The sequence below is a fragment of the Notamacropus eugenii genome, chromosome 5 (assembly GCF_028372415.1).
Source record: "Notamacropus eugenii isolate mMacEug1 chromosome 5, mMacEug1.pri_v2, whole genome shotgun sequence".
Lineage (NCBI taxonomy): Eukaryota > Metazoa > Chordata > Mammalia > Diprotodontia > Macropodidae > Notamacropus > Notamacropus eugenii.
Genome location: NC_092876.1, coordinates 87720760 through 87792848, shown reverse-complemented (window position 1 = coordinate 87792848; position 72089 = coordinate 87720760). Strand labels below are relative to the sequence as shown.

The 72089-nt window shown below is 38.6% G+C and overlaps 1 protein-coding gene across 1 annotated transcript; it reads left to right on the top strand.

Moving 5' to 3' along the window:
• The first annotated feature begins 28652 nt into the window (after window positions 1-28652).
• Window positions 28653-61619, top strand: LOC140504779 (interferon-induced very large GTPase 1-like). Its single transcript, XM_072610108.1, has 2 exons — window positions 28653-28781; window positions 52434-61619. Exon 2 carries the CDS (start codon window positions 52436-52438, stop codon window positions 56285-56287), a length of 3852 nt encoding a protein of 1283 aa, XP_072466209.1. The 5' UTR covers window positions 28653-28781; window positions 52434-52435; the 3' UTR covers window positions 56288-61619.
• Window positions 61620-72089: the final 10470 nt, after the last annotated feature.

Here is a 72089-nt window from a genome sequence, read left to right as displayed (position 1 = left end):
TGGGTGGGGAGAAGAGGATATAGTTAGTACATGACTCCCAAGATGATTTTGTTGTAAGACAATTTTAGGTGTACAGGAATCTGATAAAAATTGTCAACATGTATAGTTATATAGTTCTGGATTCTGAATAGATGTGCAAACATATCTCTATCCCATTCCTCTAGCATCATTCTTAAGTAACCAATGGAGTCACTTCAAAAGATCTATATCTAGAACTGAAATTCAATAGGAGGCAATGTCTCCAGTTGAGTGGAAGAGGACACCATTGGGGTGGATTGTAGTCTGATTACTTCAGGGAATAAAGCAAGGAGATTGTCCTTTAATTAGTTCTTTTAGAAAAGGGTTTTTTTTTTTTTTTTTGGTCTTTCACCTCACCCATTTTTTTTGTAGGAATTTGGAGAGTTTCAGAGAAAAATATTATTTTAAAATATTTCTTCTAAAGCTAGTAGGAAATAGTTATGCTGTAAAGAGCTCTAAATGTTAGAAAAGACACTATTTGATTCTGAGAATAACAGAAAGACACTGGAATTTATTGAGCAGGGTAGGACATGACTTGACCTAGATATTCCAAAAACCATTTTGGCTACTTTGAGAGGATAGATAGGAATGAGAAGGCACAAGGACCAATATTGAAGGCCGTTACAGTAGTCAAAGGATATGAACCAAAGGAAGAAATTCAGACTGTCAAATAAAAAAAAAACAAACAAAACCTTCCAAAATAGGCTGTCAGTCAATTAACAAGCATTTATTAAGTGTCAGGTAATTAAAAATACAAGGAAAGACAATGCCCTGCTGTCCTGGGCACCTAGAGAGAGAGAGAGAGAAAGAGATTTTTTGCAGGGTACTTCATACCAGGGCTGAAGTGAGACTTCCAAATGAAGAGCTGAGGCATGGCAAAGAAAGTCAGGAGTATGGAGAAACTGAAGAGGAATGACGTGCTCATCACCGATAGTTAGAGAAATGCCTCTGAGACCCAGTGGATCTCTTAGTGCTTCCATCATCCTTGGATCTCTGGCCTTTTGAGTCCCCTGAATCCCAACAGAGTCTCAAGTTTCTAAGGAACCATAGAGACTACCTCATCCAATGTATATCTAAACAAGAATCTTTGGACTAGTCTTCTCTTTAAATGACCTGAGGGGTCTATGTGGGAAACAAAGGAAGGAATTTGTATCCTAAACTTGCTGAATCTCCTGAGTCTTCTAAACTTCTTGGTAAATCTATAGCCTCTGAATTTTCCAGTCCTCTCCAGTGTCTCCAGAGCCTTCTAGAACCTCTGAACTTCCTTTGTCCTATTAAGTCTAATAAATGCCCTGAACAGATACATCCTTTTTTCCGAAGTGAGCCAGTCTAACAAGACCCCAATAGGTAGAAACTTAAATGCTCACCTTAAATAAAGAATAATATCTGTTGTGAAATCAGGAGGACCTTTATTAATCTTTACTTCCATTCCCCCTGAATGGATGGGTAGCCTCTCCAGTAAGGTTACAAGAAGACTACAACATGTGCACAAACATGGGGCTTCTTATACTGTTTTTTTGATTCTTGTCTTGGGAAGTCAAAATTCTAAATATAGATCTGGTCTTTTCCTCAACATGAAATCTTCAAATTTGTCTCTATCACTGAATGCCCATCACTTATTCTATTACTTTAGGTAATATTAAGCTGCCAACATAGAATCTAAAATGACATAATATAAAACTAGGTGTTGCAGAATGAAAAATCTCTACTTTCCTTACTTCTCCCTCTCAATGAGAAAGAGGCAGAACCAACTGCCTTCGAACTCTGCCTCTTGGTGATTTTCTCCTCTACTGTATCTTGCATTTTTCTTCCTCTTTGGACAAAAGGACTGGATTGAGCCTTCACACTCTCAGCCCCAAAGGGACTCCAGTTACCTCATTCTTGTAGGGCAAACTAAATGAGCATGAAATTCAAATTTGTATATTAGCATCTTTCATATAGCTAGACTGTCATTCAGTCACTCTCTGGGAGGATTTTTATCTTCCCAAGTCAAAATGGGAGGGCCTTAGAATGGACTGTCTGTGAAATATGATGCTGTTTTAGAGCTGTCCCTGCATGCACACACTCACACTTCTGAAGAATATAATCAGAAATAAAAAGGAGCAGGAACTTTCTTTAATCTAATGGATCAGGATCAATAGGTTTTTTATATTTCCTCTGATATCACTTTTGTATGATATTGAAGACAAGGCCCTTAAGCATCTGGCCTGCAGTGTTGTTAAATGGAATAATTCTGGGAAAAAGAAGTAATCTGGGAAATGAAACTAAAGTCCTGTGTATTGGATTTTGATAGGAGGAAAAGGAAGTCAAGGACACTTGAGCATCTACCCTGCAGTGTTGCTGCTGAATAGGATAATTCTGAGAAAGGGAAGTAATCTGGGAAATGACTGTGACCCTAACATCCCTTGACCTGTCCTCCGACAAATGTTTGCTTCTGGTTATCCCTTTCCCCAATTTGCTGTCCCTTGTATTATCTTCCCTCTCCTATTGCCTTCCCTCTTGCCTTCCTGCAGGGTAAAATAGATTTCCATATCCAAATGAGTGTATATTATTCCCTCCCTAAGCTAAATTCTATGAGAGTGAGGCTCAATTATTTCCTTTCATCTCCCTGCTCTTCCCCTCCGTTGTAAAATCTCTTTCTTCGCTCTTTTATGATTCGCTACATTTTTCTCTCTTTTTCTGTTACTCCTAGTACATTCCATTCAACAGTAAATTTTATTTATTTTTAGGTATTCTCCCTTCATATTCAGCTTACCCTGTGACCTCTGGGCATGTGTGTGTATGTACACATACATATATATACACACATGTATATATGTGTATACATACTTAAACACATATAATATGCACATGCCTACATACCCATACACACTTACAAATATGTATTCCCTGAAACTACCCTGTAAGTTCTCAGTTCCTCCAAGGTGGCACAATCAAGGGAGAGGAGTTTGTTCCTCTCCTGGTCTGCACTCTGGTCTGGGAGCAACCACAAGCACTTTTTTCTTGCAAGGATCTGCAAGTAGGATTCCCTCTCCAGAGCCTCCACCAGCTCCACCACACCTGCACTCCTCCTCACCCCAGGACCACCACTCAGAGCTGAGACTCAGATCAGCTGCTCCATTCCCCCAGGGTCTTTAGGCAGAGGGCTCCAAAAATAGACTCTGCTGCCACAGTGGCTGCTGTTGCTCTGGGGCCAAACCTTGCTCTCCTCTCACCCAGGTGAAAGAGCTTTCTCACTGACCTTTGAAGCTGTCTTTGACATTTGGGGGTTGAGAAATCTGGGAACCACTGCTGCTGCTTGTGATTCCAAGCCCTGAAGCCTACTTCAGCCCTGTCCATGCTGTGCCACGTGGCCAAGTCTGGCCTGTTCTCCACTCTGAGCCTGGTGCTATAGACCTTTCCTGTCAGCCTTCTAGGCTGTCTTGGGCTGGAAATTTCTTTCACTCTATCATTTTGTGAATTCTGCTGATGTAGAATTTGTTTAGAGTCATTTTTTACAGGTATTTCATGGGCTGTTGAGGGAAAACTAGAGCAGGTCGATCCTTCTACTCTGTCATCTAGGCTCCCGTAAACTGTTTTTAAGAGAGAAAAATATTTGTTGTATGAAGAAATGTTTTGTCAATTCTTTTGTAATATTTTTGGAAGGCCTCCCAAATTTATATTTGTAAGCTAATTTGTTTTATAAAGGTTTCATGTGGGTTGGAAGAAAAGGGACAAGATAAGGGAGACCAAGAATTGTATGGCTCCAGGAAGCTCCATTATAAATTTAAGACAGCTTAAGGGCAGTCTCCTCATTCACCTTCAAAGTTCAGTCATTATTACAGAAGGACTTCTTAAAAGCTGGGAAAAATATAAGGGGAAAAAAAAGATGTTAACTCTTTCCTATTGTTGAAAGAAAGGAGGGACACCAGTTCCACCCTGGGCCCCTAAGACTGGAAAAGCCCAAAAGCATCACCCATTTGGCTGTAGCATCTGAGGCTAGAAAGCAGTGATGCCTCAGACTGAGTTGGACTCACTTGGTTAAATTGTAGTCTCTATGTAAAGTGTAAACTCTTTGGGTATGGAATTCCTAAATAAAGAACTTGTTTTGGTGATAAATAATCTCTAGTGATTGGCTTTTAAGACAAATTTAAGATTTAAGATGTAAGTCCTGGTAAAGTTTTTGATTAGTGAAACATGCCATGTGATGTGAAATCCTCTGGAACGTTTACTAATTGTGTTCTATTACTCAGAGAAGAATGTGACTGTTACAGGCAGAAGTTTGCCTCAGGGGACAATCCTGTCCTCTGCCTAGGATTGCATCCTCCTGGCTCATCGTGTTCGTCTGAAAAGAGATTTATAATTGCTAAGGTAGGTGGGCTGGATAGAGTCTTACATGAGCACTTTCATGGATTCGATTTACAGAGGGACTGAGAAGGGAATTCAGGGGTGGATCCAGGTGGTCTCCATGTTCCAAGGGTGGACTTGATGGCAGGGGCAAGTAGCCTGGAGAATAGGATTGATAGGGCATAATAATTGGGAAAAGTCCATGGGCCTCAAGAGAGCCAGATCAAAAATTCAAGCAGCTTTCAGTTTGAGGTTTTCTAGGGCCCTTTGGACAAATGGGACTCAAACTCTTTTGGGAAAGGGACAGAGGTCCCAATCTGTAATGAGGTCCTTGCAGGTTTCAAAGTGATATAAAAGCAAATGGGTATTAATGCAATTTATTGAATTAAATACTAACACTAAATCAGAGACATCTTCAGTGTAGAGAAAAGAATTTCAGTCGATGTTTCTTAGAGGCAGGTAGTCTCTGATAACATTTTGCATTGGTGGAAAAGTTAAATGTTTTTGTTTTGATTTGAATGCATTTCATGAACATAAGTTGAAATTAGTGTTTGAACTTATCATATGTTTAACTCATTGTTTTAGACTGAGCATGGTTAGAAAGGGATAGAGAAGCTTGGGGAGCAGATGTAAGTCTATTAGTGCAATAACTTAAGGCTTTAATGGTAAATTTGATTTTATGATTGTTATTTAATCAGAAACTAGAACAAGTATGGAAAGGCATGCAAGCTACTTAAGACTGTTTTAAATATGTTCTTCAGCTAATGTGAAATTATAGTCATATCTGAAACTGATTATTGGAGATTGCTACTTTAAAATTTTATGGGATTATTAACTGACTGTTCTTCTGAGTCTAACTCCAGGTGTGAATAGTAAGAAAGGCTGTCTGAGCTACTGATCAATGATGCTAGTGAACCTGTGAGATGCTGGTATGAACTGCAAAAAGCTGATCTAATGGGAGGTTGGGAGAATGTCTGCTCTTCCTGAACTAGGATTCTCCTGATTCAGTTTCCCCACTGACACCTGGCAGACTTTAAGCTGGGGTAAATGCCAGTTCACATTCTACTCCTGCCTGGAACTGACATGAAGTTAGGGAGATGTTTCCTTGAAATGACCCTGCTCTTAATGGCAATTTCATATAATCGAAATTTATGTAAGCATAATACCAGATCTATTAAAGAGTAGATTGTTGGTAAAGGAACATCTGAGGTTAAACCCCAAAATTAAGCTATTAGGCTTAGAATATTAGAACAACAAGAATTAGTTAGGGTCTGTTAATTCTTAGTAATAACATGAAGACAGAGTGAGGGCCTGTGAGGTAAACATGCTTAGTTAACATTATTCTTGTCTCAGTTAGTTAATATTGAAAGAAGAATGGTTTGTGGTCCATCTTGTGAATACTTTAAAAGAAGCACCACATGACCAGAAGTTGAAATTGTTTCATGACAATATATGTATACTGTTAAAAATTATTTATTGTATTTATATATGTAGCAGAGCCTGTGATTAATTCCTTAGTGAAATATCATCCTTCTGATGGGGGAAATGAATAGTGAATTAATGTAAAATATAAAAGCGGGTTCTAATGTGAATTTTTTTTCTTTTTTTAAATTTATTTATTTAACTTTTACCATTCATTTTCACAAAATTTTGGGTTCCAAATTTTCTCCCCATTTGTCCACTCCCCCCACCCCAGAACACCAAGCATTCTGATTGCCCCTATCACCAGTCTGCCCTCTCTTCTATCATCCCTCCCTTCCCTTGTCCCCATCTTCTCTTTTGTCCTGTAGGACCAGATATATTTCTATACCCCATTACCTGTATTTCTTATTTCCTAGTAGCAAGAACAGTACTCAACAGTTGTTCCTATAACTTTGAGTTCCAACTTCTCTTCATCCCTCCCTCCCCACCTATTCCCTTTGGGAAGGCAAGCAATTCAATATAGGCCATATCTGTGTAGTTTTGCAAATGACTTCCATAATAGTTGTGTTGTGTAAGACTGACTATATTTCCCTCTATCCTATCCTGCCCCCCATTGCTTCTATTCTCTCTTTTGATCCTGTTCCCCCCCATGAGTGTTGACTTCAGATTGCTCCTTTCTCCCATTGCCCTCCCTTCCATCATCCCCCTCCACCCTGCTTATCCCCTTCTCCCCCACTTTTCTGTATTGTAAGATAGGTTTTCATACCAAAATGAGTGTGCATTTTATTCCTTCCTTTAGTGGAATGTGATGAGACTAAACCAGGTTTTTTTCTCACCTCCCCTCTTTTTCCCTCCACTAACCCGTCTTTTGCCTGCCTCTTTTATGAGAGATAATTTGCCCCATTCCATTTCTCCCTTTCTCCTCCCAATATATTTCTCTCTCCCTGCTTAATTTCGTTTTTTAAAGATATGATCCCCTCCTGTTCAATTCACTCTGTACTCTCTGTCTCTGTGTGAGTGTGTGTGTGTGTGTGTGTGTGTATGTGTGTGTATGTAATCCCACCAACTACCCAGATAATGAAAAGTTTCAAGAGTTACAAATATTGTTTTTCCATGTAGGAATGTAAACAGTTCAACTTTAGTAAAGTCCCTTATGACTTCTCTTTGCTGTTTACCTTTTCATGCTTTTCTTCATTCTTGTGTTTGAAAGTCAAATTTTCTTTTCAGCTCTGGTCTTTTCATCAAGAATGCTTGAAAGTCCTTGATTTCATTGAAAGACCATTTTTCCCCTGAAGTATTATACTCAGTTTTGCTGGGTAGGTAATTCTTGGTTTTAGTCCTAGTTCCTTTGACTTCTGGAATATTGTATTCCACTCCCTTCGATCCCTTAATGTAGAAGCTGCTTGATCTTGTGTTATCCTGATTGTATTTCTACAATACTTGAGTTGTTTCTTTCTAGCTGCTTGCAATATTTTATCCTTGACCAAGGAACTCTGGAATTTGGTCACAATGTTCCTAGGAGTTTCTTTTTTTTGGATCTCTTTCAGGAGGTGATTAGTGGATTCCCCGAATACTTATTTTGCCCTCTGGTTCTAGAATATCAGGGCAGGTTTTTTTTTTATTTTATTTAACTTTTAACATTCATTTTCACAAAATTTTGGGTTACAAATTTTCTCCCCTTTTATCCCCTCCTCCCCAAACACCAAGCATTCTAATTGCCCCTATGACCAATCTGCTCTCTCTTCTATCATCCCTCTCTGCCCTTGTCTCCATCTTCTCTTTTGTCCTGTAGGGCCAGATAGTTTCCTATTCCCCTTTACCTGTATTTCTTATTTCCTAGTGGCAAGAACATTACTCGACAGTTGATCCTAGCACTTTGAGTTCCAACTTCTTTACCTCCCTCCCTCTCCACCCCTTCCCTTTGGAAGGCAAGCAATTCAATATAGGCCAAATCTGTGTAGTTTTGCAAATGACTTCCATAATAGTTGTGTTGTATAGGGCTAACTATATTTCCCTCCATCCTATCCTGTCCCCCATTACTTCTATTCTCTTTTGATCCTATCCCTCCCCATGAGTGTCGACCTCAAATTGCACTCTCCTGCCCATGCCCTACCTTCTATCATCTCCCCCACCCTGCTTATCTCCTTATCCCCCACTTTCCTGTATTGTAAGATAGGTTTTCATACCAAAATGAGTGTGCATTTTATTCTTTCCTTTAGTGGAATGTGATGAGAGTAGACTTCATGTTTTTCTCTCACCTCCCCTCATTATCCCTCCACTAATGAGTCTTTTGCTTGCCTCTTTTATGAGAGATAATTTGCCCCATTCAATTTCTCCCTTTCTCCTCCCAATATCTTTCCCTCTCACTGCTTGATTTCATTTTTTTTTAAGATATGATCCCATCCTCTTCAATTCACTCTGTGCACTCTGTCTCAATGTATGTGTGCGTGTGTGCATGTGTGTGTGTGTAATCCCACCCAGTACCCAGATACTGAAATGTTTCAAGAGTTACAAATATTGTCTTTCCATGTAGGAATGTAAACAGTTCAACTTTATTAAGTCCGTTATGACTTCTCCTTGCTGTTCACCTTTTCATGGTTCTCTTCATTCTTGTGTTTGGAAAGTCAAATTTTCTTTTCAACTCTGGTCTTTTCATCAAGAATGCTTGAAAATCCTCTATTTCCTTGAAAGACCAATTTTTCCCCTGAAGTATTATACTCAGTTTTGCTGGGTAGGTGATTCTTGGTTTTAGTCCTAGTTCCTTTGACTTCTGGAATATCCTATTCCATGCCCTTCGATCCCTTAATGTAGAAGCTGCTAGATCTTGTGTTATCCTGATTGTATTTCCACAATACTTGAATTGTTTCTTTCTAGCTGCTTGCAATATTTTCTCCTTGACCTGGGAACTCTGGAATTTGGCCACAATGTTCCTAGGAGTTTCTCTTTTTGGATCTCTTTCAGGCGGTGTTCTGTGGATTCCTTGAATATTTATTTTGCCCCCTGGTTCTAGAATCTCAGGGCAGTTTTCCTTGATAATTTCATGAAAGATGATGTCTAGGCTCTTCTTTTGATCATGCCTTTCAGGTAGTCCCATAATTTTTAAATTGTCTCTCCTGGATCTATTTTCCAGGTCAGTTGTTTTTCCAATGAGATATTTCACATTATCTTCCATTTTTCCATTCTTCTGGCTTTGTTCTGTGATTTCTTGCTTTCTCGTAAAGTCCTTAGCCTCCATCTGTGCCATTCTAATTTTGAAAGAACTATTTTCTTCAGTGAGCTTTTGAATCTCCTTTTCCATTTGGCTAATTCTGCTTTTGAAAGCATTCTTCTCCTCATTGGCTTTTTGAACCTCTTTTGCCAATTGAGTTAGGCTAGTTTTCAAGGTGTTATTTTCTTCAACATTTTTTTGGGTCTCCTTTAGCAGGGAGCTGATTTGCTGTTCATGCTTTGACTTCAAGTCTCTCATTTCTCTTCCCAGCTTTTTCTCCACCTCTCTAACTTGATTTTCAAAAATTTTTTTGAGCTCTTCCATGGCCTGAGCCCATTGGGTGGGCTGGGACACAGAAGCCTTTATTTCTGTGTCTTTGCCTGATGGTAAGCATTGTTCTTCCTCATCAGAAAGGAAGGGAGGAAATGCCTGTTCACCAAGAAAGTAACCTTCTATAGTCTTATTTCTTTTCCCTTTTCTGGGCATTTTCCCAGCCAGTGACTTGACCTCTGAATATTCTCCTCACACCCACCTTGCCTCCTGATCCTCGCAGCCAGCGTTTGGGGTCTGAGATTCAAATGCTGCTTCTCAGCCTCAGGGCTTTGGGCGGGGGCAGGGCTGCTATTCAGTGTGAGATTAAGTTCAGGTGGTCAGGTCGGGGCAGGGCTGCCTCTCAGGCTCAGTTCCCTCAGGGAGTTTATGCACAGACCTTCAACAATGGATCCAGGCTCTTGCCTGCTTGGGGAGCCCTGGTCTGCCGCTGCCCCTCAGCTTCTGTCTCCTGAGGGGGCCTGAGCCATGGGGGCACCCCACTCCCCCCTCAACCCACCAAAGAGACTCTCTCACCGACCCCCATCACCTGTGGGTGGAGGGACTTGTGCGGCCGCTGGAGATCCCGTCCCTGAAGCCCGCTCGCATCTGTTCCTCTCAGTGCTGCAGCCGTGGCAGGGCTGTACTCAGCTCCCAGTCCCGGCGCCCAGTCCGAAGCGCGAAGGACCTTTTGCAAGAGGTTTGCAGGTCTCTCCGGAACAGAAATCTCCCTCGCTCCAATGTTCTGTGGCCTCTGGGTGCAGAATTCACCGTTAGTTACTTCTTTGTAGTTGTTCTATGGGTTGTGGGTTCGGAGCTATGTGTATGTGCGTCTTTCTACTTCACCATCTTGGCTCCACTCCCATATCAGGGCAGTTTTCCTTGATAATTTCATGAAATATGATGTCTAGGCCCTTTTTTTGATCAGGCTTTCAGGTAGTCCCATAATTTTTAAATTGTCTCTGCTGGATCTATTTTCCAGGTCAGTTGTTTTTCCCATGAGATATTTCACATTATCTTCCATTTTTTCATTCTTTTGGTTTTGTTTTGTGATTTCTTGGTTTCTCGTAAAGTCATTAGCCTCCATCTGTTCTATTCTAATTTTGAAAGAACTATTTTCTTCAGTGAGCTTTTGAACCTGCTTTTCCATTTGGCAAATTCTGCTTTTTAAAGCATTCTTCTCCTCATTGGCTTTTTGAACCTCTGTTGCCAATTGAGTTAGCCTATTTTTCAAGGTGCTATTTTCTTCAACATATTTTTGGGTCTCCTTTAGCAAGGTGTTGACCTGCTTTTCATGCTTTTCTTGCATCTCTCTCATTTCTCTTCCCAGTTTTTCCTCCACCTCTCTTACTTGATTTTCAAAATCCTTTTTGAGTTCTGCCATGGCTTGAGCCCATGGAATATTTATTTTGGATGTGTGGGATACAGAAGCCTTGACTTCTGTGTCTTTCCCTGATGATAAGCATTGTTCTTCCTCATCAGAAAGGAAGGGAGGAGATATCTGTTCACCAAGAAAGTAACCTATTATGCTCTTATTTTTTTCCTTTTTCTGAGCATTTTCCCAGCCAGGGACTTGACTTCTGATTGTCCTCTCCACACCCACCACGCCTCCAAATCCACCCAGTTAGTGCTTGAGGTCTGAGATTCAAATGCTGCTTCCCAGCCTCAGGGCTTTTAGTGGGGTGGTGGTGCTATTCAGTGTGAGATTAAGTTCAGGTGCTCAGGTGGGGGCAGGACCATCACAAGGGGTTCCGTTCCCTCAGGGGGTTTATGCGGAGACCTTCAACAATGGATCTGAGCTGCTGCCTGCTTTGGGAGCCCTTGTCTGCTGCCGCCTCTGCTGCTGCCTCCTGAGGGAGCCTGAGTTATGGGGAAACCCCACTCCCCTCTTGGCCAGCCAAAAAGACTCTCTCACTGACCTGTGGGTGGAGGGAGCTGCGTGGCCAGTGGAGATTCCATCCCTGAAGCCTGCTCAGATCTGCTCCCTTGATGCCAAGTCGCCAATGCAGGGCTGGGCTTTGCTCTGGGTCCAGTGCGTGACGGACTTTTCATGTTGGTTTTCCAGGTCTCTCTGGAATGGAAATCTCTGCCACTCCGTTGTTCTGTGGCTTCCACTGCTCCAGAATTTGTGGGGAGTTCTTCTTTACAGGTATTTTAAGGGCTGTGGGTTTGGAGCTAGCATATGTGTATCTTTCTACTCCACCCTCTTGGCTCCTCCCCCCTAATGTGAATTTCTTAAACATGACAATTGGCCAAAGTTCCAATTTTGATTTGGTTAGAGTCATAAGAGTATAAAAGTTAAGAATGGTAATCTAAAATTGTATCAGGGTCAGTTTTGTAGGAGAGTGGACATCTGGCTTTCTGCAAGAAGATAACAGGAAGAAGATGCTGAGTTGCTGTGCTGAAGATGGCTTGAATGAGCATCTAGACCAGAAAACTGCATCAGATGATGTTCCACCCCAGACTGCTGTATGAGGTGGAACTTGACAATTCATTGATTTTTCTTTTTCTTTTGAGTCCCTGTATCTATACTTATGAAAGGGGACTGCCCCCGTGTAATTCCTTAATGTGCCAGTCAATGTTGCTCTCTTCCCATATTCATATAAAGGGGCGATAGATGAAGAGAAGAATTCATAGGGGAAAGAAAATGAGGAGATATTGATTATATTTAGGTGTGGATACAAATTTTGATAAAGAAAAGAAGGGAGGAGTTTGTGGTAAACAAAGGAAAAAAGTTCCATTTCCACAAGGTCAAAACTTTCAGTGGTGAAAGTTAATCAAAATTATGACCTAGAAAAGTTAGATAAAGAAAGTCAGAAACTTCTGCACAGGATTGATGAACTATTTGAGGGAAAATCTATCAGAAAGAGCATGACATCATTGTAAGGAACCACCTAAAAGTGCAACTCCACTTGTTAATGACATAGAGTGGATGTGTCAAAAGTTTGTGACTCAAAAGAGAATGGACCAATCTGTCCTCTGATGAAAGGATCTGTCCTGCACTAACTTTATAAAAATGCCCTCACTTCCATCTCTCTCTCTTTGTCTCTGTCTCTGTCTCTCTCTCTCTCTCTCTCTCTGAAGAAGGGTGGAGTTCACCTTGGCCAAGTTGTTCAATTCCTCTGAACTCTAAGAAATTTCCTTGATGCTTTTTTGTGTGTCAAGTGCATCTCTAACAGTAAGTAGACTGTACAGATAAAACGATGCAAAAGGAAAAGATAAACAATGAATAAGATTGTCCATTTAAGACTCAGAATTCTCATTTCTCACAGCTGTCTGGTTTTGGGGCCATTATCTGACAATGTTTTCTGGTCAGAGTGTGGTTTAAGCAGTCTCCAGTAAACTATCTTCTTTAGTATTCCTTGTAGAGATCCTCTTTCTGTTAAAATCCCCTACAAAATTGATATTAATACAAATTTATATTACATTGCCAATGACCAGGTCAAATAACAAAAGTTAACTCACCCCTTAATCTCTTATTATAAAATGAAATTTGGAAAGTTGGCCAATTGTCATGCTGCTATACCTAAGAAACTCAAATTTAAAAAAAGAAACAGAAAAATGAGAACCTATTTTTTATACTTTGCATTATTTATTCCTCATAGAGGTATATGGAATGGAATCTCTATTAACAATCCCATTAACAATTATTAGCGGAATTTAAGAATTATTAACAGAAAAGTTGCCAGATTAACTACCATAGTAAGAAAAGGTTCAAGTATGGTATACATAAATACACTGAATAATCCATTTTGAAAGAGTACATGTTAAGTAAGTTATGTATAATAAAACAGTTCCAACTTCTAATCAAGTTCAATGAACAACGCTTAATTAAAGTGCATGTTCTTTTATGGTTTTTACAAGACTAGAAACCATTCTTCTTCTAAATTAACTAATTGTAAGAGAATTGACAGTTATGATATTAACTAAGTAACAAAATCATGTCCTTGTTTCACAAGTCCTTGGCCTAATTATCTCCATAGTATTAGGAGAAATTTAAGACCGTAAGGAATAGAATAATACATGCTATTAACAAATGTCAAGGCTAAATACTTACTTAGTTGTTTGGGCGAAAATTCTGGGCCAAAAACTCAATCTTACACTTCATTCTTACTGTGGTAATCTCAGATGTTCCAGTATCAATCTATTGTTTAATGGACTTAATATGGTGCTTACAAAACTTTTGATTAAAGAAATTTGTTATGAAAGAATAGGGACTTAACTATAGTAAGGGAAAAATGTTTTTCCCAACTTCATGTCAATTCCAGGCAGAAGTTATGTAGATGGCCAATTGTTTTGAGTCTGGTTTGAAGTCGGTCAGGTGGGATATTCACATTGGGGAAATTGAGGCAGGAGAATCCTGCCTCAGCTCATGTGGAATAGTTGTTCTCCCAACTGTTCCCATGAGATCACCCTCTGTAGTTCATAGACACAGTTTGTAGACCCCACAGGGTTGCTGGCATCATGGATCATTGGGTCAATAGCATTCCTTGATAAAAATACCTGGAGTCAGACTCAGAATAATGTCAACTAAGAGTCCTATCATAAGGTCTTGAACAAGAGGTTCCAATAATCAGTTTCACATATGTGATTATGGTTTAACCTTGGAAACAGTATGAGATTCATCACAGAAAAATACTACTGCTCTCAGAATCCCTTTAAACCATGGGAAAATCTTTAAGGTGGGCTTTAAGTTGCATAAACTTCTTCACATGTTCTAATTCCAGATTAAATAACAACATAAGTAAAATCAAATAAGATAATGCAGATAGTTCCTAAATTAATCCTCTTAATAGATTCTCATCTCTGTATTTCAAGTTTATGTGTCCTTCTCTAACCACACTCAATCTGAAAGAATGAGATACTTCAGGAATTCAATCATATATATACTATATACATATGTATATGTGTGTGTATATATATATGTGTATAAATATATATGTACATGATAAGTTCAAACAATAATTTTAACCCTTGTTAGATCATGGAATAATTCAGATCAAAACAGTAGGTACTTCCCACTTACAGCTTTCTGTAAACTTACTGTTTCTCCAAAAACACTCATTTAAGGCCAGTCCAAAGGACACAACCAATCTAGAAATGAAACTTGAAAATTCACAAGAGGTTTCCAGATAATTGTTATCAGTACCAAAGTATTGTTTCAATAAATTAACTTGTAAGTGAATGTTTAGTAGGCCTTCTAAAAATCACACAAAAGATTTTGCAAACATTTCTTCATCGAAGTATTTCTCTTTCTTAAGGACAACTTATGATTTATTCTGATGTTACTATAACAAACTAAATTTCTGATTACCACAAAATTCTTAGTTACCTAAATTCTCTGGTCAAAAAGGTATTTGTAATGAGGACCTATTTACTCAGTAAGCATTCTGCACCACAAAACTCTTGCATCCAGTTGATAAGAATTATAAGGGAGATATCACAAGGTCATTTCTTTGCATCATTACCAATTTTCCTTTTACAAAAGTGTTTTTGTAAACACTTGACTTAAACAATAACACCAAATAGCTTAACAGTCTTAATTGTCACAAATGAGAGCAAATAATTTTAGCTGAAGTTTTCCTTTTAAATGTAGAGAAAACTTGAAAGATTTTAAAATCTTAAATAGTACTTCAGAATATTGCAATACATTGTCAGATAGAATGACCTAATAGGTTCCTAATGCACTCATTTTAAAAAAAAATCTAATATCTAGATTATAAGAAAAATTGGTGTTCTAACAACATAGGTAACACAATTGTCACCAAATCACACAATGTAAGAAAATTTAGAAATATAACAATATCATAAAAAATTACCATGTTTTTGAAACTTGAAACAAACCCACTTCATTACCAATCAGGCAACCTTCATTTAGTTGGATGTGTTTTCAAATTGTTTTACACAAAAAATCATTCATCTCATCGCCACTGAAATCTGATCACATCTAAAAGTTCATATAAAGTTATCAAGTATGAAATAGCTACATTTAATGTAAGCAGTAAACATTCAGGTAGCATTTGTCTTATGCCAAACACTTTACAATCATATGATCCTCACAACATCCCTGAGAAGTGGGTTCCACTATTATCCCCTTACCGAACAGTAAACTGAAGAAAATAGAACTTTCTTGAGGCCATACGTAAGAAATTTTTTAAAGTCAAAGAACAATATCTTTTTGTGCTTAATCCTGATAGGAAAGGTACACTCAGATGCTGCTCTTATTCCTTCAGGACAGATTTTGACTAAAATCAAATCACTTCTGGATTTATTATTGCCAATATTTTAATTTTTTGCAAGTCTAATGCTCCTGGCACTTTAAAAGAAAATATTATCCACAAATTCATATATTCCCTTAAAAAATAAGTGGTAACAATTCCCAGCTCTGAATAACCATTTTTCTCTACTTCATTGAACATCTGAAGTCTCCTCTCTGTTTTAAGGTTTATCAGAGAAAGAACTTCCCAAAGCATTCCAGCTCCCCATTCCATACTTGTGGAAATTTCAGGCTGTATATACTAGGAAATTCATATAAAGTTTTACAATCAGTTCCAAATCACACCTGTTGCCATCAGATTAGCTTAAAATGTGCTATCCCAGTATTCTAAGACTCTAGGTTGTACTGCTGTTTTTGGCCCAGGCAAAAAGACCTAAGGAATTTGATTTAATGCTCATAGGATGTTTCCAGTCTCCATAGGCAGAAGCATCCAGAGCTTTCAGAGATAATAATTAAATAATTCACTGCTTAAGTAACACAGTTTTCCAATTTGAAAATCATACTCACCTCCTCTTTTTCCTGCTTCCCTGCACCTGTTAGCATCTGGAGGGAGTTAATGTTTAATAACTGACAAATCAAGAGAGCTATATTTCTCTCACACCCTCCACAAACAGCTTTTATAGTGTTAATATGCATTTTAAACAAATCATTGAAATCCTAAAGTGATTGCATTTCAGGCTATGAAATAAAAACCCTGATCATAGTGTCTTAAAAAATCAAAAAACCTAATTCTGCAGTTGTAAGCACATTGTCCTAATGTCAGATACATTGGGGAGAGGGGTACAAAGAAAATTCTGTTGGTATATTAGGGCTGCTTATGTAGATCTTATTAGTATAAAGCTGCTGCTATCTGATTCCACCTTCCAACTAACTTCTGGGAAAGTTTTACCCTGCGTTTTCATTTCCATTACTTATTTTCTAAATTTATTCTTATAACCCCAATTTAGCCAGTGATGGCCCCACCACCACCACCAAAGTAAAGCCTAGGGTGGGAGGTCTTTCCCAGTGTTCCCTCTAATTATAGATCTTAGAAGTTTTCCTGGATGCATTTTAAATCTTTCAACAGAAACATGATAGTCATTTTATGAACAGAAAGACAGAATGACAAGGGTGCACAACAAATCTAATTTTCTTATTGGCTTCTTAAGCTTAGCTTGTTTTCAAGATAAACCAATTTAGAATTAGAATTTTATTTTATGTTTTTAGACTGTCAAAAATCAGTTATCTTTTAATTACTCTAATTTTCACCCCACATCCTTTAAAAGCAACCAAATCAGCAAATGCCCCCTCCACCCCCCAAAAGAAAAAATAGAAGACAATGTGAAATATCTCCTTGGAAGAAGAACTGACTTGGAAAATAGATCCAGGAGAGAGAATTTAAAAATTATTGGACTACCTAAAGGCCATGATTAAAAAGAGAGCCTAGACATCATCTTTCAAGAAATTATCAAGGAAAACTGCCATGATATTCTAGAATCACAAGGGAAAAGAAATATTGAAAGAATCCACTAATTGCCTCCTGAAAAATATCCCCAAAGGATAACTTCTAGGAATATTGTAGTCAAATTCTCAAATTCCCAGGTCAAGGAGAAATATTGCAACCAGCCATAAAGAAACAATTCAAGTGTTGTGGAAACACAATCAGGATTACACACTGGTGGGGAAGAGGGGGGAGGTGATAGGGAATGAGTGAACCTTACACTCACTGGATTTGTCTTAAGGAGGAAATAATATGCACACTCATTTGTTTATGAAAATCTATTTTATCCTAGAGGAAAGTAAAGGGGAAGGGGGGAATGTTAGAAGGGAGGGTAAATGGGAAGAGGGGGCAATCAAAAGTAAACATTTTTGAGGAGGGACAGGGACAAAAGAGAGAATAGAATAAATGAAGGGCAGGATAGGATGGAGGGAAATATAGTTAGTCTTTCACAACTCCTCTCTTAGGGAAGTGTTTTGCATGACTAACCATGTATAATCTATATCAAATTGCTTGCTTTCTCAATGGGGATGGGTATGGAGGGAGGGAGGGAGAGACTTTGGAACTCAAAGTTTTGAAAACAAATGTTAAGAATTGTTTTTACAAGCAACTGAGAAATAACATATACAGGCAATGGAGTATAGAGATCTATCTCACCCTACATGAAATTAGAGGGAAACAGGATAAGAGAAGGGGCCTGGTGATAGAAGGGAGGGGAGATTGGGGGAAGGGTTAATCAGAATGCGTGCTGTCTTGTGGTGGGGGAGGGGAGAGATGGGGAGAAAATATGGAACTCAAAATCTTGTGGAAATGAATGTTGAAAACTAAAAATAAATTCATCCATAAAAAAGTAACCAAATCCGATTATAATACAACTTATCACATGCCAATTTGCTCTGATCAGATTATGAAGAATATCCTTTCAGAGGAGACCCGTTTTGAGGTCTCTGCCCCCAGAGTCTCTTGGAGAGAAAGGTGGATTGCAACCAAATACAGGGAGTCCAAGAGATAGAAATAGGAATTTGGGGGTAAGACTCACCCACCTTTCAGGGCTGAGAGTTAAGGAGAAAAGAGCCCTGTGGATGCCTAATGCTAGCCCTATCAGGAGAAAAAAGTCCAGTCTCTGATACCAGTCCTAATTCAGGTCATGACACTATTAAATGTCCACCTCCACAGAGTCTGTTCTAAGAAAGAAAAATAAAATTAGGTTGTGTCCACATTTCAATTTCTCCCAGGCTGGTGACACACACGCATTACATGGGAATTCTAGTCCAGAACTAAGCTTGCCTAAGAAAGCCAGTACAGATGTAGCTTGTTTTGGAGCTTAGGGTGCCCAGTTTATGTATATTTTCAACTGGGGCTGATATCACCCCATTATTATTTTACCTCCAAACAGAGGAAATATCTCTTCTATGAGAGCACTACCCAACCATACCAGATTACTCCCAGCTTTGGGCTATGTAGACTGAAGAATCTGTCTCCACTGAAGCTTGAGCAGAACACAGTGGAACTTCTCTGTACCTTTGATAAAGTCAGTTCAGGGTTGGGCTAGGGGTTGACCAGGATAAGGAGTCTCAATGCAATCTCATTTTCAGCAAACTGAACTTCAGAAGAAAAAGCATTGTTCACAACTCCAAAGGCTTAACTAAATGACATGATTAAATGCTTTACAAGAATTAGAACAATGAAAGTAATTCTAGGGAAGATTGACCAATTTAAATTTGTCAGTTTCAAAAAAGATAATTAAAAGAGAAAAATAAGGAAACCATTATGTCAATCATATTAATCAATATTGTTTTAGAGTATTTAAAACAGCCAGACAGTATAAGGTTAGAATATTGTTGTGGCATACAAAACAGTGAGTTGGTGGACTTAGAAAAATATGGAAAGACTTGTCCCTATGAAGGAAAGCTATCTATACTCAGAGAAAGAGGAGAAACAAGTCTTGTATGGTGTGGCATAGATAGCACATGAATGTATATGTCATTATATGACTATGATCATAGATATCTAAATATAAGTATGTATATGTGGGAGTATATAAGTATGTGTATATGTATGTGTGTATATATGTATATACTTGTGTATTATGCATATATGTGCATGTATTTATATCTGCACTTAATTGTGATCTTCTTGAGGGAAGAGGGAAGGAGGAAGGGAGAAAAAGAATCAAGGAAAATGTGCACAGCAGAGAACAAATGAAAATTTACAAGGAAGCAAAGAAAAGATGGACACCTCTGAACACAATGTGTAGTATTGATTATATTGGCTTTCTTGTTATGGAAATTTTTTGCTGTATATTTTGAATCCTTTCTAACTTGTGCTGTGCACATGGCAATGCATTTTGTCTTTTCTTAGAATGCATTTTTTTCTTTTCTTATTTTGTATTTAAGTTTAATATAAATTAATTAATAAAAAAAGAACTCCTTCTCCTGTCTTGCACTCTTTGTTTTGGATTGGGCAATGTAGGGGTGGGAATAAAAATATTTTTATAAATTAATCCTTGATTTTAATTTTTTTTTTTTTTGTGGTTCAGAGTGTCATTTTTTAGGTTGATGATGGAATTCTAATAAAGCTGACCCCACTCCCAATATTCTAACTTCCTCATAGGCCTTCCTGAACAACAGGCACATCCAGATTTAACCATACAATCTGGCTTTAACCACACCACAGGCTCCAAGACTCAAGACAGCCAATCCCCTTACCAAGCCACTGTGTCCTCCCTCCCCTGACTCAATGTCCTGTCAACCTTAGAGTTGGTTTAAGAAGGCAAACATGATTAGGTTGTGTCCACCATTTCATTTCTCTCAGTGGTGGTGATGGGATTCTTGGACCCCCATTCTAAAATCACAGTTCTCTCTAAAAGTCATATTTCTCGCTAGCCTCATAACACAATCCCAGACAGTTTCTCCCCAGCCCAAGGACAGCCTGCCCCAGCAACAACCATTATCTCCCTTCCTGATACAGTAGCCAGCTGCACCTACAGAATTCATTAGTTTGAACCAGCTGTGTACTGGCTGGACTGGGTCATAATGAAATTTACTACTCACTGACCAATCATATGTATCTTAGACTTGGACATACATAGTATATTCCTTTACGTTAATCTTGTCTAGCAAGACAAGAGCAGCCTATTATTCCTTGGTCAACCCTGACCATTATTTATTTATTTTTTGACTTAGTGTCATTTCAGGCCTAAAACCACACATCCTGTTAGCTCTCCCTTGGGCTATTTCCTGATGAACTTTGGATAAAATATCTGTGCAATCGATGCCAAAAGTGCATGTTCCTTTAAGAACTAACCACTCCTTAACCACTCCCTAATCCCACCCCTAAAACAACTAGTTAGCATACTTTGCAAGTTTTACTGTGGAATATCCTATATAAACTTTACCTGTATCCCTCTAAGGTTGCAGGTTCCCTAAGAACTCTTGCCACCTGGAAAGTATAATAAATCTTTACCTTGACCTCAACAATGCTTGAGTCCAAGAATTTATTCCAGGCAATCTGCCCCTGTACTCCCTTCTTTGTTGGGGTTTCACCCCCACCTCTTTCCAGGCCTCATCAGTGGTATGCAGGTATTGGATGGAAACTAACAGTTTGGAACTGAGAGCTCCTTTTAGGACTGAGGTACACAATTTGTACACCCTCGGAAGAGTCTGTATTTCCAAGGGCTATCAATCAACTCTGATTCGTTAACACATTGGGAGATGGGTTATATTAAAATGAGAGTGATGTGGAAGGTGTCTTAGGTCACCAAGTTTTTGTCAAAGAGTCGTCAATATCCATATCCCACATTTGGGAGAATCAACATTTTCTCCAAACCTGTCTGAGCAAATGCAATGGACAGGAATATACCTGAAAAGCAACTCAGAGTTTCTTTTACTGTATGATTATATCTTGTCCTGGGTAAATATTTAAGAAAGATTTCCTGCACTGATTGGTTTCTGACTAAGGAAGTGGAAAAGGAGAAAAAAAAGAATCTATCTCCCCTCTTAGCCTGAGGCCTCCCTATCTTTTGATTAAGCTACTTCCGAGCTTGGATTTGACCAGGAAAAGGAAGGTAAATGCCATCTCTTTATAAGTAATGTCCTTCTGAAGAAGGAACTGAACATTGGAAGAATGGGCTGGGGGAAGAGCTCTGAATCTCATTTTTCACAATCCTAACTTCCTCATATGCCTCACTGCTGCACCAGACCAACAGGTGTGTCCATGTGATGGAATCCCTGCCCCTGTCTCCAGCTAACCACTGCCTCTAGACCTATTTCTCATGTGTCTCACAGAAACAGCAGGTGTGTCCATGCATTCAACCACAACCACATCTATGTACTCTCACACAGGACCACAATAGCCAGCCAATCAGAAAACAGAACCACAAGGATACCTGAGCAGGATGTGGACTCCAAAATAATAGAAGGAACTTTTCCTACATAGGTACCTGCACAGTAATAGCAAAATCTGTCCTTTAGGTGAACTTATGATGTAGAGAGGCTTATTACAATATCATTATTGTACATACAACAACCCCACCCCAATTTGTTTTTCTGTATGCATTATGAGAAATTGCATGCACAATTTCACCAAGGTTGGGACCATTGCATTATTACCTAATCCCTTAACAAACCCCTCCTGCCTTTTAAATATTCATAATTTCTGTTGTGTAGTCAGCACCATTACACGATAAAATTACCTGTTGTCTTACTACGATATTATTCTGGGAACTCAGCCCATTGGAGACATCATTCCCAATAAATGTTTATACTTGGATTAGAGATGATTTGACTCCGAATTCTTGGATAGGGTTCTACCATAACACATCATGAAACCTCAACAATTTTGGTGTCCTTGGGTTGATAGAGTCTCAGACTCTGACCCTAACTAGTGAAATTGCAACATTGGGACTAAACAGTTTTGCTCAGGGTCAAGGCCTGAGCCCCCTCGATCCCCCTGACCCACGGGCCTCTAACCTGTGGGCCCTGAAGGAAGGAGACTGGAGACAAGATGATCCGGGCAACAACTCTTTATTCAGCTGAGGGTTAGGGTTTATAAAGGCTGATCCACCAATCACATACATGCTGAGCTCATCCCATTACTTCACCATCTCATGACTATTCCACATCCTTACACCCGCAGTACGGAAGGAAGCTTATCTTGTTCCTGCAGCTAGTTCCTGGGTTCCCAGGCTCACTTGTAACTTTATTGTACAGGACATTGGTATCTGCAGGAACATCAGGTTCCAGGGTCACACAGAGCTTCTGCTAGGGTGTGCACCAGCACCGTTCCCACGGGAACAGGCTTTGCCTCTGACTTGCACCCCCTGGGACCCTCTGGACCCCTTACACAGTTTTTTATATAAAATTTACAAAACAGCATAAAAAGAGAAAAGTCACTTAATGTGGCAATTGTGTAATATATGAGGTGTCAGTTAAGAATGACAATGAGCTTGTAAACCTAATGTTATATTCTAGTCTTTTATTTTTTGGGGTCCAGATCCCAAAGACTTGCTCTTTTTCTTCTAGGGGTTCAGATTCCATTCTCATCATTCTGCCTTTAAACAAATGGGACCAAAATTGTTTTGAAGTAAGGGACAAAGATGTAGACTTCTGAAACTGCTTCCTTCTTGCAAAGAGTGTAGAGCTGTCCCTGCTCAGAAGGGATCGTCTGGGAGGAGTTTGACTGAAACAGAGCATAGGCTACATCCAGGGAACAATAGGTGAACACAGGCTTGTGCCCACTGTTTTCTACCAACTGTAGGTGAATGGTCTGTAGTCAGAAGACACATCTGACAAACACATCTGCAGGGCCCAAATAAATAAAGGAAGGAATAAAAGTGCGAGTTCCATTAAAATCATTTACATTTGACCTGAAGGATTATCTGATGTTGTTATTTTCTCCAAAGTTTCCACTCTGATTCTAAATTCCTTTAGGAGGATAAGATCCTACTGGGAAGCAATAACATTTTTCCAGGTAGAAGTTTTCCACCTTTGGTCAGAGACTGACTTTTACTCCAATTTACTCCAAGACTTGGGAGGATACTTAAGTAAAGAGGAGGCCTAACTACTTCCCTCTAAGAAAACTGATTGCTTTGTAATTCTCTTCCTCAAGCCAAAGTGAAGATGTTTCTGATTAAATTTCAGTTGTTTTGGGATTTAGAATGACTATACATTCAGGTCAAAATAGTAAGATATCACACACTTGCATTGTGCTTATATTTTTGCTAACCATTTGCTCTGATTATAGAAATTTGCTATACAAGAATATAGCATGGACAAGATTTAGAATACAAATATGACAGGATAAAACATTCTTAGAATTCAGATAATTCAAAGTTTTTCCACCATTCAGTATCAATTTTTCCTCATAGCCAGACTCAGGAATAGCCAGGTGGGTAATATTACTTTTTATTTTTTATTTTTATTTTTCATTTATTTATTTAACTTTTGACATTCATTTTCACAAAATTTTGGGTTACAAATTTTCTCCCCTTTTGTCCCCTCCCCCCACCACAAAACACCGAGCATTCTAATTACCCTTATCACCAATCTGCTCTGTCTTCTATCATCCCTCTCTGCCCTTGTCTCCATCTTCTCTTTTGTCCTATAAGGCCAAATAACTTTCTATACCCCTTTACCTATATTTCTTATTTCCTAATAGCAAGAACAGTACTCGACAGTTGTTCCTAAAACTTTGAGTTCCAACTTCTCTTCCTCCCTCCCTCCCCACCCCTTCCTTTTGGAAGGCAAGCAATTCAATAGAGGCCAAATCTATGTAGTTTTGCAAATGACTTCCATAATAGTTGTGTTGTATAAGACTAACTATATTTCCCTCCATCCTATCATGTCGCCCATTACTTCTGTTCTCTCTTTTGATCTTGTCCCTCCCCATGAGTGTTGACCTCAAATTGCTCCCTCCTCCCCATGCCCTCCCTTCCATCATCCCCCCCACCCTGCTTATCCCCTTATCCCCCACTTTCCTGCATTGTAAGATAGCTTTTCATACCAAAATGAGTGTGCATTTTATTCCTTCCTTTAGTGGAATGTGATGAGAGTAAACTTCATGTTTTTATCTCACCTCCCCTCTTTATCCCTCCACTAATAAGTCTTTTGCTTGCCTCTGTTATGAGAGATAATTTGCCCCATTCCATTTCTCCCTTTCTCCTCCCAATATATTTCTCTTTCACTACTTGATTTCATTTTTTTAAGATATGATCCCATCCTCTTCAATTCACTCTGCGCACTCTGTCTCTATGTGAGTGTGTGTGTGTGTGTGTGTATGTAATCCCACCTAGTATCCAGATACTGAATAGTTTCAAGAGTTACAAATATTGTCTTTCCATGTAGGAATGTAAACCATTCAACTTCAGCAAGTCCCTTAAGACTTCTCTTTGCTGTTTACCTTTTCATGCTTCTCTTCATTCCTGTGTTTGAAAGTCAAATTTTCTTCTCAGCTCTGGTCTTTTCCTCAAGAATGCTTGAAAGTCCTCTATTTCATTGAAAGACCAATTTTTCCCCTGAAGTATTATACTCAGTTTTGCTGGGTAGGTAATTCTTGGTTTTAGTCCTAGTTCCTTTGACTTCTGGAATACCCTGTTCCACGCCCTTCGATCCCTTAGTGTAGAAGCTGCTAGATCTTGTGTTATCCTGATTGTATTTCCACAATACTTGAATCATTTCTTTCTAGCTGCTTGCAATATTTTCTCCTTGACCTGGGAACTCTGGAATTTGGCCACAATGTTCCTAGGAGTTTCTCTTTTTGGATCTCTTTCAGGCGGTGATCTGTGGATTCTGTGAATACTTTTTTTGCCCTCTGGTTCTAGAATCTCAGGGCAGTTTTCCTTGATAATTTCATGAAAGATGATGTCTAGGCTCTTTTTTTGATCATGGCTTTCAGGTAGTCCCATAATTTTTAAATTGGTCTCTCCTGGATCTATTTTCCAGGTCAGGTGTTTTTCCAATGAGATATTTCACATTGTCTTCCATTTTTTCATTCTTTTGGTTTTGTTTTGTGATTTCTTGGTTTCTCATAAAGTCATTGGCCTCCATCTGTTCCATTCTAATTTTGAAAGAACTATTTTCTTCAGTGAGCTTTTGAACCTCCTTTTCCATTTGGCTAATTCTGCTTTTGAAAGCATTCTTCTCCTCATTGGCTTTTTGAACCTCTTTTGCCAATTGAGTTAGCCTATTTTTCAAGGTGTTATTTTCTTCAGCATTTTTTTGGGTCTCTTTTAGCAGGGTGCTGACCTGCTGTTCATGCTTTACCTGCATGTCTCTTATTTCTTTTCCAAGTTTTTCCTCCACCTCTCTAACTTGATTTTCAAAATCCTTTTTGAGCTCTTCCATGGCCTGAGCCCATTGAGTGGGCTGGGATACAGAAGCCTTGACTTCTGTGTCTTTGCATGATGGTAACCATTATTCTTCCTCATCAGAAAGGAAGGGAGGGAATACCTATTCACCAAGAAAGTAACCTTCTAAAGTCTTATTTTTTTTTCCCTTTTCTGGGCATTTTCCCAGCCAGTGACTTGACTTCTGAATAATCTCTTCATACCCACTTGGCCTCCAGATCCTCCCAGCCAGTGCTTGGGGTCTGAGATTCAAATGCTGCTTCCCAGCCTCAGGGCTTTGGGCTGGGGCGGGGCTGCTATTCAGTGTGAGATCAAGTTCAGGTGCTCAGGTGGGGGCAGGGCCACCTCAGGGGCTCAGTTCCCTCAGGGGGTTTATGCAGAGACCTTCAACAATGGATCTGGGCTCCTGCCTGCTTGGGGAGCCCCTGTCTGCTCTCGTCTCCGCTGCTGCCTCCTGAGGGGGCCCGAGCCACGGGGACACCCCACTCCCCCGTTGGCCACCCAAAAAGACTCTCTCACTCATGCCTGGCGCCTGTGAATGGAGGGACCCGTGCGGCCGCTGGAGATTCCATGCCTGAAGCCTGCTCGAATCTGCTCCTCTTGGTGCCCCGCAGCCACAGCAGGGCTGGGGTGTGCTCTTCGTCCAGGGCGTGACGGACCTTTTGCGTCAGGTCTGTCTGGAACAGAAATCTCATCCTCTCCATTGTTCTGTGGCTTCTGCTGCTCCAGAATTTGTTGCTCCAGAATCTGTTTTACAGATATTTTATGGGCTGTGGGTTCAGAGGTAGCGTATGTGCATCTTTCTATTCCGCCATCTTGGCTCTGCCCAATATTTCTTTTTAAAGGAACACAATGAGGAAACTGAGCCAGGAGGATCTCATTTTAGCCTGAGGCTAAAATTGTCCTCTCAGATTTTCCCATAGGCAGACATCTACCTGAGTCACATTCTTTCTGAGTAGCTTGTGGCATTTCTTTCAGATGGTGCATTATTGACTATTGATTACGGATGAATTGAATTATTATGATCTGACAACTCAAAATCAGTTATAGTTCTTTGAATTTTTACCTCAAACAGCAAGTTCCACTAAGCAGAGTAATGAGGGCTGGGGTGGGGGGGTGGGGGTGGTGATACACCTACAAAGACCAGGGTAGGAGGGGCAGGTCCCCTGGAAGGAATTCGCAGACTCAAGCATTGTTCAGGTCAAGGTAAAGATCTGCTACACTTTTCAGCAGGCAAGAGTTCTTAGGGAACCTGCAACCTTACAGGGGTATAGATAAAGTTTATATAGGATATTCCACAATAAAGCATGTGCCAAATAAGCTAACTAGGTGTTTTGGGGTGGGATTAGGGAGTGGTTAGTTCTTAAAGGAACATGCACTTCGGGTATCTACTGTGCAGGTATCCTGTAATAAACAGGTTTTTGAAATTGCTGACACAGAAAAGAGCATTTTTAGATCAAAGCAAAGCAGTCTGATTGATTATTTCAGACTTTGGCCCTCATTAAAAGTCCAAAAATGATATTAAATATTATCAATACCTAGGATGTAGTCAGGAATAGGGGAGACATATGTCTCATATTCTTTAGGTGCAACCTTCCTATTCCCAGTGGAATAGCTGCTTTCTTAACCCAAATTGCATGTCCCCCATATCTATGTATCACAGCGGTCTTCCCAGGAAACTGGTCAGGGTTACCGTACACCAAAGAACATTCTGACCCAGAATCAACCAGTGCTAACACGCTTTGTGCATTTTTTGGGGACCAAGAAATTGGAGTTCAACTTAAGGCCCCTGGTCCCACCTGGTCCTGAAAGACAGATCCCTTGACCTTCCCCTCAGTTGAAAATGAAGAAGCCAGTCTTCCTATTGGTGAGAGTTGTCTTGGGCAGGAACCTAGTTCTTCATGAAATCCTGCAATGACACTGCCCTCACTCTTGATCCTGAACCCTTATGGACTAGCATCTCAGGGTACTTTTTATACAATGGCTTGAACCTCTCTTCAGGTTTCAACTGTTGCCACAGTTCCAACAACACTTTATTTGTCCACCCAACTAAATTTTTCCTGTCTGCCCCAGCCTCTGTCAGGTCAGCCAACATTTGATTGTGGATAACTCTGACACATCTCTTCTAGGCTTTTTGCCCTTTATTTTCCTTGGCAACTTCACTTTGTACTCCCTTTTTGCTCTGTGTTTTTAGCCTCCCTTAGATCCACAATAGTGTGGGTCACCACATTAATGGATCATCCCTCATACAGGGCTAATATAGCTATTAAGGGCCCAAAATGTTGAGAGGATGTTATCTAAAGCTGTAGGTGCCTCATACCTGCTGCAAAAATCTCCTCATCAGGGTCTCTGGTATTCAAATTATAGATAGCATCCTTCATATCCAGTTCCCTTATCACCTGCTGTAGGTCAGCATAAGTCTGCCATTGGCTAGGGGCTGAGTGAAATGAGGACGTTGTGAAGATTTCTCATAATAAAAATGAATAATATTGTATTTTCCTTAGCATGGGATAATGATCTGAGGCTGGGGAGAAATGTGATTTTTAGAGAGGTATGTGATTTTAGAATTGGGGTCTAAGCACAGACATCCAAGCACCCCATCTAAAAGAAGGGAGAGTTTGGGAGTAGGATAATGAGAGCAGTTTTAAAAATGCTGTTTGAAATATGTATGAGACATCAAATTCTAAATGAGCAGTAGGCAGTTCATGATGTGGGCGTGGGAGATCAGAAGCAAGACTAAGGCTGGAAATATAGATTTGGTAGTTGTCACCTTGCACACAATCATTATACATATGGGAACTATTGAAGTGCAGTAGAAGGAGAGCCAGCTGAAGATCCTAGATCATAGTTCAAGTTCTGTCTAAGATACAAACTGTCTGTATTACCTTACACAATTCCTTTAATCTCTCAGTTTCCCAGGGCAACTCTGCATGAACAAAAGTTGCAGATTAGAAGTAGTTCATTATTGATGGAGGGACGCTCTATAGAAATTGATTCACTGATCTGTTAAAAATTAAAAAAAAAATTATTATTAGAGCTGCATGCCCTTGGCTCTAAATCTGGACTACCTTTCTTTGATCTTTTAAAAAAAATTTTATGGTATTCCAAAGTCAGGCTAATTAGCACTTTAGGATATAATTTGAGTGGTTGAAGGGCAAGTCCTCTTTCCTCCTTTTGTTTTCTGTAAATGTCTATTAATATTCCCTTCTGTTTTTGTGAAAATGCTTTCACTTCCTGTTTTTCTTGTAGCCTGCCTCATCTTTATAAAGTCTCCCCAGTGTTGTGAACTTCAGTCTCCAGGAAGAGGAAACTTTGATTCTGTAGAAGGTTACTGCAGCAGAATCTCTGAAGACAGAGGGGCTTGGATAAGCCCCCTCATCTGAGAGACCTGGAGACCAAGGTTGGTGTGGAGTGAAGGGTTGCAAGTATTCTGAGGAAGGGGAGAAACAAAAAGAGGATGGAGTTGCGACTAAGCGAGCCACGGGAGGAGTGAAAGGGACTTCTAAGAGGGAATTTAGGGCCAATCTGGGCCAATCTGTTCATTGTGACAATGGGGAAACCAAGTCACAGAGAAGAAAAGGGACTTAGGTTGCATTAGTAGTGGAGCCAGGATTCAATGTAAGAGAGACAAAGGAGCAGAAAGAGAACAAAGGAGGCACAGTTAATCATTCAGCATTTTTGAGGCACCTGCTGTGTGCCAGGCACAGTGCTGTGTGTTAGGGAGACACAGGCAATAGTGAAAGAGTCTGTGCTTCAGGGAAAAAGTGAGAAAAAAAGCCAAGAAGATAGAACAAAGGGGAGAGACCCATAGGTTGGGAGCCTGGTATGATAGCTATGCAAACAGAAAGAGGAGAGATATGAGACAAAAATGGAATTGGGAGAAGGTTGTGTGTGAGGTGATGTGGGATGAGGTGGGGAGAGAGAATGAGAGGCAGAGAGAGAGAAAACATTAGCAGAAAGGGAAAGAAATACAGAAAGAAGACAAAGAGGGAGATGAATAGGTAGCAAAAAGCAGAGAAAAAGAAAAAAAGACAGAGAATGGAGTTTTGTTGGAGTCAGATTAATCAAGGAATGAGGGAGATCAGAAGGTTTAGGGGATTGACTGGTTCAAGGATCCGGGGTCACAGGCTTCAAGACTTTCAGGCAAACATATGCTTCAGGAGGCACTGGGGCACCTAGCTGCCCCCCAATTAGAGTATCAGTGCATTCTCTCTTCCATTTTCCTTTCTCCACTACACCAGGGCCCACACCTTTAAAGTTTTTCTATGGGAGATTCATTTATGAGTGGTTCTGCGGTGCTTTGCTGGGCTCCCCTTGATCCAAGAAAGTCAATCTTTGGTCCCTTCTTGCTCAGCTGGGCTTGTCAAAGCAGGTTCATTTATTTCCTCTGATGCCATGTCTTCTCCTGCCCCTTCTGGGAAAGAGAGGGAGTCTGGAAAAAGGAACTAAATCTCTGTGTTTAACATTTGCTTGTACATAGGCATGCAGCTCCTGTCTCCAAATCAGGACTTGTATTTGCTGTTGTGGGAGTGGAGCATATCATAGGAGGGGAAGGAGGGCAGATTATCGCAGATGTTCCCCTTTCCTCCTCCTTTCCTTCTATTTTGGTGGTTTTCTCACCTTTTCAATAGGTTTTGAAAGACAACATCAAGCCCCACAATAAGATCGTCATGTTCATCCTTTGTTGCCAAAGAAGACCATACCATCAAGGAAATGATGACATGACTTGCACTTGACTTTGTTTTGAGTGAGGGAGGGCTGTGCAGGTCACTAGCCTCCCTTTTCCTGCAGAACCATCTGAATCTAGTGACCTGATATTCTTAGGATGACTGGAGATGGTCCAGGATGCACTGAGAGCCCTTGCACCCTTTAGGTCAAGGTCTTTGCAGGTACTCACTTAGGGTGAGGCAACACCCAATTATTGAATAGGCTTGTTGAAGAAGTAACCAGGGCATGGACCCTTTAATGAGGTCAAGAAAAACAAAGACATGAGGCTGGGTGGAAAACAGCAACAGTTACTATTGATAATCACTCTAAAGTTAGGGGTTTCCAGGAGCCCTTGGCAGGTTCCCCTTGGAGTCCCAGTTTCAGAGGGTAGTAGAGTTAAGATTTTGAGAGAGGACAGAGGAGAGGATGGAAGGACAAGGGAGGACAGGGGAGGATAGGGGAGGACAAGGGAGGGGAGAGGAGTAAGGTAAGTACATACAAAGCAAACACAAAGTTATCTTTTAAGAGGAAGCACTAAGAACTGGGGGCAGGGAAAGTTCAATCAAGAAAAGCTTTAAGTAGGAGCTGGCCCTTGAGCTGAGCCTCTAAAAGACAGAGGTGAGGAGGAAAAATATCCCAGACACAAGGACAAGCAGTCTGTGCAAAGCCTGCGCAAAGCTGGAAGGTAGAATGCTAGGCATAGGTAATGGGAAGTAGGTCAGGTTGGCCAGAATGTACAGTGTATGAGGGGAAATAACATGAAAGTAGTCTGGAGAGATAGGCTTGGAATGAATGAAACATTAAAAAAATGTGACATATAACATTTAAAAACCTAAGTTTTTAAACTGCAAGTTTACAATTTCATATACATTCCTCACTATCTTTTAAAATGGTTGTGTTTGTTAAATTCTTAACAACAAAAGAAAAAAGAAAGGCTGGAGTCTTTCACACATCAGAGTATGGTTCTGACACATGAAGGGAAGAGTCCTTCCTCTTCCCTTACTCAGGCACAGAATGATGGCTCAAGGAGCTAGAAAGCTCACTGGAGATCATCTAATCATAGGATAGTGGCCTTAGCACCAAGAAAGAGACCTCAGGTCATAGGTGACTCATTGTCTGAATTTAAAGATGGGGAAAATGAGACCTGGAGAGGCTTACTGACCCGCCTGAGATCACAAATGTAATAAAGACAGAGAGAGGCTCTGAACCAATACCCTTAGTCCAACTTCCTTAGTTTTTAGAATAACATACTGAGGCCCACTGAGGGTATGCCAGCTGGCTCAGGTTTTATACAGGCAGAGAATTCGAAAGCTGAGATTCAAAAGCCCCACAATAGTATGTCCTTTGAATATCTAGTGATTAAGAAAACACATGATGGCAAAAAGTTACAATGATTTCAGGGATACTGCCAAATGAACTTATATTTTTCTGATCGAAACATCTTTGACATATGTTTGACAAATAGTAATACAGCTGCTTACCATTACTTGGAAGGCTTGTATGCATATCTGTTAGACTGAGTCATTTATTGAGAGAGTAGCAAGAATACCAAAGTCAACAGTGATGGAGAGCTTTAAATTCTGCAGAACTGTCTTTTGTCTGGTTTGAGAAAGAGCCTGCCAATAACTTTCTGGCATGTTAAGAGGCACGGGGGCAGACAATGGATCTCTTTCAACCTCCTGATGGTACAGGGTCCCTGAGAGGAAAAGTGACTTGTTCACCTCACAAAATGAGATATTGGTGGAGCCAGGACTTATAGAAAGACAGAGATGGCAAGAGACAAAGAGCAAGATGGAGCCCCACTAACATACAGAGGGAAATAGAGTGTCATCGAGTCAGTGAGCATGAGAGAGAAACAGAGACAGAAAGCAGGAAAGATATAGACTAGAGACACAGAGCTAGGAAGAGATATAGAGAGGGAGGCACAAAGGTGGCCAAATGGAGAGAGTGATGAGTGTGGAGTCAGGAAGACATGAATTCAAATCCTGCTTCAGACCCTCCCTATGTCTGTGACCTTGGTCAAGTCATATTTAATTTCTTTTTGTCTCCCTCGTGTTGAAAAGAACCTACCTCATAAGGTTGTTGAAAGGATCACATGACTTAACATCTGGATAACACTTCATAAACCTCAAAGTGCTACATAGTTGCTGACTATATGTATATGCACACATATATATACCAATATATATGTATATGTATATACACATACACATGTGCAAGCTATTAATTCTTAATACGACTTTTTTTGGGCAGTGTGTGTGCATGTTCATGGATGCACTTGTACATGCACATGTGTGGAAGGTGTAAACACCATCAAATGAGTGAATGAATAATGAATATAATAATCTCTTACTATGGACAAAGCACATAGAATTTGAGACACAAAGTGAAATATAAGCCAATCCCTGCTGTCAAGCATTATACCTTCTTTCTTTTAAAAAATTACATTTTAAATTCTGAATTGTCTTTCTCCCTCCCTCCTCACTCTATGTTAGAGAAGGTCACCATTTCACACACACACACACACACACACATACACACACACACACATATGTATAACCATACTATGCACACCTCAAATGTCTAAAGTTACTTCTGATCATTGATTCCCCCATCTATATTGCTTCTAATAGACCCTCCCTTATTTTGTTCCATTGCCCATTCATTTCCCTGTAACTTAAGATTTCATACCCTTTTCAATGTATATTATTCCCTCTTTAACCCAGTTCTGATGTGAATAAGATTTTTAGCACTCCTAGTGCTCCACCCCCTACTACCCTCCACTGTAACAGTTCCTCCATTTGTACCTTTTTTATTTGAGATAATTATTCCATGTTACCTCTTCTTACCCAGTTTTATTTTTTAGGGCCATCTCATCATAATCAACTCAACCTCAAGCCTTCTGTCTATGTATACTCTTTGAAACTATCCTAGTAATGATAATTTTAAGAGTTATAGATGACTTTCTCATGTAGAAGTAAACTGTTTGACCCTATCAAGTTTCTTATAATTGGCCTTTTATCTTTACCTTTCCATGTTTCTTCTGATTCTTGTAGGTCAAACTTTCTGTTAAGCTCTGATCTTTTCTTCAAGACTACCTGACCATACTTTAATTCATTAAAAATCCATTTTTCCCTTGCAGGATTACACTTAGTTTTGTTCATTAAGTAATTCTTGGTTGTAAACCCACCTCCTTTGCTCTTTGGAATATCATGTTTCATGCCCTTTGGTCTTTTAATATAGAAATTGCTCTATCTTGTCTTATCCTGATTGGAGCTCCACAGTATTTAAGTTTTTTTTCCTGGTGGTATTTTCTCCTTGACTTGGGACTTCACAACTAAACTGTAATGTTCTTCTGAACTTTAATTTTGGGATCACTTTCAGATGGTGATCAGTGGATTTTTTTTCAACTTCTATTTTACCCTCTAATTTTGAAACTTCATGGCAATTTTCCTTCTTAATTCCTTGAAGTATAGTGTCTAAACTCTTTTTCATCAAAACTTTAGGGATTTCAACAATTTTTAACTTGTCTCTCCTCTATCTCTTTTTCACATGAGTTGTTTTTGTGATGAGGTAGTTCACATTTTCTTCTATTCATTCTTTTCATTTTGTTGCATCATTTCTTGGTGTCATTAGCTTATGAAGTCAATAGCTTCACCTTGCCCAATTCACATTTAAAAAGTGTTTTCTTTAATATTTTTGATCTCCTTTTCACTTAGTTGACCTTCTTTCCATAATTATCTTGATTTTTCTCATTTTTTTCTTCTAATTATCCCCTACCTCTCTGATTTTTAAAGTCCTTTTAAAGTTCTTCCAGGAAGTTTTTTTGGGCTTGTGACCACGTTACATTTTTCTTTGAAGCTTTAGAAGTAGATATTTTGGCTTCCCTGTCTTTTGAGTTTGATCCTTTATCTTTCCTATCACCACAATAGCTTCTATGACCTGATTCTTTGTCCTTTGCTTAACCGTTTTCTAGTGGCCTATTTTTTGGGTGTTAACTTTGTGTCAGAGTCAGGCACTAGTCCTGAGGTGTGGGGGTTAATGTCTCAGACTTGAGGTTTTTCTGAGCTCTGTCTGGAGGCCTTTGACTTTACGGTTCTTCCCACGTTTTATAATCCAAGACCAGATATTCTCAGTGCTTCTCCAGCTCATACCATTGTCTATAAGTATAGACAACGTGCATTTTTTTTAGCAATGCTGTCATCACAAGTACTCTTACTCCCTGTGGTTCCTTTCAGCAGCTGCAAGCTTTATCTCACCCTTTGTCCTGGAACTAGAACCAGGGATTCCACTGTCCTGTGAGTGACCACAGCCATCAAGTCCCACTCTCTGTAACTACACTCATTAATGTATATTTATTCCTTCCTGCTCACAACTGCTGCCTGGCCCTGCATCTGGTCAGTGCATATGGGCCCCAGGTGCAGCCTCAGGCAGTGGAGAGCCTGGCAATCTTTCTGTGCTCAGCAACTTGACCCTGACACTATCAGTGAGGTGAAAGTTCTTGAAGTTGAGGTTGCCTCCTACACAGATGCCCCCAGGGCTGACCCTGACTCTATCAGTGGGGTGAAAGTTCTTGAAGTTGAGGCTGCCTCCTACACAGATGCCCCCAGGGCTGACCCTGACACTATCAGTGGGGTGAAAGTTCTTGAAGTTGAGGTTGCCTCCTACACAGATGCCCTCAGGGCTTGTTATTTGTTGGTTTGTTGATATCTGTCTAGAGGCATCTCTGCTTCAATCAGGCCAGAACACAAGGCCTGGAGGTCAGGTCTTTCCTAGTCCTCCAGAATTGTCTTAGGTTGGATAACTGTTTACTTCAACATTTAATTATTTCTACCACTCTGAAGTTCACTTTGAGGCATTATTTTACATTATTTGTGGGGGTAATTGGGAAAGTAAGTAATTTCCACCATCTTTCTCCCACATTCTTTTAAATTTTTTTTTCTTTATTTTCAGTTCCGCATTCTCTCTCTTTGCCTCCTCCCTTACATCTTGAGAAGATAATAAATACTTAAAATATACTCAATATACATATATACTTATGCAAAGCAGATCTCCTCCTTAGCTATGTTTTGAAGAAAATAAAGGAAAAGATCTGCATCAGTCTGCACTCTGAGTTCTCTACCAGCAAGTGGACAGCATTTTATATCATGAGTCCTTTGGAGTGGTGGTGAACCATTGGATTGATCAAAGTAGCTAAATCTTTCATAGTTTGTTATTCTTATAATATTGCTGTTGTTGTATATTATTCTCCTGGGTCTGCTCACTTCAACTTATGAAGGGCTGTAAAATGTTTTTCTTAAATTTTCTTCCTTCCTTCTGATCTTGGCTATGTTTGTTTTGTGTATATAACCCCTTTATAATTTAATGTAATTGAAATTGTCCATTTTACAACTTGGTCTGCTCTTTATCCCCTGTTTATTTATCAAATGTTCACCTATCTACAAGTCTGTTAAGCAATATGTTTCATGTTCTTTAAGTTTTCTTATAATATCTCTCTTTATATCTAGGTCATGTGTTTATTTTTACATTATCTTGGTAAATGGTTTAAGCCTAATTTCTACCATACTACTTTCCTGTATTCCCTACCATACTGTATTCCCAAGAGTTTTATTTTTTTCAGCAAATAACAAATTCTTATTCCAAAATCTTGTTTTTATACTTGTCAAATATGAGGTTGCTATATTTATTTAAATTTATTTATTTGCTTCTATAAATTGCATGTTGCCCTATTTTTTATCAACACCTGCCCCCCTCCCCCCAACTCTTATTTCCTTTCACTCTTATTTCCCTATTGGGTTGGATAGATTTCTATATCCAATTGAACCATTTCCAATAAGGGTGAAATTCAAACATTGCCTGCCATTGCCCCCATTTCCCCTTCCACTATAAAAGTTCTTCCTTGCACACCCCTTTAATGTGAATAAAATGTTCCTATGCTACTTCTACCTTTCCCCTTCTCCCAATGCATCCCTTTTTCTTCCCCCTTAACATTTTTTTTTCTAATTTTTGTGAGATCATCCTAATATACTGAGTCACATTCATGCTCTCTATTTAGGTATAATCCTTCAAAATGTCTGAATAATGATAAGTTCTTTGGAGTCACAAGTATTTTTTTCCCAGTTAGGAATGTAAACAGTTTCACTTTATTGAGTATCTTACAATTACCCTGTCATGTTTATGTTTCTATGCTTCTTTTGAGTCTTATGTTTGCCAATTTTCTTATTCACCTCTGGTCTTTTCATCAGAACTGTTTGAATGTCCTCTATTTCAATGTGTCCTTTTTTTCCCCCTGAAAGATTATACTCAGTTTTTCTGGGTAGATTATTTTTTGGTTGTAATCCTAGCTCCTTTGTCTTCTGGAATATCATATTCTAAGCCCTCTGGTCCTTCAAAGTGGTAGTTCCTAAATTTTTCATTATCCTGCCTGTGACTCCACATTATTGGATTTTTTTTTTTTTGTCTGCTTGCAATATTTTCTTCTGGGTCTGGAAGCTGTGCAATTTATTTATAATCTTCCTGGAAGTTTTCCTTTTGGGTTCTCTTTCATATCAATGTATTCTTTCAACTTCTGTTTTCCCTTCTGAATCTAATATATGATGGCAGTTTTTCTCTAAAGTGCCTTGAAATATGATGTCTAAGTTCCTTTTTTGATCATGTCTTTCAGGTAGTCTGATAATTCTTAAATTATCTCTCCTCAGTCAATTTTCTAATGCCAGTTGCCTTTCCAATGAGATATTTCACATTTTATTGTATATTTCCTTTTTTAAAAACCTTTTTAAAATCATTTCTTGATGTACCACAGAGTTATTGCCTTCCGCTGAGCCAATTCTAATTTTTAAGAAATCATTTTCTTCAGTGAGGTTTTGTACCTCTTTTTCCATTTGGTCAATTGTATTTTTTAAGATTGTCTTTTCTTTGGTGAATTTTTGTTTCTCTTTTACCATTTGGACAATTCTATTTTTTTAATATGTTATTTTCTTTAGTATTTTTTTGTGCTTTTCTTACCAAGCTGTTAATTCTCTTTTCCTAATTGTCTTACATCATTGTAATTTCTTTTCCCATTTTTCCTCTACACTCATGTCTTTTTTTAACTCTCTGAGGAATTCTTGTCAGGGTTGTGCCCAATTAGCATGTTTGTGTAAGGCTTTGCTTATAGTTGTTTTCATACTGTTGTCTTCATCTGGGGTTGTGTCTTGTTTTTCCCTACCACCATACTAGGATTTTATGGTTAAATTCTTTTTTATGGTTGTTTGATTATTTTTCCAACCTATGTCTTGACTTTGAACTTTGTGTTAAAGGTGGACTCTGCTGATCTGGGCTTGGGGAGGCACTGTCCCAAGCTTCAGGCTTTTTCATGCTGCTATTTTCAGAACTAGTTCTGGGGGGGTTTCAAGTTTTTGGTGCTTCCAAGGTGTTGTGGTCTAGGGAGAAGTGTGTTCACTCCTCTTCTTATCTGTGCTGTGTTCTTTACCCAGGAAGGGTCCTTGCTTCCTTGTAGCTACAAGTGTGAGTGCTTGGCTCTGGAACTGTAACCAGTCCCTTGATGTGCTGCAGCCACAAGTACTAGTGCTTGTCTTTCCTTTGGGATTTCGACCTGTCACCCTGCTCCTTTGTAACTGACCACAAGTGCTCCTTTCTGCCCTGCAACTGTGACCCAGAACTGTACATGAGTAAAACAGTTGCCAATCAGTGCCATGTGTACCCAGTGCTAGTAAAGTGTTCACTGTAAAATCTCTCTGACTAATTGTCTCACCCCTTTCCTTTCTCTGGGATGAGAGCTCCTGAAGTTGTCGCTGCCTTTGCTCCTGATCTCCCAAGTTTTCGTAGTTTGGTCAAATATCTCATTCTGACGCCTTGTTAGCTGGGTCCCTCCAAAATTGGAGTTGAGGAGTCGTTTTCAAATTGTTTGGAGGAGGATGTTGGAAGCTGGGTTGCTGCTTGAACTCTGCCACGTTGGCCTCTCCCCACCTTCCCCTTGAATCTTGATGTCACAGACAACTTCCCAACAACTAGAGCTATCCAAAGCCAACAACACGAGCTTCCTGGACCAGCTGTCAGTTCCCCTGTTTGGTGTTCTTCAGGCAGAGGCTGAATGATCAGTTCTTGGTTATTTTATATTTATAATTTTTATACATTCATTTTATATTTATTTAGTTATTTATATTTGTATTTTATAATTCCTTTCACGTATGTACCGCACTAATTGGAAAATACCTGTGTTCTGTTTCTCAAATTTTGTGATTCTTTAGAGCCGAGACCTTGGTTTCAACTGGTACTTTGAGTTATTTCTCTGTGACATATATCAGAAAGGGATCAATCTTTAACGTGCTTTAAGGGAAATGAGAGCAGTACTAATATCTGGGTAACTTTTAGGTCTCTGGGAGAACAGCTTATTGGAGGAAAAGGATCAACCATCATCTCCTAGGTCTTTCTCTTTTGGGAGTAGTTCTATCCAGCCTGGTACTATAATTCTGAAAGACTATGAAGGTGCTTGGGGGGATTGAGGCCCACTGTGGAGTAAGGGAGTATGGTTTTGACTACTTGTATTCACCAGTATGTTTTATATATTTGGTAGAGTAAAGTAAAGTCTGTCCTGTATTTGATGTATTGTTTTCATTGATACTCACGTGAAACCTGATGGCTGTTTTCCTTTAGTAATAGAGGTATAGATGTGATCCAAATGCAAAGTTCCCAAGGGAAATCTTAGCTGGTGTCAAAAGGGAGGAACACCTCAAGTTTGAACCCAGCTCATGTAAACTCCAGGCCTCCATTTTGAGCAATAGGTTACATAATAGTAACATAATCTTAAAGGTGTAGAATTCCGGAGTTTTAAGGAATCCTTTCAACTATTCCAACCCCTACACAGTTTATGAATCAAAACTGTAATATCTTCTCTAATTAGTCATCCAAGTTCTCTTTGAATTTCTCTACTAGGAAACTGCAACCTCAGAAACAATTCATTCTAGCTTTTAGTAGGTGTGTTAGGACTGCCAAGCCTAGAGGCCTGTATTGGGCTACCCGAGTCTTTCTTACCTGTCCCAGGTCTTCGGTTGGCCAAACCGGATAAACGTATGAGAGAAAGGACGTTCCAGAGTCGAACAGGGGTTGAGCTTTATTTCAGGGTCTGGGTTACAAGTGCAGGGGGGTCTTCCTTAGGAGGAAGAGGGGGAGATTTCCTAAGGAGGCTAAGCTTAAGGGATTGGAAGTAGAAGTACAAGCGGGGAGAGAGGGGGAGGGGAGAGAGGAAAGAAAAGAAGCGGAGCCCTACTGTCCTCTTTGGCTCCACACGTGCTAAGAGAGAGCTTTCCGGCTTCCTCAATCCTACTTAACTTTCAGCCACACAGTTTGCATCTCAATACCGTGCTGTTAGGTAACTAGGTGTGCTCCAATCCGGGACGACCTCGAGGGCAGGGAGACTCCACCCATCACGTATCTCCCGGGGAGAGGCGGAAATACCCGAGCTAGCCGAGCTAGCTCAGTCTGACCTTCTCGAACCCCCGCTGTTCATGGAGGGCCTCGTAAGACTCTAAGATTTAGAAGTCCCACTTTTACCTGCCTGAGACCGTCCACATGGAATTGAGCTTCCAATCCCAACATAGGACTATTTTCCCAATGAGTCAGAATCTTTCTCCGTATAATTCCTTCCCTAGTATTGTTTCTTGGGACCAAGATGATAAAAATTTAATCATTCTTCCATTGAATAGTACTTCAAATATTTGAAGATAACCCTTCTATTTCCTTCCTCTAACATTGACTATTGTACTCACCTTTCCTTGGACATCCTATATCTTGTCAGTATTTCTTTATATTATAAATGTGCTGTCCCAAATTGAACACAATACCTGTGATACAGTATTCCAAAGGACAGGAAGTAGAGGATCAAAAAGCTTCTCTTTTCTTGGCCTTACTCCTCTTAAGTCATCGTAAAAGCCACAACAGCTTTTCTTAATGCCACATCACACTATTTACTGGTACTCAGCTTAGCACACACTAAAACATCCTTGGCCTTTTCATAGATAGTGTGGACCAACCCTTTCTGTACTTTTATTAGATGAGTTTTTTTCAAGTCAAGCAGAGAAATTTATTCTTATTCTTATCAAATTTAGTCTATTAGCATCTGTGATAATATCTACATTTTATCAAAGTGTTTTACAAAGGCTTTCATAATATCCTTTCAGTCAAGATAGAGAGATGTCATGTATAAAAGAACAGCTAACAGAAGTGGTTAACTAGTTCTCTACTACTTTTCGCTATACTTGGAGTCCACTTTGCCTCCCATAATTCTCGCTGTCTTTTGTCATTTATTATAATACTTACTTCCCTTGTTCATACATCTGATGGGGAATTTTTTTTCCCCAGTGCTCTACTAATTTGCTTCATCAATAACTATTCATGTCTAAAGCACATACTGATGTACCTTAGCTTGGTATTTGGTGTGAAATATTGGTCTATTTTTAGTTTCTATCAGATTATTTTCTACTTTTTCCCAGCAGTTTTTGTCAAATAGTGTATTCCTGCCAGTAAAATTTGAATCTTTGGGTGTATCAGAAATAGATTAGGGTGGCCATTTTCCTCCACATAGTATGTACCTAATCTGTTCCTAATCTGATCAACCTCTCCATTTATAGAGTGGTTATTATGTATTATGATTTATTTATTCATTATTAATAAAATTAATTATTGATTATTTATTATGATTACTATTTGGAAATATAGTTTGAAATCTGGTCCTTCCTTCATACCTTTTATCATTGATTTCCTTGGTATTCTTGATCATTTGTTCTTCCAGAAGAATTTTGTTATTTTTTTCTAGCTTTATAAATTTTTGATAGTTTGAATGGCATGGCATTGAATAAGCAAAATAATTTAGATAGAAATATAATTTTTATTATATTGAGTCAGGTCACACATGAGCATTTAATATTTCTCAAATTCTTTAGATCTGTTATTATTTACGTAAAAGTGTTTTGTAATTGCATTCATATAGTTTCTTGATGTGTCTTGGCAAATAGACTCCCAAGTATTTCATATTATTTGAAGTTTATTTAAATGGAGCTTATCTTTTATCTCTGTTTGGTTTTCTTGATAATATGAGGATGTCTTATAATTTACATGGGTTTATTTTATACCTTAAAACATTCTTAAAATTGTTAATGCTTCAACTAGTTTCTTAAGTTGATTCTCTAGGGTTCTCTAAGTACAATATCATTTCATCTGCAAAGAGTAATAGTTTTGCTTCCTCATTGCCAATTCATATTCCTTCAATTTTTTTGCCTTACTGCTTCTGTTTTCATTCCTAGTACAATACTGAACATTAATGGTGATAATGGACATTCTCTGATCTTATTGGAAAGGCATATAATCCATCCCCATTACCACTGATGCTTTCTCCTTATTTCATACAGATGTTAATTATCATATTAAGAAAAACTCTAATTATTCATGCACTTCCTGGGCTTTTCTGGAATGAGTACTGTATTTTGTCAAAAGCCTTTTCCTCCATCTGTTGAAGTAATCACATAAGTGTTGTTGTTTCTGTTTCTGATATGATCAGTTATGCCTAGAGTTGTCCTACTACTGAACCAGCCCTCCATTCCTAATATAAATTCCACCTGGTCATATTTCATGATCTTAATGACATATTGTTGTAATTTCCTTGTTGTTTAAAAACGATTTTTGCATCGATATTCATTAAAAAAATTGACCTGTAGTCTTCTTTCTTTTATGTTGCCTCTCCCTTTTTGGTATCAAAATGGTGTTTGTGTTATTGTAAGAATTTGGTAAGATAACTAGTTTACCTCTTCCCTCCTCACAAAAAGTTTATATAGTATTGGAATTAATTGTTTTTTATTTGTTTTGTGGAAATCACTTGTAAATACATCTAGCCCTAGGAAATTTTTTCTTAGGAAACTCATTTATAGCTTGTACTATTTCTATTTCTAATATAGGGTTATTTCAGCATTTGATTTCTTCTTCTGTTAATCTTTGCAATTTATATTTTTATAAATGCTCACCTATTTCATTTAACTTGTTAGATTTTTGGCATATAACTGGGCAAAATATCTACCAATAATTGGTTTGATTTCATTTCCCTTCGTAGTGCATTAACTTTTTACATTTTTGATGTTGACAATTTTTTTTTCTTTTGCAAGAATTCAAATTAACCAAAAAGTTCCTCTATTTTCCCCATAAAAATATCTACTGGTTTTATTCATTACTTTAATGGGTTTTTATTTAAAATTTTTCTTTCCTTTGATATCTAAATATTTTTTTGGTGTTCAATTGTGGATTTTTATTTCATTCTTTTTCAAGTTTTTAAATTGTATGACTAATTGACTGATCTTTTCCTTCTCTTTTTTGTTGATGTAAGCACACATACCAACCCCATCCACTCCAACACCCCCCAATCCCCACTCCTACCCACACCCACACCTACATCCATGTATATATGTATATTGTATATACATATGTATATATATAATATACATATATAAACACACACATTTCATCACTAAGTATGGTTTTGGATGCATATATATATTATATACATATATAAACACACACATTTCATCACTAAGTGTGGTTTTGGATGCATTTCATACATTTTGGTATGTTTTCTCAATCTACCACATTTAATGAAATTATTGATTGTTCTATAGAATTAGAATGAATAAATGAGTTTTTCAATTCTCTCTCTCGAGGTGAATTAGAAATAATGAATGAATAAAATTTTAACATATGCTTCCAGGGTGCTTTATTGAATGTAAGTTTTATTGTATTATGGTCCAAAAAAGATGCACGTAATATTTGTTTTTCTGCATTTGTTTCTGAGGTTTCTATGCCCTAATGTACGGTAATTTTTTTAATGAAGATATGTATAGCTGAGAAAAAGGCATACTCCCTTCTTTGCCCATTTTCTTTTCTTCAGAAGCCTATTATCTCTAACTTTTCTAAAATTGTATTCATCTCCTAAAATTCTTTCTTTATTTTATGGTTAGATGTTTCTAGTTCTGAAAGGGATAAATTGAGAACCCCCAGGCCTATAGCTTTGCTTTCTATTTCATCTATTAACTAATCGAATTTTTCCTTTAAGAATGTGCATGTTCATTCTCCCTCCCTCCCTCCCCTCCATCATTTATTCTGTCCCTCCTCAAAATTCCATTTTGCTTCTGATCATTGCTTCCCTGAATCTGGTCTTATTTCTTCTCCCCACTGTATGTTAGATCCGTTACTTTTTACTTCCCTGTTCAGTCTGATAGATTTCTATACACAACTGACTGTATATGTATATCTATATATACATATGTAACTAAGTGTGGGGATATCTATATTTATACATATTGTTCCATCTTTTAACCAGTTCAGATGAAAGTGAAGTTCAAACATTGCCCACTCACCCCTATTTCTCTCCCAATATAAATGCTCTTTCTTATATGCCTCTTTTATTTTGGAAAAATAAAATTTCCCCATTTCTCTTTTCCTTCCTTTTTCTTCCAGTGCATCTTTGTTTCTCACCCTTCCATTATTTTTTGACATCATCCCAACACAGTCAACTCAAACCCATGCCCCTTGTTTATGTACAGTCCTTCTAACTGAGTTAATAATGATGAAGTTCTTAAGTCTCATCTTCTCATTTAGGAATATAAGCATTTTAACCTTATTAGCTTCCTTGTGACTTTGCATTTAGTTACCTTTTAAGGCTTCTCTTGAGTCTTGTGTTTGAAAAGTAATATTTCTAGTCAGCTTTGGTCTTTTCACTTAGAATGCTTGAAATTCCTCTGTTTCATTTAGTATCAATGTTTTATTCCCTTGAAGGATTATCTCAAGTTTGCTGGGCATGATATTCTTGGTTATAATCCGACCTCCTTTGCCTTCTGCTTCTTTATTGTGGTAACTGCTAAATCTTTTGTGAACCTGGCTGTGGCTCCACAGTATTTGAATGTTGTTGTTTTTTTTCTGGATGCCTGCAATATTTTTAACTTGTCCTGAGAGATCTGGAATTTGGTTATAATGTGATTGAGAGTTTTCATTTTGGAATGTCTTTCAGGTGGTATTTTACCCTGTGATTCTGAGGACATTGTGGCAGATTCCTTTATAGTTGCTTGAAATATGTCATGTATACTCTTTCTTTGATAATGGCTTTTGGTTAGCCCCTCAATGCTTAGATTATCTCCCCTCAATCTCTTTTCTAGGTTGGTTCTTTATCTGATGAATTAGTTCTCATTTTCTTCTGCTTTTTCTTTATTTGGACTTTGTTTAATTGTTTTGTGAAGTCTCATAGAATCGTTATTTTCCACTTGCCCAATTTCAGTTTTTAAGGAATCATTTCACCCTCCTTTTTGTTTGTTTATTTCTTTTTAGTTTTCAGCATTCATTTCCAGAAGATTTTGAGTTCCAAATTTTCTCCCCATCTCTCCCCTTCCCCCAATCCCAAGATGGCATGCATTCTGATTACCCTCCCCCCAGTCTGCTCTCCTTTCTATCTCCCCTTCTCCTATGTCCAGCCCTCTTACTTTCTTGTAGGACAATATATATTTCTATACCCCATTACCTGTATGTCTTATTTCCCAGTTGCATGTAAAACAATTTTTAACATTTGTTTTTAAAACTTGAATTCCAAATTGTCTCCCTTCTTCTCTCCCCACCCACCCTCAATGAGAATACAAACAATTTAGCATAGGTTGTACATGTGTAGTTATGTTGTGAAAGACTATATTTCCCTCCATGCTATCACAATCCCCGTTATTCTAATTTCTTCTTTGCCCCTGTCCCTTTCCAGAAATTTCTCCTTCTGAATACCTCCTCTCCCAATCTACCCTTTTTTCTATCATCAACCCCCCCCACCCCCGCCTCCATCCACTTATCCTGCATTTCATGTAGGGTAAGATACCCAAATGATTGTGTAGTATTCCCTCCTTAAGTCAAATCTGATGAGAGTAAGGTTCACTCATTCCTTCTCACCTCCTGCCTGTTCCCCTCCATTGTGAAACATTTTTCTTGCTTCTCTTATGTGAAATAATTTATTCCATTATCTCTTTTGCTTTCTCCTTCTCCAAATATGTTTCTCTTTCACTCCTTAATTTTATTTTTTAGATATCATGCCTTCATATTCAATTCATCCTGTGCCTTCTATATAAATTTATCTACCTATCTATCTATCTATCTATCTATCTATCTATCTATCTATCTATCTATCTATCTATCTGTCTGTCTGTCTGTCTGTCTGTCTGTCTGTCTGTCTGTCTGTCTGTCTGTCTGTCTGTCTATCTGTCTGTCTGTCTTTCTGTCTGTCCGTCTCTCCTCCTGTCTATCTATTTCCTCCAACTGCCCTAATACTGAGAAAGGTCTCATGAGTTACAAATATCATTTTTTCATGCAGGAAGGTAAGCAGTTCAACTTTAGTGAGTCTCATGATTTTTTTTTTCCTGTTTATGTGTTCATGCTTCTCTTGATTCTCACATTTGAAAGTTAATTTTTCTATTGAGCTCTGGGTTTTTCATCAAGAATGCTTGAAGAATTTTTTTTTTCCCTGAAGAATTACACTCAATTTTGCTGAGTAGTGATTCTTGGTTTTAATCCTAGCTCCTTTTGACCTCTGGAATATCATATTCCAAGCCCTCTGAACCCTTAATGTAGAATCTGCTAGATCTTGTGTTATCCTGATTGTATTTCCACAATACTTGAATTGTTTCTTTCTGCCTGCTTTGCAATATTTTCTCCTTCAGATGGGAACTTTGGACTTTGGCTATGATATTCCTAGGAAGTTTTCTTTTGGGATCTCTTTCAAGAGGTTATTAGTGGATTCTTTCAATTTTTATTTTACCCTCTGGTTCCAGAATATCAAGGTAGTTTTCTTTGATAATATCTTGAAAGTGATGTCTGGGTTTTGTTGTTGTTTTTTTTGATCACGGTTTTCAGGTAGACCAATAATTTTTAAATTATCTCTCCTGGATCAATTTTCCAGGTCAGTTGTCTTTCTACTGACAGACTTCACATTGTCTTCTATTTTTTTTCATTCTTTTGGTTCTGTTTTATGATTTCTTGATTTCTCTTAAAGTCATTAGCTTCCATTTGCTCTATTCTAATTTTTGAGTTATTTTTTCAGTGAGCCTTTGGACTTCCTTTTCCATTTGACCAATTCTAACTTTTAAGGCGTTCTTCTCATTGACTTTTTGGACTTCTTTTGTAATTTGGATTAGTCTATTTTGTACGGAGTTATTTTCTTCAGTATTTTTTGGGGTCTCCTTTAGCAAGTTGTTGAATAGATTTTCATTATTTTCTTGCATCACACTCGTTTCTCTTCCCAATTTTTCCTGTACTTTTGTAATTTGATCTTCAAAATCCTTTTTGAGCTCTTTCATGGCCTGCAACCAATTCATATTTTTATTGGAGTTTTTTCATGTAGGAGCTTTGATTTTGTTGTTTTCTAGTTATATATTTTGATCTTCTTTGTCACCAAAGTAAGATTCAATATTCTGTTTTTTTTTTTTTTTTTTACATTGTATGTTCATCTTCTCTGTCAAATGCTTGACTTTCTATCTCTTTGTCAAGGTAAGACTGTGCTTCCAGGGGGAGTGGGAGTGGGAGACTGTACTGTCCCAGGGTTCAGGGGTTTGTATCAGCTGCTCAATCTCCTACCATCTGTGGGCCAAGAGTTCTAGAAGCAGACACTGATGCTGGTGCTGTTGTTGCTGCTGTCACAGCCACCCTCTCCCCCACTCCAGGTTGCGCTGACTCCAGCTGGAATGTCCAAGCGCTCCTTTGTAACCCATGTCCCATAGTGTTTCCCCACTGACATTCTATGCTATGGGTTGAGAAGTCTGGAAACTGCCACAGCTGCACGTCCTTCAGTCCCTTGAGACCTGGTCTAGCCTTGTCTATTCTAGAACTGACCACATCCAATTATGCTCTGCTCCCAGCCCAGTGTGATATATCCTTCCTGTTGACCCTCCAAGTTGTATTTGATTGGAGACTTGTTCCACTCTGTCATTTTGTGGGTTCTGTAGCTCTAGAATTTGTTCAGAGACATTTTTAACAGATATTTGGAAGAGTTTGGGGAGAACTCAAGCAAGTCCCTGGTTTTACTCTACCATCTTGGCTCTGCCTCCAGGAGCCATTTTTTTCAGTAAGCTTTTATTCTTCTTTTTACATCTGGCCAATTCTGCTTTTCAGTTTTTTTCTTCAGTGTTTTTTGTGTCCTCTTTTTTTTTTTTTACCACCTGTTATTTCTCTTTTCATAATTTTCTTTTGTTGCTCTCATTTCCTTGCCCAAATTTTCTTCTATTCAACTGATTTGATGTGTAAAATAATTTTTTGCTTTTTTTATTGCTTTCTCTATTTCTTCTAGTAATTCTTGTTGGGCTTACGTCCGGTCTGCATTTTTCTTTTGTGGCTTTGCTTGTAGATGCTTCCATGTCATTTCTTTTGAGTTTGTGTCTTACATGTTCCTATCAACATAGTATCACTTTATAGTAAAGATTTTGTTGTCGTTTTCTGCTCAATTTTCCACCGTATTTCTTGACTTTTAAATTTGTGATGGAATTGGGTTCTGCACATCTCTGGGGGGAGGTGGTGGTCACCACCCCAAGCTTCAGGCTTTTTTGTCCTGCAATTTTCACAGATGGTTCTGAGGGTCTTTCAGTTTTTGGTGCTTCCAAGGTGAGTGACTTATGGAGAAATGTGGTCACTGATGTCCTGGTCTGTGTTCTGGTCCTTACATAGGGAAGGTCCTTGACCCTTCACCACCACAGTGACTAAGATGCCTTTCTCAGTCCTAGAAGATCTACCATGAATTAGTGCCCCTGCTCTCTTTGTGCCCTAGAACTTTTCCATCATGACTGCAAGCAATCCTCTCCATCCTGGAACTGTGACCCAGAATTGGATAGTGATCAATGGAGTTGCCAAGCACACTCAAGCATACCCAGTCCTATTCTCAGTTCCTGCTCATGTGTCTCCTATAATTTCTTTCTGATTAGTTGTTTAATACTCCATACTGTGATCTGTTCTAGTCTCCATGTCAGTGGTATAGACCTTTCCTCTTGAGCTCTTAAGTTGTCCTGAGCTGGAAAAATATCTCATCCTGATCTATTATCAGTTATAACACCCTAGAACCTGATTTGATGCACTACATTAAAGTTGTTTTGGGGGGTAATGTTGGGAGAGTTCAACTGGAGTTCCCTGTAATTGCTCCATCTTGCCTCCACCTCCATACGGTAAACTTTCAATGGCCCTTATTTCCCCTGAAACTGGTAGCCTGTTAATCTTCTACCTTTCTCTGCCAAGCTTCCATAAATAGCAATCTCTCCTTTCTATCTGTATTTAATTGTTTACTATTCTATTCCTCCTTCAGGTTCCTGAATAATGTGGAGAATGGTCCCACCAAATAAATCACTAGTGATTACAGAAGTCATAAATTGAAAGACCTCTTCATATTCCTCAAACTCTCTAACATCTTTATCATATATGACATTATCACTCTTCTTCTTCATATTCTTTTCCCACTTGTGTTATTCAGTATTGGTTCTCTGGGTTTTTCTCTGAACATTCTTCTCTTAAAGAAGAAGAATGATCGATATATTAATATTTTGTTCAGTCATTTTTCAGCTATGGCTGATATTTTGGGACCCCATTTAGGTTTTTTCTGGCTAAGATACTGGAGTGGTCTGCCATTTCCTTCTATAACTCCTTTCATAGATGAGGAAAATGAAGAAAACAAAATTAAGTGACTTGCCCAGGGTCACACAGCTAGTAAGTATCTGAAGTTAGTTATGAATTCAGGAAGAGTCTTGAATCCAGGCCACCTAGGGGCACCTTGCTGATATTAGAGGGAGGCAAATTGCAAGAAATAATTTCCTAACCATTGTGGCTATTTAAAGATGGAATGAGATGTCTAAAGTAGTAGTGTGTTTTCTGTCTCTTGATGGATACTTGGTATATTGAAGGGAAGGCATGGATTCACTTGTCATCTCCACCTCCTTCTCCTCCCTTCTTAAAATATTGACTCTCATGTGAGTTATATGTCCCTTTTAGATTGACCTCTTGATACTACCTATTCTATCAGCTATATTTCTCATTAGTTTCCCCTCTTTGTAACACTTCCTTTCTTTGAAATCTCTTGTTCTCTCAAAACAAACAAAATTTCAGCATCTTCATCTCCTGTTGATACTTCTTTTTTTAAAAGTAGTAATTAATTGAATATCCTACCTGGGGCATTCAGGCAGAGCTGTCCACGGTTATGTGGTTGTATATCTAAACCAGTCACCCCATAACTAATGCAAGTCAAGACATCAGACCTCTGACTTCCAGGCTACTGGCCTCCCAGAAGAGAATAGAAGGAGTGATCAATCACTCAGACTTCATTTCCCACCAACTAACTGGATCTGCCCAGATCTACAGCTTCATCCCCTAATTTTCAACTCTTTCACCCAAGGAGAAAATAAAATCAGTTTTCTTTCTGAGGCCAAGAGGACACCTCTTTTTGCTATGGGAAATGATAAGGAAATCTATTCTCCTATAGCATGCAAACCTTCTCTTCATTATGCAAAAATGTATTCAGAATTCAAAGCTGCCAAAGTAAAATATCCCTTCCAATGCAATCACTCCTTATTCCCATTAACCTCCTGCTTCTTCATGTATTTTCCTGCTTGGTTCTCGCCTTGCCATGTGCAATCAAGAATCATATTCTATTGCTAGCAAACTTCCCTTCATATGAGACCTATTCCTCTCCCATACCATTTATTTCCTTGCAACATGGAATCTAGGTTCCTTCCAGAGGACATAATATTTCTGCCCAGTCTGTTACTAATGATGAAAAAAAAATGATATCTTTAGAAGAAATGAGTTTTGGTTAAAAAAGGTTGGCACTATTGATTAGAGAAATGCAAGGTAAAACAACCCTGTGATGTCACATCATGCCTATCAGATTGGATAACATGACAAAACAGGAAAATGATAAATGTGGGAGAAGGTGTGGGAAACACTAATGCATTGCTGATGGAGGTAAACTGATCCAACCATTCTGTAGAGCAATTTGGAACTGTGCCTTAAGGACTGTACAACTATTTATATCTCTGATCCAGCAATACAACTATTGGTCTGTATTCCAAAGAAATCATAGAAAAGGGAAAAGTACCACATGTACAAAAATATTTATAGCAGTTCTTTTAGTGATGGCAAAGAATTGGAAATTGAAGGGATACTCATCAATTGGGGAATGGCTGAAGAAGTCAGGAAAAAGTATATGAACGCAATGGAATACTATTGTTTCATGATGAGCAGGTATGCTGTGGTTTCATATGTGTTGTCGCAGAACAATCTCAAAGAACTCAGTCAGAACACCTCTCATTCAAGGAAGGTATTTATTGAGATTGACACCTCTCATGAAGCCCAGTGAGTTCCAATCAGCAAATTAATTAGATAAGACAGGCAATTTTATGTTGTAATGATGGTGATTACACAAAAAATCATGAATATTAAAAAGGCAGGAGGTATTTGTTAAAAGATTAGGCAAAGGGAGAGGGGGTCCTCTCTATGGTTTGGTGGTCAAACATCCTAGTTGTGCTTATTTCTGATTGGCTAGCTGTTGTGGTCTTGTGTGGTCAAGATGAATAGTTAGGTATTGTGGTTCTGTCATGTGCTAAATGGACGATGTGACTGTGGTTGAATACAAGGATACACTTGTTGAAATATGTGAATTGAATCTGGGAGCAGTGGCTAGCTAGGAGCAGTGGCTCTATTGAGTCTGGGGGTCTATTAAAGATAGATTGTGTGGTGAAATCAGGACATGTCCGCTGTTCAGTGGGCCCCATAAAGAAGTTAGAATATTGGAGCTGGGGGCAGCTTTATTAGGATTCCATTGGGTGAATTTCAGAAAAACCTGGAAAGACTTATATGAACTGATGCTGAGTGAATTGAATAGAACAGGGAGAACATTGTACACAGTAACAGTAACACTCTGTGATGATCAGCGTTGATAGACTTAGTTCTCTCAGCAATGTAATGGTGTAAGACAATTCCCAAAGACTCATGGTAGAAAATGCTATCCATATCCATAGAAAGAACTATAGAGTTTGAATGCACATTAAAGTGTGCTATTTTCTTGATTTTTTTTCTTTCTCATGCTTTTTCCCTTTTTTCTTATTCGTCTTTTGTAACATGACTAATGTGGAAGTGTATTAAAACATAATGATTGTGAAGGGGGCAAAGTGTAATGACCCTAAAGTTGAATTGGAATTGGTCTTGTAAGGGGTAATTTTATCTGAATATGGGTCTGACTAGTTTTAAAGAACCAGCATAACAGGAAAAAGATAAGAATGATATTTTGGCAGTAGTGCAAGGAGATGGTTGATTGAATAGAAATTAGATATTGGGAGAGCTTGGAAAACTGGATGAGAAGACATTCTTTCCTATAAGTAGGCCAAGGTGGATAGCAATGAGATGGACCTTAGAGTAAATTACATTCAGCTAAATAAATACTTATTAAGTAGCTGCTGTATATAAGTCCTTATGCACAGCACTGGGGAGAAAATGACAAAAATGACATAGTCTTTCACCTCACAGAGCTTATATTCAGTTGAGGATAATACAACAAATAATATGAGGCATGGTATGTTGGAGGAAAGGAGAAGACTAGCAAAAGTGTTATAAGAAATTTCTATGAGGAAAAATCACTTCAAATGAGATAATCAAGGTTTCCCTGAGGACAGCAACTAACTTAAGCTCTAAAGTAAGGAATTCAACAGTCAGAGACAAGTAAGTGGATCATTGCATTTAGGTACATTGAGTTACATGACTTCAGGGAGAAACCTGTAAACAATTCAGGTGGAATGTAGAATGATGGAAGGGTAGCAATGTCAAATAATGTAGGAAAGGTAGGCTGGGTGCGGATCATATAAGGCCTTAAAATCCAGGGTAAGGAGTATATATTTTTATACTTAGGTCTGAATAGAAAATTTCCAAATTGGCTTAAGATGAACCTATTTTAGGGAAAAGACACTGAAGGCTACCAGAAGTAGGAGAGATTTTTACCTCACTGAACTGAAGGGTGTTTGCTATACTTGATGGGGAGAGGGGAGTGAATCACCTGAGTTATTTAAACCATTTCACATTCTTGTCCTCACCTCTATCCTCCACATAGCTTTGGTCTTGCTAGACTCCAAATGCCACAAACCCAAATAAGGAGGCCTTTATGATTCCACATATATCATCAACATACAATAATGGTGCTGGGACAGGAGAGGAGAGCGAATATTTCCAGTGGAGCTCCTTCTACAGTTTACACCCTCATCACATACTTTCTGTGCATAATTTTTCCCAAAATTAAAGAAGGTTTTTTTCTCTCCTTCAGCCATGTCTACCCCAGGGAGTAATGGTGTTGAACTATCCCATGGAGACCCAAGAAGAAGAGAGCTGGAGGAGAAGCTGAGAGAATTGGGCCTGGATGCCCAGTATTGGGCACCTAGACTGCAGGAAGACCTGGGTGTGACTTCTTTCCAAGCTTTACAACACCTACAACAGAGGGAAATCCTGAAACTAAAATCCCAGGCAAATCATCCTTGGGAGAAAAGGGCATTGGAGAAACTACTTCAGCTATCAAGTGGCCAGACCTCAGAGAAAATGCAAGAGAAACCCTGGGTGACAGTGAAGGAGAGACAAGAGTGGGCACAGTTACTTTTGAGGGAGCTGAGGGAGATGCAGGTAGCAGGCAAAAGCCGCCAGGAGGTGATTGTTAGGGAGAAAGAAGAGGAACTGAGGCAGGCCATGGAGATCCCACCTAACTACTGGCCACTCCCTGAGAAACCCCTAATGGAGGTCATAGAAAACATGAACAAACACCTCGGTCTCATGGAGGGTACACTCTCCCATAGGGAGAATATTCCTGACAGGGAGCTCCTCAAAAGGGTGTCAGGTGGCCTGGCCCTGCAGGGCATTTATCAAACTAACCATCCTGAGGATCTTTTAGGAAAGAGAGAAGAATTACTCAGCCTCCCAGAGGACTTTTTTCTGCTCAGCCCAGCACAGGGAACAAGGATGGAAACAAAGGAGTTTCTATCTTCCCATGAAGAGTCCATGTTTACTGAAAGCATGGAGAGACTGGGTTTCACTGTGAGCTTCTTGGCTAAGGGTGGAGGTTGGGGATTTAACCTGGAGGCCAGCACTAATGACACCAGATCTTCTGACTCTAGAGAGGTCCATAAGTCACGCTCTGAACACACCTACAGCTGTACCACCAAGTTCTGCTATATCCCACTGGCCTCCTGCCACTTTTCACAAGACCAGCTCCATCTGTCCAGGTCAGCTCTTCAAGAGTTAAAAAAGCTAGAGGAACTTCTGAGTCACTCCAAGGATACAGAAACCCATCTGAAGCATAGATGTGAGGCATTTTTCCAAAGGTTTGGTTCTCATGTGAACCAGGGCCCACTGCATTTGGGAGGAGTGTTCTGGTGGAAAGCTGTAGCTGAGGGCTTCAAAGCAGAGGAGCTGCAAGATGTGAAGAACCAAGCCTCAGAGGCACTCGATATGTACATTGGAGGCAACTACAGTGGATTTGGGGTGACAGCTGCAGCCACAGTAAATGCATCGAAGTCTCAGTCCCAAATGACTTCCCACAATACAAGCTCCACTAATTTGCTAGCAAGATTCCAAATGTCTGTATACCAAACAGGAGGCCCCCCAGAGGTGGATTCTCTTCCACAGTGGAAAGCTGGTCTTGTGGCCAGTAATCACACCTGGTGTGTGATTGACCGAGGTTATCAACTAGTGCCTGTCTGGGACATAATTCTGTATAACCACAGAGAAGATTTTCAGGATCCTCTTCAAGTGAGTCGCTGCCTCACCGATATTTACACAGTTCTGACTGGCCGATGTGCAAGGATCCAGGATGGAGAGGTGTTATTGAGTGCAGTGGAGGATGCCAGATGCTTTGTAGAAGAAGTGAAATCCTGGGAAATCACTGAGCCTGAGGAGAAACTGATGAAACTGCTGGACTTCAAACAAAAACTGAGGGAGAAAACTACAAACTCTAACACCTGGATTAATATCTGTCTCAAAGACTTAGCTCTGCAGCAGTTCTTGGTGGGCATTGTCAATTTTTGCAAGGACTTCCCAGTTTATGAAAGCAAAGTCATTAAATCCCAGTTGCATAGCCTTCTATATCCTCATGTCTATCAAGTGGAAGACTTCCCACAGAGTAAACAAATCATGCAGTGGGTTTTCCACTCAGCAATGGAGCAGCAAGATATCCATGTCACAGAGTTTGCTGACTTCATTCATCTTTTAGAAAAGGAAAAGTATAATCTTCTTGAAATAAATCACAACTCAAAGACCATAGGACCGATGGAAGAAGCTCAAAGAAAGGCTACTTACAAGATCAGTTTGTCTCTCAGCTCCTTTCTAAAGGCCCTGAAACAGACAGAGGAGTCAGGCACACACCTACTGCTACTTTCCATTGCAGCTGCTGCAGGGTACATGGAGGAAGATCAAACCTTCCACTATCTCCTTGGATGTGAAGAATTAAATTTCCTGTTATGTGAAATGAAGGAAGCCCATGAAAAATACCAGTCCCTTAATAAGGAGCATGACTATAGGGCTCAAGCATTCCTATTGTTCACAGGGCTCACAGTAACTCCTGGACCTATGACTGTGTTTGCAGAAGAAAAGATGCAACGTTTGAAGCTGATGAAATCTCACATGGGACAGTCATGGTCCAAAGAAGTACTTCATGTGCTCTTGAAACCAAGGGCCAGTCATGATTGGGAAACTCTGGAGAAAGACCTGAATTTCCTTATCAGTGGAGACTACGAAGCTACAGTGAACTGTATACAGATGGACCAGGTAAAGAAAGAACTTGACTGTGTTTCTCAGAGAAAGAAAAAGAACTCTGAAGCAGAACCAAGTACCATCATTCATGAGGAAGTGATAAAAAATTCCCAGTTTCTAGAGCTAGCCAAGAGACTTGGTCTGGAACATTACTATCCAAGGAGGATGTGCCGAGACGATTTCCATCTGATTCACAAGGCCTCTGTGCATGACAGTCAGCCAGACACAGAAAAACAATTGCCATTTTATTTCCTACAGAAGTTGTTGATGCTGGATTACCGACTGAGATACTTGGTCTGTAAAGATGATGGAGACACAGTGGGCAGTGAGGCACTGGCTCTAGCAGATCTTGAGGATGACACTTCAGATCCTTATGATGATTTATTTGATGACAAGATCACACCCTCTCTCCTCTTGTCCACAGGCCCACCCCACATCCACCCAATGGACACTCAGATGATGATTTTTCACTGTGCTGATGATTTCATGAGACAATACATTTCAAACAAACTTTCTATTTGTCAATTTGCTCTCCCCCTTGTGGTACCAAATCCTTGTACTTCTGTAATAGAATTCCCTCTATGGTCTCTCAGCCAAATCAAGAGAAGCTGGAGAGAGGTGGAGAAATCATCAGGAGAAGACATAGTCCTTAATTTTAATAACCAACTCATCTCCCAGGCACCCATACCCATTGTGTCCTTTATAAGAGTTGTAAATTCTGCTTTTTCTTCCAAATCTCAGATCTTGAACTCTCTGTTGAGTAAGCACAAACATGATGCTTTTTTCCACCATCACTGCCGAGGCAGCAGCAAATCCTGCCTCTTAATGGGAGGTATGGTAGAGATCTCCTGGTTCTGTCCAGGGGGGAGAAATGAGGATAGATTTGAAAGGTGTATTGCCTTCACCAATCTCCGTGGAGATGCCAAAGATTATGAGAAACAACTCAGATTTCTGCAGGAAATTGCTTCAGTCACAGTGGTCCTTGTGTCTGCTTCTGATAAAAGTGAGAGGACCGTTCAAATGGTCCGGGATCTATGGAAGTCAACAAAACCTTTCGTTTATTTGTTTGATGACAAAGAGAAGAGTTTAGGCATTGATTCTGGCCAGAAAGTGAGGATTGGGATTAGGAATAGAAATGAGGCTGAATTAAGGGATGAACTCACAAGTGTCCTCAATCGCTTGCTGAAGTCTTCAGGTCCCTTTCTCAGTCTGGAACAGTGTGCTGAAGTTGCTCGGCACCATGGCTTTCTTGTAGATGTGGATAGGAAGGAGTGTCAGGAGGCTAAGGGAAAGGCACAGGCTTTGCTGGCCATCATGGAAGAGATGAAATTGTCTGAAATGAAGGAGAGATTACTCCCCCTTCAAGGAGAGCTTTGGCACTAGTGGTGTAAGAAGGACAGGGAGCTTTGTCACCTGAGAGAGAAGGGGAACCTCAGCCTTGAACAGCACAAGAGTGAGATTGAGACAGAAAAGCAAATAATTAGACAAACACAGCTACAGAGGGCATTTCCTCTGAATGACTTGATGAGATCTGTGCTTGAAATCCTCCAGTCTCACTCAGAGAAAGACAATAGCACTGAGCTGTACTTCCTACAGTGGCTAAGTACATTCATGGACAACCTGACCAGAGGTCACCTGGAAAAACTCCAGAAGAGGTACAGCCAGTTGTGGTCCCTGGTGCTGGCAGAAAATCAAAAGGGATCCAAGAACGCCTCCTTGAAATGCCACCAATTGGAACTAGAAGCTGTCTCCAAGGAGATCAGGGATTCCTCTTTGGGTATTGAACATGTCCTGAGAGAGGTTGGCCAGATCTATGAAGCTTTGGAAGAAACTTCATCTGAAATGGACACTGTGTTCTTGTCCCTTCCTCGAATTGCTGCTGACCTGATGATCTCTGGATATCCCCTTGAGCTGATGGATGGGGATGCTTCCTACGTACCTCTGAAGTGGGTGGCAGCTGTTTTTGACAGATTGATTGAGAAAATTGGAGACCAAAAGCTCTTTGTTCTCTCTGTTCTTGGCCTCCAAAGCACAGGGAAGTCTACTCTGCTGAATGCTATGTTTGGCCTGCAATTTAATGTCAGTGCAGGGCGTTGTACACGAGGAGCTTACATGCAGTTGCTAAAAGTGGAGGAGAAACTCTGGGAAGAGCTGGGCTTTGGCTTTGTCCTCGTGGTTGACACAGAAGGACTGAGGGCCCCAGAATTCACTGGTAAATCACAAAATCGGGACAATGAGTTGGCCACTTTTGTTATTGGACTTGGAAACCTGACCTTGATCAATATATTTGGGGAGAATCCTTCAGAAATGCAAGATATCTTGCAAATTGCTGTCCAGGCCTTTTTGAGAATGAAGCAAGTGAACATTTACCCCAGCTGTCTCTTTGTCCATCAGAATGTAGGAGAAATCACTGCCAAAGATCAAAACATGGAAGGAAGAAGGCGACTACAGCAGAGACTGGATGAAATGGCAGCCATAGCTGCAGAACAGGAACAGTACTCTGGTATTACTCGCTTCAGTGATGTCATTCGGTTTGATGTCAACACCCATGTCCATTACTTTGCTCATCTATGGGATGGTGATCCTCCAATGGCCCCTCCTAATCCTAGTTATAGCCACAACATCCAGGAACTAAAAAGCAGAATTCTCTTGGCTGCCAAAAAAGAATCCAAAGGCAGCATCCTGAAGGTGTCTGAGGTGAAAGTCCGGATCCACGATTTGTGGAAAGCCTTGGTGAATGAAAATTTCGTCTTCAGCTTTAGGAATACCCGGGAGATCATGGCAATGATCAAGCTTGAGACAATGTATAATAACTGGACCTGGAATCTAAGAAGTCATGTATTGGGTTTGCAGAACCAACTGACCAATCAGATTCACAATGGGGAAATTAAGGATCTGCAAAGAAGTTCTATTGAGGCTAACATTATAGAAAAATATGAATCCATCAAACAAGATCTTGAAAGATATTTTGATGAAGATCAAGAGAATGAAATCTTTATTCAGTGGAAGGGAAACTTTGAGAACAAACTGAGAAATCTTAAAGAGGCACTTGTTTCAGAAGTCATTAGAAAGTCCAGTGATTTCCTTAGTTCCAGGAAAGGTCAAGATAAACTGGATAAAAAAAAGTCAGAGTATGAAAAAGAGCTGTTGAAAAGAAGCAGAGATATGGCTCTGTCCCTCAAGGTTAAAGAATTCAGTGAGGAGCAGCTGAGAGAGACATTCAGTCAACTTTGGTCAAAGTGGGTCTGTGAAGTATCCTCAACTTCCCCTCCTTCTGAAGACCCCAATATTGATGTCGATTTGGAAAATGTCTTTTTGGACTACTTTAAACAAGACCACAATGTGGTAAGCAAACTCAAAGATCATTCCAAAAGAAAAAAGTTTTCCATTAATTATGAGAAACATGTCATAATGAAGGCAAAACTAGGAATTTTCAAACCCTCCATAGCAGAGAGTGATAGAAAGACCATAATACAAACTACTGAAAACATTTCTTCCTTGGTCGCCAAAAATATTGACTCTAAGTTGAGAACGGGAATGGATTATAATACAAATTACTTCCATGAAATACTGCATCTAACTGACAAGAAAACTGATTCTGCATCTGATGAGGCACAGTACACATTTACAAATGAATATAAAGTAGATTTGTCCTTATATTTATGCCATAGAGCAGTTGCTACTTTTAGGGATATGCACACAGCATTCAAGAGAGCACATGATCCTGTCACATATCTACAAAACAAAAGAGAGGAATTCTTTATGAGTTTTAAGATTTCCTGCCAAGGTGCAACTTCTATCACAGCATTTGCTGACTTCCTGTGGGGCAAGCTCACTACTTCCCTACTTGTAACCATCCAGAAAAAGATAGCCCTTGACCTAGCTGGGGAGATAAGGGCTAACTGCCCTGCCTTCAAAGGAAACCGTTCCAATCTGGAGAAACATATTCTCATCTCTCTGGCTAAGGAAGAAAACTTTGAGAATTATTGGCAATACATACATACACCAGAATTACATTTTAAGCACTACATCAAGAAAGAGATTGAAACATATGTAAGTAAAGAAAATGAGAAATTGAAGAATTTTTTAAGTAATAGCTTAGATTTTTTTAAGAAAGTCATCCTTCTTGCTATTCAGAAATCAACTCTGGTTGCTAAGGATCAAAACAATTCTGCATCTGTATGGCTAGACTCATTGTGTAATCACCTTGGGCGTCATTTGACCCTTCCAAGAGGAGACTTAATAAGCATTGAACACCAGGAGATAACAGACATAGAATTCCTCAAGCAAGCCATGAGTGAACACCTGGATACCAAAATTCAAGAGGTAGGAGAGTCCTGTGAAATTACATGTATAAAGAAAGTTGTACCGGAGATTCAGGCCATGCTCTCTGATCACTTCAGTGGCTGCTGGAAGCAATGTCCCTTTTGCAAAGCAATTTGTACAAATGCAGTCACAGGTCATTCTGAGGAGCACAGCGTTCCTTTTCATCGTTCTCAGGCTGTCACAGGTATGAGGTGGCTCAAGAATGATGAGTTTTCAATTGTTTTCTGTACCAGCTACATAGGAAGTCGTCTGCTTTTTCTGAATTTTGGTGTGCTGTTCCCATATAAGTCTCATTTTCAGGCAGGTGGTGAATATGCCAGATGGAAAATCACTCCAGACACATCTGCCCAGCCATACTGGAAATGGTTTGTATGTCGTTTCAGGTCACAATTAGAAGAACGTTATAATCTCAGATTCAAGGGAATGGGTCAGATTCCTCAGGCATGGTTACAAATCACCAAGCAAGATGTGCTGAATGACCTGAATAAATGATAATTCTCAGTGAACCTGATTGTACAGCAATTTCAAGAACTTGTTCTTTCAGAAATGATTTTTCAAATTTTGAATATTGGAGGCACATATTGTAATACACTAATCATCAAAACTTTATATCACTGGTCAAAAAATAAATAAAATGATATTTAGTGACCAGACAATAGACAAACAGAAATAGTTGATCTTAATCTCACAGATTTCATTAAGCAAGAATATAAATTATTTTCAGAAGATGCCCAGTTTGCTAGAATTGTTGGAAAATCTCTAAGGGAATTTCAGAGTACCAGGTAACAACAAATACTTGTTTAAGTAAAAAGGAATATTCTGTCTCAATGACTAATGTTCATACCATTAGAAAATTAGGAAAGAAATCAAATAGGTACCTTTCTTATTCATGTCCAGGGCTACAGATCTTAAATAAACAAGAGAGATTGACAGTTAAAACATAGATTGTATGAAATGAAAGACATTTTACACAAGAAAAATTAGCATTACTAATATCAACAGAGAAGGGTTAAAATGGGAAAAACGTTTGCATCAAATGTCTCTGACAAGGATCCAATTCAGAGGCAATTAACAAATACATAACCAAAAGAGGTCCATTTTCTAATGTTTAAGTGTTGAAAGGATAGAAATAAACAGTGTTCAAAAGAAAAGTTGTAAACTGTTAGGAACCATAAAAAAAATCCTTGAACCACCACCAAGAGAAATAAGAATCAAAACAACACAGAGCTTTTCATTATACCCAGTCCGCTGGAATAGATGACAACAGATAGCAATAATCAAAATTTAATTTTTGATGGGAGGTATTGTGAACATGCAGACACAGTAAAGTAGCCAGATTAAAATGTGATTGGGAAATATTTAATAAAATAAATGAAAATACAGTAAAGGACAGATAATGTTAATATTTTGTTTTTTAAGTCAATGTGTATCCATACAGATGCATCTTTATGGCTTATTGATCTGCCTTTCTATTGGAGTTTGACACATTGCACTAAATCACGGGTGGTGGGACTGTGTATGCACACAGCCATTCTAGAATGTAATTTCAAATTATGGGAATGAAGTGGCTAAAATATCCTTACCTCTTGATCAAGTGAGTCTGTTGTAAGGCATAAGTCTTGAAGAAGCCATAAACTACAAAGGAAGTTTTCTTGTGCACAAAAATAGTTATAACACCACTTTTTATTGAAGCAAGAAACTGAAAAGCAAGTAGAACCTATTATTACCAGAATGGCTGAACAAATTGTGTTGCATGAATGTAATGAAGGATTATTGTGAAATATTAACCAGTTATTGATCAGTCACTTATTTTTAATCATATTCTTTAATTACACATATAATTTAGCTCTTATGAATCATAGTTGATTAAGAAGTGTGTATGAGATTCTGTGCAGGTTGACAGGGCATTGGCTACAGCTAGCTTCCCTATTAACCAAAATTCTCACCTCTATTAAATGTCTTTGTCCAGGTGAAATTTTTATTTCTATTAAGAGTCATGCTGCAGACTAAAGTGATAGTTACTCCATGATCAAATATAAGTCACATGAGGATGGAAACCCCAATGAATATTGCTTACCTGTCAAAGTTCCCCTTTCTTATGAAAATTCCCTATTCTTCTCAAGATAGACTTCTATGATGACAGTGGACCATACCCAAGTACCCTAAGCAAACAGAAATGTAAACCCCTATGAGAATAAATATCATGTCTTTTAATTTGGAATTAATGTTCCTCATTGATTATGTTCCCCATTCTGATGTTTCTCCTCTATGTCTATAAAAGTTCTCTGTAAACTCAGTTCAGGGTCCTTGTACTAACTGAGATGGTCTTGCACCATTTCATTAGCAAACTGCTAGCCATGGCTAATAAAGTGATTGTTGTTCAAATTTTTTTTTGCCTCAATTTTCTTTACTCATAGATTCTAATCTTAACATTGTAGTGCTATAAAAATGACAATCATTCTGAATACAGAGAATCATGGAAAGGGTTTATGAATTGATATAACATAAAGTTTGGTATTGAACACTATATTTTATACATGTAGACATACACAGATGTATATATGAATATTTGTATATGTATATTTATGTGTGTGTGTGTGTGTGTGTGTGTGTAATGACAATGGAAATGGAAAAAAAAATAACCATAAAAAAGCCAAAATGAATATTTCAAATTTACAGTGGTTCAAAGAAAACACACAATATATCTCTGCCCAATCCTTAGAAGAGGTGGGTAGGAGTCCCCAGGAATATAACTTCAGACATTTTCAATATATTCATTGATTAGTTTGACTTTTTTCTTTCCTCTTTATTTTAATATTTATTTATTTTTTGTTTTCAACATTCATTTCCATAAAATGTTGGGTTTCAAATTTTCTCCCCATCTCTCCCCTCTCCCAGTCCCAAAATACCATGCATTTTGATTACCCCTTCCCCCAATCTGTCCTCCTTTCTATCACACCCCACCCTTCCCTTATCTCCATCTTGTCTCTTTTCTTGTAGGGCAAGATAGATTTCTATACCCCATTACCTGTATTTCTTATTACCCAGTTGCATGCAAAAACAATTCTCAGCATTTGTTCCTAAAACTTTGAGTTCCAACTTCTCTCCCTCCTTCCCTCCCCACCTATCCCCATTGAGAAGGCAGGCAATTCAATATAAGCTATACATGCACAGTTTTGCAAAAGACTTCCATAATAGTCATGTTGTGTAAGACTATATTTCCCTCCATCCTATTCTGCCACCCATTTATTCTGTTTCACTTGTTTGACCTTGTCTCTCCCCAAAAGTTTTTACTTCTAATTACTCCCTTCTCCCATTTTCCCTCTCTTCTGTCATCCCCCACCCCACTTATCCCCTTCTCCGCTACTTTCCTCTAGTGTAAGATAGATTTTCATACCAAATTGAGTGTGCATGTTATTCTCTCCTTAAGCCAAATGTGATGAGAGTAAGCTTCACTTTTTCACTCTCACGTCCCCCCTTTCCCTCTCCATTGTAAAAGTTTTTTCTTGCCTCTTTCATGAGAGATAATTTGTCCCATTCCATTTCTCCCTTTCTCCTACCAATATATTCCTCTCACACCCCTTAATTTTATTTTTTTTAGATATCATCCCTTCCCATTCAACTCACTCTGTGCCCTCTGACTATATATATGTATGTGTGTGTGTGTGTGTGTGTGTGTGCATAACCTCTCCAACTACCCAAATACTGAAAAAAGTTTCAAGAGTTGCAGATATTATCTTTCGATATAGGAATGTAAACAGTTCAGCTTTAGTAAGTCCCTTATCATTTCTCTTTCCTGTTTCCCTTTTCATGCTTCTCTTTAGTCTTGTGTTTGAAAGTCAAATTTTCTATTCAGCTCTGGTCTTTTCATCAAGAATCCTTAAAAGTCCTCTATTTCATTGAATGACAATTTGTTCCCCTGAACAATATTATAATCAGTATTGCTGGGTAGGTGATTCTTGGTTGTAATCCTAGTTCCTTTGACTTCTGGAATATCATATACCAAGCCCTGTGACTCCTTATAGTAGAAGCTGCTATTTCTTGTATTATCCTGATAGTATTTCCACAATACTCAAATTGTTTCTTTCTAGCTGCTTGCAATATTTTCTCTTTGACCTAGGAACTCTGGAATTTGTCTACAATATTCCTAGGAGTTTTTCTTTTCAGATCTCTTTCAGGAGGTGATCAGTAGATTCTTTTAATATTTATTTTACCCTCTGATTCTAGAATATCAGGGCAGTTGTCCGTGATAATTTCGTGAAAAATGATGTCTAGGCTCTACTTTTGATCATGGTTTTCAGGTAGTCCCATAATTTTTAAATTGTCTCTCCTGGATCTATTTTCCAGGTCAGTTGTTTTTTCAGTGAGACATGTCACATTGTCTTCTATTTTTCCATTCTTTTGCTTTTGTTTTGTAATTTCTTGGTTTCTCATAAAGTCATTAGCTTCCTTTCGTTCCATTCTAATTTTTAAAGAATTATTTTCTTCGGTGAGCTTTTGAACTATTTCTGCTTTTTGGAGCATTCAAATGAGCATTCAATGAGGAGAACCTCACTGGCTTTTTGAAGCTCTTTTGCCATTTGTGTTAGTCTATTTTTAGAGGTGTTATTTTCTTCATCATTTTTTGAGTCTCCTTTAGCAAGCTGTTGACTTGCTTTTCATGATTTTCTTGCATCACTCCCATTTCTCTTCCCAGTTTTTCCTCCACCTCTCTTACTTGATTTTCAAAATGTTTTTTGAACTCTTCCATGGCCTGAGACCACTGTATATTTTTCTGGAGGTTTTGGATGGAGAAGCCTTGACTTTTAGAAGCCTTGACTTCCTCCGATGGTATGTGTTGTTCTTCCTCATCTGAAAGGATGGAAGAAAAGACCTGTTCACAAAGGAAGTAATCTTCTATAGTCTTAGTTTTTCCCCTTTTTGGGGCATTTCCCCAGCCAGTTATTTGACTTTTGAGTCCTTTATCAAAAGGAGTGTATACTCTGGGGACCTATAAGTTCTCAGTTCCTCCAACGTGGCACAATCAAGGGAGAGGAGTTTACTCCTATCCTGGCCTGTGTTATTGTCTGTGAGCAACCACAAGCACTCTATTCTGCTCAGTATCTGCTGGTAGTATTCCCTCTCCAGAGCCTCCCACAGCTCCACCACCAGCTCTCCTCCTCACCCCAATCAGTCACTCACTTTAGGTCGAGGGCTCCAAAAATGGACACTGCTGCTGCAGTGACTGCTGCCTGTGGGTCAGACCATATTCCCTTCTCATCCAGGTGAGAGAGGTTTCTCACTGACCTTTGAAACTGTCTTTGCAGTTTGTGGGATGAGGAATGTGGGAACCACAGCTATTGCCAGGGATTCTGCCCCTGCATACTGCTCCAGTCCTGTTCTTGCCAGTGCTGCTCAGACAAGGCTGAAATGTGCTCTGCTCTACACCCGATGTGGTAGACCTTTCCTGTCAGCCTTCCAGACTATCTTGAGCTGGAAATCTCTTTTGCTCTGTCATTTTGTGGCTTCTGCTATTCTAGTATTTGTTTAGAGTCATTTTTTGTACAGGTAGTTTATGGGCTATTGGGGAGAGCTTCTACAGGTCTGTCTTTCTACCCTTTTCTCTTTTTCTTTAAAAATTTTTTTTGTTCTAAGAGATAATGCTCCAAGATGGGAGAGGAGGCAAAATACTGGGCAGAAATCTAGGTGATTTTGAAAAAAATCTTCAAAAATTCTATACTTAAAAACAAGCAAAATCCTAATCAGAACACCTCTTACATTTTACCTCTAACAAATCAAATTGATAGTGATTATAAAAGATGAGAAAATTCTAGATGTGCTGTGGAAATAGGAAATAGGAAAACTAACACACTGTGAGTACAGTTTTAAGTGGTCTCCCAGTCTGGAAAACAATTTGGAATTATGATGAGAAATGAATGAATATTTCTCACCATATCTGGCGGCCCAAAGATCTTATTGCTTGGCATATACTATAAGACAGGCAAAGATAAGAAAATATACTGTATTCTACACATTATCAAATTATTTATAGCAATACTTTTTTGTAGTTGCAAAGAATTTCAAAAATGAAAATGCACACTAATTAGGGAATAGCAATAAATTGTGGTACATGAATTGAATGGTTTAGGCATGAAAAAACAAACAAATGCAAACTAATGGTTATGATTCATAAAATTATGGTGATACTTTGGCCTTTTTGTCCCACAATTAGATGAATTATACTTGCCCTTCATGATTCTAAGGGGTGGTCAGCTATATCTCCCTTTTAGAGATGACTTCCAGTAATGCTGTTTGTCTCAAGTCCTCATTCTGTTCTATCTCTACTCCCAATCCTGCAGTTAGCACCCACTGATAAACAATTGTTATAGACTTGCTTTTGAAAAAGGATATTCACTTTGTAGATAACAGATAAAACAGAAATACAAACATTCCTCCTCTCACCAACCTCCTCTCCCAAACTGGGGTCACATACTACCTGTGGTGAGAGAGGCGTCAGTCTTAACTAAGTTTCTACATTATCAATCATAGTAGTAAGTTTCCAGGTGTGTTATAAGTAATGGAGGAGACGCAAATCTCTGCTCCTGCTGGCCTAGGGCAATTAAGTTGCTTAGGACCTCACACCTCACCTTGTATCTTCTGATATGAATTCCAACTTCCAGACTCTGGTATTTAATATACCTGACCTTTCCAGTTCACAAGGTCATAGCCATTTCTAATCTCCATCTAAAAAGTGAAAGGACAAATGCAAAGAGTCAAAGTACCTAGGCCTGTATTCACAGGACAAATTTCATTTCAGTCCCAAGGTAGGAAGAAGATGGACAAAGAGCAAGTCCATGGGTGACTAATGATTTTGAAGTATACTCCAGATCTGAGGACACAGTCAATCAGTTGTCTGTGTCCTCATCAAATGATAGTAGACTAGAGACAGCTGCAGTCTGCACACGTTCCAAAGAGGAAAGCAAAACACTATCATCACACACCATCAGGCATTTCCAGAAGCATGTAGATGATGTATGGGTTTTATTGTTTCATTGTTGTTATATTTCTTTTAATTTGTCATACTCATAGTATATTGTTAAAGCAAACCTTCAGTTTTAAATTTTTATTTCTTTTCATACTACTGTCTAATTTTTATGAATTATACTACTGAACTGTTCGATGAGTCTAAACTGAGACTGGTTACATTTTCTGTTATTCATTTTTACTTTCACTTTAATACAGTGACCTGTTTTGTCTCTTTAAAATATTTTCTAAATTGAATTTCATTTTATTATGGCCCCTCATTTTTTGCTCTTGCAGTTTCATTGTATATTTTACTGTAGCGTTTTAATTTTTAAATCAGCCATTTTTTTAAAATGTGCTTCTTTTAAACAACATATTGATGAGTTTTGTTTCTTAATTCATTCTATTATTCTTATTCCTTTAATGGGAGAATTAACATCACTTAAAATCTATTGTTTTACCTAATAAACTTGATATATTTTCTGTGACTTCCTTTTTATTACTTGTTTTGAGCCCCAAAGAGAGTGAAATTGATCTTAATGTTCCATAAATGTTTCTACTTTCAAAAAAATGAGACATAAGATTTCATTGGTATAGATAACCCCTTGTAAATGATGATTGGCAACTCCTTTACATTTATTTAAGGGAGTAGCCTGGGAGCAAGAAGAGACTAAATGACTTATCCAAGGTCACATTGCCAGAAAATAGAAGAAGTGGTTTTTAACCTTGGGTATTCCTGGCTTTAAGGTAAGCTCTTCCTTTCAATAAATGGTTTTAACTATTTAAAAAACAGTTGCTTTATTTGGTCTCACACCTTGGATTAAAGCAAATACCTAGGTTGGAGATTTTCCAGAAAATTAGTACTTAGGAAAATAATGCAGTCCCTAACCTTATTGCTATAAGACACAACAGCAGACAAAACATATATGTTTATAAATATATATATCTATGTGTGTATATACACACACACACATATATATATATACATAGGTATATATCTATGTGTGTACACACACACACACACACACACACACACACACACACACACACACACACACACACACACATATATATATATACACATAGATAGACAATGGCAATATAAATAGTTTTTTCCTGCATACAAAAAACTTACCTGAGTCAGAGGGTAAGGGAGACAAGTTGGGGAGGGAACACGTTCAAAGTTGTGATCTAGGTGACAAAATTATATATCCTAAGATTAGGCTTGGTTGAGAACAAATTATTAGTGCCTGTTGTACGAGGAAGCATTCTTTTTTTTTTTTCTAAAATATAAATATGTTATATATTTAAATATTCGTTTACAAAAATTTTGACTTCCCAGTTTTTCTTCCGTTCCTCCTCCTTTTCACCCACTGAGAAGGCAAGCAATATTATTTTAATTATACAAAGCAAATCATGCCAAACATATTTCCATATCAACCCCGTTATAAAAAAAAGAGCAAGAAAAATAGAGTAAAAAATACTTTTATCTGCACTCAGAGCTCATCAGTTCTCTCTTCGGTTTTATATAGCATTTTTCTTCATGAACACTTTGTAAATTTCTTGTATCATTGTATTATTTAGAGTGTGTGAGTCACAATTGATCATTGTTACATTATTTTTGTTACTGTGTACAGTCTTCTTCTGGTTCTGTTCACTTCATTTTTCCTCAGTTTACATAAATCTTCCTAGGTTTTTCTAAAACCATTACCCCATCATTTTTTAATGATATACACAATAGTATTCCATCACTGTCCTAAGCCTCAACTTATCTAGCAATTCCACAATTGAAGGACATCTTCTCAATTTCTAATTCTTTCCTACCACAGAAAGAGCTATTATACATATTTTTGTTCATATAGGTCCTTTACCTTTATCTTTGATCTCTTTGGCATACTGATCTAGCAGAGTATTGTTGCGTCAAAGAGTTCATATAGCTTTATAGATCTTTGATAATATATCCAAATTGTCCTCCTGAATGGTTACACCAATTCACTTTTTGATCCACAGTGCAATATTGTACCTATTTTTCAACATCTTGAACATTTCTTGTTTTCCTTTTCTATCATGTTACCTAGTATGATGGGTATAAGGGAGGAGAGACCATTTCTAATCAGACTCAGCTGTGCAGGAAGAGTTATCCAGGTCACCCACAGATACCAGTCTTCAATGAAGTTTGAGTAAGTAGAATTTCCTTATTGAGACCACAAACTGGGGGGACTATCCAAAATTAAATATCTAAGGCAGTAAAAGGAGAATGATGACTTAAGGTCTCTGCAATAGATCAAGAATTCATCTAATCAAAGGTGGCAAATCTTATCTGTCTGACACAGAGTTAATAGAAGAAAAATACAAATTGTTTCACTTAACCTTCTGTAGGCATTAGGACCACTTAATCTAAGTGACTCAACATTGAAGTCCAATCACTAGGATTTTATGCTATCAAGCCATAACTATTTTTGTTGTTGTTGAGTCATTTCAGTTGTGTTTGACTCTTCATAACCCCATTTGAGATTTTCTTGCCATTTCCCCTTTCAGCTCATTTTACAGATTGAGAAACTGAGGTAAACAGGATTTACTAACTTGCCCAGGGTCAAAGTTAGTGTCTGAGGCCATATTTGAACTCGGCAAGATGAGCCTTCCTGACACCAGGCCTAGCACTCTATCCACTGCATCACTTAGCTGTCTAACCTAGGTTCACAATAATCACAATCCACTCCTTGGCCTTAATGACCAGTAAACTAACAACAACAGGCTCATCATACAAGTCACATTTTACCAAGAGTTTAGTGGTAGAAATTCCTGGAGCTCTAGGTAGTGTAGTGTATATAATGTTGAGCCTGAAGTCAACAAGACTCATCTTCCTGAGCTCAAATCAGACCTTAGACATTTATTAGGTTTCTAAGACTGAGAAAGTCACTTTACCCTGTTTGCCTCAGTTTCCCTGTTTATAAAAGGAACTGGCACAAATAATGGCAAATCATTCCAATATCTTTACCAATAAAACCATAAATGGGGTCACAAAGAGTCAGACACAAAGAGTCTTTTTCTCAAAGAAAAGAAAGAATCCCTAAGGATTTTGGTATGGAGATATTGCAAAAGAAAATTAGTGGCAGCTAGATACAAAAGGCAATTATATAAGAATAACAATCTCTAACAAATAATAGTTTAGCTGTAGTACCCCCACATGTAGAATCCAGGAAAACTGATCCCAAACACAAAAGTAGACTGGAATAGATCTCTTAAATAGTCCCAACCAACAAGTCTCCAGGTCAGACAAAGTCTGTCACCACTGAGACCTATATAATTAAGTCCAAAATTGATCTATTAGTGTTGATACACTGATTAGATAAGATTCTCCATCAATGAATAAATAATACCAAATAAGGTGGGGTATCAATTTCCAATTTCACTGTACTTAGTGATGTACTCAGATGGCAGATTGAGACTTTTCTTTTTCCATAGCCGCTCTGTGGTGTGCATAGAGCATCCTCAGACATCAAGAATACCAAGGTCATCCACTGCATCCTAAACAATTGACAGCATCTTCCCTTTTGTCTTGCCACTGAATTTCTATGACTCTGGAAGGGAGAGTAAGTTTGATGACTGCTCACTTACAACCACTTCAGGTTAAAGTCAAGGTGTCACTAATCATGCCATTGGTCCTCTTTGAGAATTAAGGATAAATGACAGCAACAGATGATTATTTATAGAGCATAATGTAGAGCTGATTAGTTTTCAGGTAAAGGGTAGAATAGGTGATGGCTGCAGTTGCCCTCTGTTCTGAATGAAGGACCAACAACATCAACAGGAGATAAAATTGAGAGAAAAAAGAGAACACTCTGTATGATGCAGAATGCCTGCTCCCACCTGCTCAGCTGCAGACACTATTTAGTTGGTACATTCTACTCATCATCTTTCCAAGATTTTGGTACATTGCCAGGTCTTGCTTTTCCAGACAAATTCTTGGATGTGTAGATGCCAAAAAGAGCCCATCCCAGGTGTCTACTGTTCTGCTGCTGGTGCTCCTGCTGCTGTGGTTTTAGATCTCAGCACAATGCCTGGCACATTGCAGCAGTTTAATAAATGCTAGTTGATTAACTTAGTGCTGGACCCTTGTGCTCCCTGGTTAGCCAGCTACACCCTGGAACAAAAAGTTGGCAAGCTCACTGTATTTCATTCCCACATTTTTGGAGCAGGCCTGGACCAGAAAACTGCTGCTTTTCACTCTTTCACTGGGGTGAGAGAGGCTATGCATGCCCAGAAATATTTATAAACCATTCACAACAGAAAAGAAAATTTCAATCAGGACAGGGAGAAGCCCAAGGTGACTGAATGGTAAGTGACGCACTGAAGACAATAGGTTTCAAGCCTGCTGCTCCTTATAGTTATGATTAGAGGTGTATCATTAAGGTATGCAACCTTTTAAAGCCAGTGACAATCAAAGTAGTGTTTGGAAAAATATATATATTATGATTAATAGAAACAGGAATGAAGAATATTAAAATACAGTCATTTTTTTTAACAAAAGGGTACTTCAGGATGATGAGAAAAAAAATAAGAGAAAAAGGGACAAAAGTAGGAAATATAAAAGGCAAAATTCTAACTATAATTGGAGGGGGTGAAACTAAAGGATGGGAAAAGGTTAAAGATGGAAATTGGGTGTAATCTTCTTTAGATTTTAATAGTAAAATTCATTTGATGAGAGGCAGATCTGACCTAAGCCAGCAAGATCTTAGATCAGATCCTGCCTCTTCTACCTGCTGACTGTGTGACCTTGTGCATAGTATTTAATTTCCAAGTGTCCACATGCAGCTCCCTAAGAATAAATTATAAAGTAGATGCTGATTATATTTTGTCATGAGATTTCTTCCCAGGGAATTTCCCATAACAATGAAATCTTATGTCTATTTTTTTTAAAAAGTGGAAATATTTATTGAAGATTTAGAGAAATTTCACTGTCTTCAGGCATCAACAAGAGTAATGATAAGGAAATGACAGAAAACCTATTTATTAGACAGAGAAGGAGATGTGAGTGATCTGATTTCTCCCATTAAAGGAAAAAGAGTTATAGAAAGGAGCAAGCAGGAAAGTCCACTAACAGGTTGCATGCAGAAAACACATTTTAAGGAGGTAGACATAGTTAGACTAACATTAAAGTGCTAGTGTAAAATGTGTCATTCAAAGGTAAGTGTAAAAAAGGAGGAACTATAATGCTATATGATCAAGTAGAATTCAGTTTACAAAAAAATTGGAGACAAATTGTGATATTTTATAATGATAAAACAAAATGAATAAATACTATTCTCTATTTTTATTACTAAATAGTTCAATATTTGAATTTTTAAAAAACTTCACAGTGTTATAAAAAGAAATCAAATGGACTACGAGAATATTATCAATTAAAACAAAAAATAACAATCAAGAAAGAAAAATCCATGCAACTAATACTTATTTCTGAAAATGTATGCTAATGTATAATGGAAACGTCTTGCTCCTGGATTTGGAATATAGGTAGACATTTAGCTGTGGGTTCCAGTTTGCTAATTTTGTATTGAGAATACAGACCATTGACTAGCTATAGAACTAGATCAGGGGTATGCTCCAAAGACACTAGTCAGGCTGTGTCTTGCTCTTGGTATATCTCTTTTCTACCTGTTTGTATCTTAATGAGAGGGACAATGTTTTAGTACAGAGGTCTCAGGTCCTCTTGATGTGAGACTGGCATTCGGTCAATGAATAGAAGTCTTGGTTCTTGGCCTCTTTGGATTTGTTCTTGCCAAGTTTAGATGAAGATTGGACACGGATATAATTTTGAGAATATAAAAGGACTAGAGTAAAGTATATCAAGTACATA

Bases quoted from the DNA above. Each gene is read 5' to 3' on its own strand.
- LOC140504779 (XM_072610108.1), top strand. From the start codon at position 52,436: ATGTCTACCCCAGGGAGTAATGGTGTTGAACTATCCCATGGAGACCCA.